The sequence below is a fragment of the Hordeum vulgare genome, chromosome 7H, assembly GCF_904849725.1.
Source record: "Hordeum vulgare subsp. vulgare chromosome 7H, MorexV3_pseudomolecules_assembly, whole genome shotgun sequence".
NCBI lineage: Eukaryota > Viridiplantae > Streptophyta > Magnoliopsida > Poales > Poaceae > Hordeum > Hordeum vulgare.
In genome coordinates, this window is record NC_058524.1 from 606,779,315 (window position 1) to 606,851,403 (window position 72,089).

General features: G+C 46.4%; 1 protein-coding gene across 1 annotated transcript; it reads left to right on the forward strand.

The window, feature by feature from the left end:
* Nucleotides 1-4,373: 4,373 nt before the first annotated feature.
* LOC123412064 (probable sulfate transporter 3.3) lies at nt 4,374-50,101 on the forward strand. The gene is made up of 14 exons (XM_045105018.1): nt 4,374-4,478; nt 13,939-14,442; nt 14,569-14,617; nt 14,938-15,151; nt 15,280-15,451; nt 15,532-15,597; nt 22,209-22,322; nt 22,418-22,534; nt 22,659-22,785; nt 22,913-23,199; nt 23,304-23,494; nt 23,576-23,652; nt 49,488-49,564; nt 49,673-50,101. Exons 2-14 carry the CDS (start codon nt 14,086-14,088, stop codon nt 49,820-49,822), a joined length of 1,998 nt encoding a protein of 665 aa, XP_044960953.1. The 5' UTR covers nt 4,374-4,478; nt 13,939-14,085; the 3' UTR covers nt 49,823-50,101.
* The last annotated feature ends 21,988 nt before the right edge of the window (nt 50,102-72,089 follow it).

A 72,089-nucleotide genomic window follows, 5' to 3' on the forward strand; every position in this document is an offset into this window, starting at 1 on the left:
TAAGACCATGAAATTGAAAAGCATTTGAAATGAACTCTCTAAAGGTTCCAAGTTCGCATGGTATCATCATTTCACCCACATAGCATGTGCGAGAAAGTTGAGAGGGTTACGGCAAAAGCTGGATGCACTTCGTGTACAAAACGGACAATCTCTTTAGAAGTATGAGGGTTTCATACGGAAACTCGTCTGTTACAAAGAGATTTCATTTTTTTGAACTTATTTGAACTCCATAGTTTTTCTGTGTTCAAAATGCACCATTCAAAGCCACATCATCAATTTACAACCCTTTCTGACTTCATTTGTTATTTTTCATGCATTTACTGATTATTTTGAGCTATAAGACCATGAAATTGAAAAGCATTTGAAATGAACTCTAAAATGGTTCCAAGTTGGCAGTGCTGACAATTTTAACACAACACATGATATACATTATATCTAGGGCACAACATTACATTTGTTCAAGTTCACAACAGTGCACAAATGATAGAATTACATCTAGGACACAACACACTAGCAGAAACATAACACAAATGATAGAAACACAACACACAAATGATAGAATTACATTTTTTTCATGGCATAAACCAGGGCTAAAGCCCCCCTTCTAAACCGGTTCAAGGCATGAACCGGTACCAATGGATGTGGGCCAGGAGCACGGCCCATTGGTCCTGGTTCGTGCCTAGAACCGGGACAAATGGGTCCACACGAACCGGGACCAATGCCCACGAGGCCCCGGCCGGCCCCTGGGCTAATGAACCGGGACTATTGCCCCCCATGGGTCCCGGTTCGTGAAGAATCGGGACTAATGGGCTGGCCAGGCCCGAACCAAAGCCCTATTTTCTACTAATGGTGAGCAATGCTTATTATATTAGGAACATATGGTATTTTTGTTGTTGTTACCCACATGCATATGCGCTAGTAACGTACTATGAATGCGACTGGAACTTCAGCATAGTGTTTAGGTTGTTCATTGTCTTGGCTTCGACACTGGTGAAGACATCGACGAATCGTACTCCGACAAGGCGATTTGTCGTATGGTTAGAGATCGATCTGGAATTCAGCCTGTTCAATCAAAGATGTTGCAACAGCGGTAGATTCTTCGTGGTGGACATGTGTCCTCAGGCTTCGCCATGACGGCGTTTGATATAAGGCCGGTGTGGATCTTGGGAGGTATTACAGGAGTGGATGCAGATTGTGGTCTGCATCTGAAAGATGATGGATCGTGTGCTAGCTTCGTGGTACCTGGATGACATGTATGGTTTCGTGCTCCGATGTCTCGGTCATGTGGGGTTCTTGAAGTCTGATAGTGTGTCCTGTGTGTTTCCTCGGTTTGATCGTACAACGATAATGGTTTCGCTTTTGACGAGCCACCTTGGAGGCCTGCAAAGCTGTATATCAGCGATGAAGCCGCGTCGAGCTCTGATGTAGAGGTGATCCATCATTTTTACTTTGTTGGCTGATGTCGTGATGTCAGAGGCAGATAACGAACGTTGGTGTCAAGCTTAGAAGTTTTATTTGGTCTTGTTTGTAGTTCTACTTCTTGGCTGGAGTTTCTGGTTGTGCTATTTGTTCATTTTTGTCAGGTCGGCGTGTCCGTGGCTAGTAGTAGGATCTTTATGATAGGACAAAATAAATGAGACACGTATTACCATAAAAAATATACTATATTTTGAGTAATTATAGTAACATACTATGACAAAAAAGGATTTTCTTCCACTTTGTATTACAAAGCAATCAACCAAAACATCCGACGATAGATGCTGGGCGGAAACAACACAGTCACGTCCCAAAGAAATGAAAAAAATACAAAAGAAACAAATGCCCACACCGGCGGATCAACAAAAATGCAAGACTCGCGATCGCTGCGCCCACCAAGGATATCCCACCGTGCTCCAGGACTCCAAACCACTAGTACCCATCAACACCTCCAAGAAGGAAAGCGACGATGACGACACTGCTACCAAGGGTTTCCCCCGGTACGCGACGAGGCGCGAGGAAGGGTAGCCCCCGACGCCCTTTAGGAAGGTTCGATGACACCCAAAGGCATCCCCGATCCCAATCTCCACCTCGGGCTCTCCGGAGCCTGCCACCAAACCGACCTTCACCCTGCACCAACACGGTCTTGAAGCCCCCGCGCCGTCTCACCACGACACCGTAAGAGAGACCTGCACAACGACCAGAAGGGGCCGGGACTAGGAGCAGCAACACCATCGGCACGCGGGAGGGCTCAACCTCCACCATCAACGATGGTAGCTGACCGAACGCAATAGCAGGAGCATACCAGGTCCGTGGGCCCACAGACCCGTCCGGGACCCTCGCTCATAAAGCTCCCGCCATCGCGCTACAATAGGCACGCCATCGGCACCGCCGCCCCCTGTCCAAGCTCCTCCTCCTCACCACCACGCAGAAGACAACGCAGCCACGCCGAGTGCCGGCCCGCTAGGACCCAGGTAGGCCACGCAGGGCCCAGATCTAGGCCGAGGTGCGCCGCCGTCCACCCAGCACCACCACGCCGCCCTGCCCTCAAGAAGCAATGCCGCCACCTCACCCGTTGCCAGCCACCACCGCTGGGTCGTCGGCCCGCAGCGAGGCCGAGCTGCACCGCCGTTGCCACTGCACCGGAAAGCGGGTACGCGCGTGGAGAAAGGAGGGCCCACCGCCGCCGGCATCACTCGGGCCAACGCCGGGGGCGCCCTCCGACAACGACGGGGGGGGGAGACATGGAAGGAGGACGCCCGTGGGAGAGGGGCTCGAGCGTCGCCCCGGCCACCTCCCGGGAGGCGGCGCGAGGGTGGATCAGGGAGGGGGGAGGAGGGGGGCGGGTGCGGGGGAGCTTGACCGGCGGCGGGAGGGGGGAGAGCGGAACCCCTGTCGCGGGAGCTTGCGGGAGTTCTGTGTCCCCCGAATCGACCTAGTAGTGTGCTAATAATAAAGCGGCTATTGCTTCCGTCGGAAAACCCACCGCGGTATTTTTATAAAAAAAACCTGTAATTTTTGTTATTCAACCCGCGCTCCATCATTTATCTGCAATGTAAAAGTAAAAAACGATCCGCTGCAAAAATTATACCGTACGCAACGCCTCCTCCCGTCGACCCTGGGCCACCCTAGCCTGTGCCCAGGCCGCCGCCACACCACTCGCCGCCGCGGCCGACCTCAACCGCCACCGCTGCCGATCTCAACCCACCCGCCTCCGCGGCCGTACCTCTCCCGCTCACTGCCCCCGTTGCGGCGCTCGAGCGCATCGCGTAGACCCTGGTCCACCCTGGCATGTGCCCAGGCCGCTGCCACACCACTCGCCGCCGCGGCCGACCTCAACCACCACTATTGTCGATCTCAACCCACCCGCCTCTGCGGCCGTACCTCTGCCCGCTTGCTGCCCCCGTTTCGGCGCTCGACCACAACTTCTGGATCAAATCAACACGACAGCTACAGTGACTGGGGATGATGCGTCTGCTCGATGCAGAACGGCGGCGGCGCGCGGATAAGGCGCGGCGGAGCGAAGTACCTGCAGGTGGAGGCGGGCCTCCATGGCTCAAACGGGGAACTCCTAGGTTATGACGCGGCAACGGCGACTCCTTATGGCTAGATAGAGGCGCCTAACCCTTGCTCCCCTCATCGTATTCCCTCCTCCGACAGGAACTCATCATCTGGTGTGATCCCGTCCCCATGCCTCCAACCGTGTGCCAAACACCGGCAAATTTTTTTGTTTTGTGGGGATTTGTTTGCTGATGAATGAATGTATTGAATGTAAGATTGTATTGTTGTAGAGATAGAGAATGGAACACCACCTTCAGTTTGTCATCTGATCCCACATTCTCTACCCCATGAGTGAAATAAGATAACAGTCCATTGATCAATTCACGTAGCCTCTTTGTTTTGCTTTGCTTGTCCCGCTCAATTTCTCATTATGGTGGAATTAACAATGGACGGGTTGATTTCTCAACAAAATAGGATAGGACTGATTACATTAGTTAGTTAGCTTATTATTTTAATAAATCAAAATGATTATAAAAAGATTAAATGCTTGTGGTATTTTTTTCTCCCGTTGCAACGCACGGGCCTTTTTGCTAGTAGTGTACAATCAAAATACAGCAGCTTCGTTTTTCCCCTATTGGGCTTAGTCATGCCAAACCAACCAGGATGCCATAGGCAGGCCCATCCCTTAATTTTCTTACGTGGGCCGTAATAGGGTAGTCAGCTCGTGGCCTTGTGCAAAGGAAAAGAATGTGATTCCATGGATCGATCACGAATCTGCATCCAGCTCATCGCTCGCCTCCCCTCTTCGTCCGCGTTGCTCGCCTCACTGTGCGCCTTGCCACACGACGTGCAGCCCCCAGCTACTCCAGCCTTGGATACGGCGGCCGGCGAGGTACACTGGCGGCCGGCGAGGGGTCACCACTAGGGCAGGGGTCAGGACCCCAACCTGAGCAAGGCCACGCTCAGGAGGCCTAGGGCTACCGGCGGCAAGCCACAGCCAGGTGCGTTATTTACCTGTAATATATATAGATAAATTGTGCAATTGATCGCTGATTGCGTTGGCTCCATTTTTTTTTGTTTAATTACAGATTTGATCTGATTTTTTGTTGACACTTAAAAGAAATTTACAAGTGAAAGATGAATAATACATGGTTTAATGACTTGATGATTTGATACACCGAACGGATGATTTGCTAGACTGACTGGTTTTAAGCCATAAAGTTTTGGAAAGGGCATTTTCCTAGGTTCAGTTGGCACATAATCTATTGGTACACTTTATTCTCTTTAATGTGTTGTCGAAGGACATTTTACAGTTTGTTAATGCGTTGTATCTTGTAGACTCTCATGTGTGCACAATGCTAAACATCGGAGATTGGTCTTTCGTCGGCGAGATGTTGAAAGGTTTGGTTGTGCGGCTAGTATTTAGCGAGTTAACTGGTGTTAAACCTCATGTTTTTATTTATTTTTGTGATTTAGTAAGAAAATTGCGTGGGGTGCAACGGGAGAATTAACATGTTATGTGACCTGCAGAAGCATCTTCACGGTCATTCACATGTTAGCAAGGATATACGCCCCAGACTGGGCAACAACAAAGTAAGAAACTAAAATTATGAAAAGTTGTACACGAGTAAGAATGTCCTAACAGAAAAAGTACTCACAAAAAAATACAAAAATAATCAGTCGTTCAGCAATTGGATGGAGCCCCTACTTTCCCTTGGAACAATCAAAACTCATGAGACGAAAATAACAGCAAAAAATTTCAGCACAAGAAGTGAAACATGCTTCTAACCATCAGGATTTGATTAGTTGCTACTAACTTCTGTCACAATGAGTATTCTTTTCTAGACGTGATAAGTTCCTTCCCAACATAACAGTAGTTATCTTGCATGCATGTTATGTATCACTGCAAAAATTAGTTTCTTACAGGGGTTTACCGAAGAACACAGACAACATACACACACACACTTTATTATGAGATAGCTCTAGCTCAACTATGACAACTTCAAGCCCTGTCATCAGTGTGCCTATGTTAATCCGATCTAGATATCTCAACATGGATTTGGTGGCAATAACGAATGCTTCACAAACAGTAAAAATAAAGAGAGGAAATACTAGATGATAACTGGAAATTCAAAAAGGAAGCAAGAAGCAAAAATATTTTCCGCGTTTACAGTCTCATCCAAGGACCTTGTTCGTCTGAGGCAAAAGTTGTGGTACTTTCTACAGTAGTATTAGACATCACTCTAGTTGTTGTACTACTCTACATTGTTGGGAACTTGAGATGAACATGATCAAGATCTAATAGTGTGACATGAGAAAGTATAATGTATTTTCTGTCAAATGGCTGAGCCATACTGATAATTTTTCTGTCAGTTGGCATGCTAGAAAGGACAAGGCCTAACACAGTTAAATCCAAAATCAATACGACATGCATCTGAACAGAACCTCTGGGCAGGCATAACAGTTATGAGGATTGTTTTTCTAGGAGCTGAATTAACGAAAACATCTTAATAGGTAAGCTGGCAATGAAAGAACAAATATGTAAAAGAGATAATTCCAGAAAATACAATGGTGCAATTACGAAGTCAAAACTACAATTTGATGAAATGTCTTTGCTTCTCCTAATGTACAAAGCATTCAAATTTCAAGGCCCAGTCATAGATGATTTTTTCGTAGACCATTCATCCCAGTCAATTGAAGTGCCGCCGAGATTAATCTGCAATGCATGTAGAACTATTAGCAAAAACATACATGATTGAGCATGGGTGATCTTGAAAAAATATGAGTCACCAGGTAGGTATCACAGGCATCCAAACGCGAGGTAGCAAACGAATTCAATGTCCATCATAATTCAGAATGTCAAGGGACTAAGAAATTATATGTGAAAATGTGAAGTAATGTCAAGGATTCAAATTTCAGTGGCAGATTTATTTTATGTTTATAACCTGAAGGTGTCGCACAGTTCGGAATTTGTTTTGTCAACAAAAAAAATAGGGCATGAGAAATGCGACTCTAATTTCTCATAAGACATGCTGGTTCAGTTTTCATATAAGTTTAGATATTTAGCATGATCGCTCATTCTCAACTAATGCCAAATAGTTATACTTGGCCATTGCTTATAACAAAAATGTCTGGTTGACGGAATTGTAATTTGAGAGAACCAGTACCTACCAAAAATTAATATTTTTGTCCGACACATGTGCTACTACATATCTGAATTCTTTGCCTCCATCTATGCAGTGAGATATGTTACAACATAGTATAAAATAGATAACAAAAACAAAATAAGAAATTTCATTGTAGAGATTGGTTATTTATACAATAAAGCATGAAGAAATAAGGAAACGCCGATTAGCTATTTGAGTAGAAACCAAAACCTTATGAGAGATAAGCTATGTGGTCGTACTACCATATTCAGAATTCACCCTTTAATATTATCTAGCAGCAATCAACTAAAGATGCCTCGTGTACGTGATGTGTTATCCTCGAGTAATGTGAAATTATAGAATGAGATCCAATTCCCGCTGAACCTGCAAGAACAAACGCAATTCTGTAATATGAGAAAATCTAAATCAGCATACAATTGTGTTATTCATGAAGCACAAAAAATATATCCACAAGCCCCTTTGATCCATTTTTTATCTCTATTATTGACTGCAATACTAAGTATTCAGATAAATAAGGACGAAAGAAGCAGTGAATCTGGAGGTCCTTAGTCCTTACTCCTTACCTTGATGGCTAGATGCGGAAGTCTTAGCAGCTGCCGGTGTAAAATATCTTCACGCTGGGGAGCATCATGAGATTGGGGAGGTTGTGGGGATGACCTCGGCCGAAGGAGTGGGTACACAGCTTCTAGGACGCTGGCAGTGGCACTAGATAGGAGGATCGGCCGGAGCTTAGTGAGACGGCTATTGAGGTGGTTGGAGAGGAGAATCGGGGGAGGGTGTATCCGACCCACCGGCCGAAGAAGGCCAGAAATTGAGGTTGCTGGAGATCCATCAGGTGATAGATTTCTTGTGGGCGGATGGAGGCACCACGTGATGACCTCACAAGGCAATTCAGACCAGCACCGAATCCATCGCGCACGGTATCCACCACAACATCAGCCGCCTGCGGTCCAAGCATGCCCACTGCCCGTACAAGCAGTTGTTCCCCAGCCTCCTCGCCTCAGCCCAGATGAACTCAATACCCGCCAGAGAGGAGGTAAGTGCGACGCGGAGGCCTCGAGCGTACATAGGCGAGGGGGTGTAAGTGTAACACGCTTGGATGGTGGAGGTTATTCTGGCGAAGTCGGCAGAGGCGACACTGGACGTTTTTTTAGAATGTTGTGATGCAACGTGATTTAACAAAGATTTCGGTGGAAAACACATTATGGCAGCCAGCTTCTGTAGAAGTTAATCATGTTGTTTCTTTAGGATTAAGAAAGAAAGCCAAACCGAGTTCTAGTAATATTAGGATTCCTAGTCCTAGTCTATTTTCATAGTACCTTGTGGACGTGTATAAAAGACACCCTAGGGGTGTTGATTGTAACACCAGAAAAACGAAAAGCAATACAAAGCAAAGGCTCGACACGGGCCTTTAGCCATCAAATCCATCGATCAGTTTTATTCGTGTCGCTAGTTACGCAAGTTCCGTCAAGTATCCGTCCGAAGCAAGAATCGCGTAGGCACGCGTGTACAGCTGCATACGCACGTTCAAAAGCCAACAATTGGTATCAGAGCCTCGACGATCTACGATCTACGATGACGGACAGCGACGCTGAGTCGGTCAAGTCCGGCAGCGGCGGTGCCAAGGCGAACAAGAACAGCGACAAGGTGAAGAAAGGGCGACAAGTCAGCAACGAGTGGTGGAGGAACGAGCGGCGCTAACGTCCAGGCGCATCGCAACATCCCCATCCAGTACCCGATGCTCACCGACGCCAACTATGGCGTGTGGGCGGTGAAGATGAAGATTATTCTCCGAACCCTTCGAGTGTGGCAGGCAATCACGGACGACGACGTCGATGACGAGTCCGACGAAGGTGCCATGGCCGCCATAGCCCGGTCCGTGTCGGATTCCGTGCTGATGACATTGGCGGAGTTCGAGACGGCAAGAGAGGCGTGGAACGCACTCAAGGAGATGAGGATCGGAGAAGATCGCGTCACCAAGGCACGGGCACAAGTGCTGAAGCGCCAATTTCACAAGTTGCAGATGGAGGAAACTGAATCGGTGAATGACTACGCCATGCGTCTTACTACTTTGGTGGGAGAGATCCGCGCGCTTGGTGCAAAGCTCGATGAGACCGAGATCGTGGAGAAGTTTTTTGAGTTCAGTGACTGATAAATTCACGTACATCATCGGCACGCTCGAGCAGCTTTACGACATCGACGACATGACCATAACGGAGGCGATCGGACGATTGCGGACATGGGAAGAGAATGCTCGTGGCTGTCGGAAAGGCAAAGGAGGAGGTAGCGACCAACTCATGTACTCGCGCGCAGATTGGGAGGCCCCAAGTAGCAAAGGAAGGCGTGACAGTGGCGAAGGCTCAAGCAACACGAAGGGCGATGGACAAAAAGGAAAAGGCAAAGGAAAAGGCAAACCACAAGGTCGTGGTAAGGCGGGCCAATCTAAAGGGCAGAAACCACGGAACTTGGACTTGTCCGAGGTCAAGTGCTATAACTGCAATAAGATGGGTCACTTTGCGAAGGATTGTCCAAAGCCTAACAAGCGGGAGATCAAGGCAAATTTGGCAAAGCAGGAAGACGAAGGTCCAGGTTTTCTGATGGCCGAAGTTTGTGATCTCGCTGAAACGGTGGTTGTGAAACCAAGCCGGAAGGTGCTACTTCATGAGGAAAAAGTGACACCAAAGTTATCCGGTGATCAGAACGTGTCGTGGTATCTCGACACGGGTGCCAGTAACCACATGACGGGGGTGCAAGGAGAAATTTCTCGAGCTGGAATATGATGTTCAAGGCTCGGTCAAGTTCGGTGATGGTTCAGCTGTGGAGATTTGCGGGCAAGGATCTGTCCTCTTCGAGGGTCTCACAGGCGAACATCGCATACTCACCGGAGTGTACTACATCCCACGGTTGCGCAACAACATCATCTCTATTGGGAAGCTTGATGAGAATGGATGCAAGGTGAATATCGAGAGCGAAGTGATGACGATCTTCGACAACCTCCGAAACGTGCTAGCTCGTGTTAATCGCACACAGAATAGGCTATATATCCTATTGGCTCGCCAAGAGTGATGATGATTCGTGGTTATGGCATGCTAGATTTGGACACGTTAACTTCTACGCCTTGAAGAAGATGTCAAAAATGGAGATGGTATCCGGGATGCCAGTTATCGACCATGTTGATCGAGTATGTCACGGGTGCTTGGTTGGAAAACAGCACCGCAGGCCATTCCCTGCTCAGTCTACCTATCGTGCAAGTGATGCACTCGAGCTGCTCCATGGTGATCAATGTGGCCCTATCACCCCGGCAACTCACGCTGGAAAGAAGTATTTCTTCCTTGTGGTAGACGACTACTCGAGATATATGTGGGCCATTCTCCTACGATCTAAAGATGAGGCGTTTGAAGCATTCAAGAAGCTGAAGGCTGCAACAGAGATGGAACACAAGCTGAAGGTTCGCGCTCTACGGACAGATCGCGGCGGAGAGTTTACGTCGAATGAGTTCAACGACTACTGCGAGAAGATTGGCATAAAGAGGTTCCTCACGGCACCTTACACGCCGCAGCAGAATGGGGTCGTTGAAAGGCGCAATCGAACCGTCGTTGACATGGCAAGGAGTTTACTCAAGAGCAAGAACCTGCCGGGGATTCTTTGGGGAGAAGTTGTCTCGACGGCGCTCTATCTTCTCAACCGGGCTCCAACGAAGGCGGTGATCGGCAAGACTCCGTATGAAGCAATTTACGGACGTAAGCCGAATGTGTCTCATCTACGGACGTTCGGGTGCGTGGCACATGTGAAAACGGCGAAGCCACATCTCTCAAAGCTTGCCGATCGTAGCACCAAGATGGTGTTCATCGGATACGAGAGCAGTTCTGGCACCAAGGCATACCGTTACTACGATCCACAAAGCAAGCGTCTACGGATTTCACGCGACGTCGTGTTTGAAGAAAACCAAGCATGGAATTGGAGCACCGCAGCCGACGATGCTCCAAACAGTAACATATTTGCAGTTGAATTTCCAACTGATGATGATGCATGGGAGGATGTCCAGGTGGTTGGCAAGACGCCCAACCAAGGTGACCACAATGATAGTGATCATCATGGTGCCGACACCGACGACAACGCGCTTAGGTCGCAAGGAGATAGCGACAACGCCGCGCACAACACAGGCGGAGATCTCGACGACAACATCGACACCGAGGCGCATAGTGACGACGACAATCAAGATGATGGTCACGGTCACGACGACTACGCCGACGACACGGATGTCGATGACACACCAGGGTCTTAGCCATCTTCCTCAAGTGCATCAACACCGACACAATTTGTGTCGCCTCCTTCGCAAGCCACAACGGACTCCTCAGGGCCTCGTCGCTACAAGACCCTCAAGAAAGTATACAAGTACACAAAGCCAGTTACACTCGAGTACTCCGGACTATGTCTATTCGGAGTTGAGGAGCCGGCGAACTTCGTAGAGGCGAGCAAAAGTCATAGCTGGACGCACGCCATGGATGAGGAGATGAAGGCAATTGAGAGCAATGGCACGTGGACTTTGGTAACCCGACCTCCAAACCAAAAGACGATAGGTTTGAAGTGGGTTTACAAGTTAAAGAAGGACACGGAGGGTGCCATTGTGAAGTACAAGGCAAGACTCGTTGCAAAGGGCTACGTACAACGTCAAGGAGTTGACTATGATGAGGTGTTTGCACCGGTTGCTCGAATCGAGACGGTGAGAGTGCTCCTAGCTTTGGCAGCATAAAAGGATTGGAAGGTTCATCATATGAATGTTAAATCCGCTTTCCTCAACGGCGATCTCACAGAAGAAGTGTACGTGGAACAACCCCTCGGCTATGAGAAGAAATGCGAAGAAGAAAAAGTTTACAAGCTCAAGAAGGCACTTTATGGGATAATGCAAGCGCCAAGAGCTTGGAACTCAAAGTTAGACCGAAGTCTGGTCTCGCTCGGGTTCAAGAGATGTCCCCTTGAGCACGCAGTCTATACAAAGAACTCCAAAGGCTCAAACCTGCTAGTTGGAGTTTATGTCGACGATCTGATTATCACCGGAGATAGCGTACAAGAAATTGAACGTTTCAAGGCGTAAATGAAGAACAAGTTTAGCATGAGTGATCTGGGATTACTCAACTATTACTTGGGCATCGAAGTGAAGCAAAGCTTCGGAGAGATTTCCCTATGTCAATCGGCTTACGCGGTCAAGTTATTGGACAAGTGTGGCATGTCAGATTGCTACGCGACACAAGTTTCAATGGACCAACGTCACAAGTTGAGCAAGCGTAGCTCAAAACCGCCGGTGGACACCACAATGTATCGAAGCGTTGTGGGCAGCCTGAGATATTTGGTGCATACCCGACCTGACTTGGCGTATTCACTCGGGATCGTGAGTCGTTTCATGGAGAATCCGACAACCGAACACATGAACACGGTCAATCAAATTCTACGCTATGTGAAAGGCACCATTAACCTTGGTTGCACGTACAGAAAGGGAAAGGAAGGATTGATCCTTCGTGGATATTCAGATAGTGACATGGCAGGTGATGTTGATGACCGAAAGAGGACAACGGGCATGGTTTTCTACCTTGGCCCGAATCCGATTAGCTGGAATTCTCAGAAGCAAAAGGTGGTGGCACTGTCTTCATGCGAGGCAGAATACATAGCGGCAAGCACGACGGCTTGTCAAGCAGTGTGGTTGAGAAGACTCCTAGCTATTCTTGCAAAGCGGGAGGTGCAGAAGGTGTCACTGAAGATCGATAACCAAGCTGCAATCTCGTTGTGCAAAAATCCGGTTCATCACGAAAGAAGCAAGCACATAGGTACCCGGCTCCACCATATCCGAGAGTGCATTGAAGAAGGGTTGATAGAGGTTCAACATGTGAACACGAAAGACCAACTTGCCGATATTTTCAGCAAGTCCCTCGGTCGACAGAAGTTCATCGAGATGAGGAGGAACGTCGGAGTGCAAGAAGTGAAGTCAAGCAACAAGATTAAGGAGGTGAATGTAGAAGTTAATCATGTTGTTTCTTTAGGATTAGGAAAGAAAGCCAAACCGAGTCCTAGTAGTATTAGGATTCCTAGTCTTAGTCTATTTTCATAGTCTCTTGTGGACGTGTATAAAAGACACCCTAGGGGTGTTGATTGTAACATCAGAAAAACGAAAAACAATACAAAGCAAAGGCTCGACACGGCCCTTTAGCCATCAAATCCATCGATCAGTTTTATTTGTGTCGCTAGTTACGCAAGTTCCGTCAAGTAGCCGTCCGAAGCAAGAATCGCGTAGGCACGCGTGTACAGCTGCATACGCACGTTCAAAAGCCAACAGCTTCCTGTAGATTACAGGCCAGGCACTCCATGGATTCGTGTTGGAGAAGTTGTCCTGCACGAACACGAACTCCGACTTCGATAAAATTGGAGCCGGATGGCAGCAGGAGGTTGGAGGTAGAGGGGGCTGGGTAGTTCTGGGAGGATATATATAAAGAATACGGCGGCAAGCCGGATAGGAAGACCGGGCAGCGGCAGCAGGTGCCCTATGCATCGAGGAGAGGATGTGCTCGTGTGTTTCCTTTGCTTAAGCCAATTGCTCGCTCGTGCGTTCGCAGGCGCCTTTTGCTTCTATGCTTTGGACATGCGCAATAGAAAGTAACAACCCAAGCTTGTGAACGAAAGAACGTTTTAAGGAAATTTAACGAAACTTTTAGTAACGTTTTAAGGAATTTTAACGTAAGTTGTTTATAAATATATTTAAAAATATAGCGACATACGGCGTAAATGTTAGCCTCTTTATTAGTATGTATGTATAGATGAAACAGTAGTGTTTATATTGCACTTGCCATTTATTAAGATAAATGATACTTGTGGTGTTGGATGGATCAAACTAAATTTTAGCTTACGATGTTCGCTAGCTCCGCCCTGACCCATAGCCATGGGAAAACAATGTCTCAATGATTCTACAATTGCATACCAATTTTCTTCGTATGAGCCTTGTAGACCCCTTCTCCAGACCCTATCCCTTTTCTTTCGCAAGTTAAGTACCACTTTTCTTCTTTTGTATTGCCTCTATCTCCAAATATACAACATATAAATTTGGTCAATATATCGATACTTTTTATGTTTGATGAATATACGGAAGCAAATATCAACAACTATGATATTAGAATAATACATTATAAAAATATATCTATTGGTGAATACATTGATATTGATTTGGTATTATTTACCTCCATATTTTTATATATCAAACTAAGATATGAATTATTATTTTGACTCAATTTATAAGCCATGTGTTTAGGGACCGGGGGAGTAACTACTAGGCCTGCGGGAGATGCCAGCCCAGGACCGATCTATACGTACATGCACACAATGCATACAGACACAGCTGTGCCGTGCAGTGTCCCACTCAGTTGAGGCTGTAGCTCTCTCAGCACAATAATATCGCATGGAGGGGACGAGTCATGCCTACGGTGGCCACAATGGCAGTGAGATCCTGCCGCCCAGGCAAGGTATGGTGGTCGGGGCGCCACGGCCGGCGGAGGTGTCCCCAGTAGGGATGGTGCACAAGGTTATGGCGCAGCCGGCGCAGAGCACGGCGAGCAAGATGAAGGGGAAGGTGAAGGAGACCTTTTTCCCCGACGACCCGTTCCGGAGTTTCAAGGGGCAGCCGCTGCGGAAGAAGTGGTTGATGGCTGCCAAGTACCTGCTCCCCTCCGTGGAGTGGGTGCCCGGCTACTCCTTGTCCCTCTTCAGGTCCGATCTCATCGCGGGCTTCACCATTGCCAGCGTCGCCATTCCCCAGGCATGTGCACGCACTAATGATTCCTAGACAAGATTGTTGATGTGCATAGCGTTTATCACCTGCATGAAGCGCCCTGCCTTACAAACTGTGCTGCTCCGACTGTCTTTGCATATGCGTTCTTTGCAGGGTATTAGCTACGCGAAGTTGGCAGACCTGCCGCCGATCATCGGCCTATGTACGTATCCATATGCTTTCCTCCTCATTTTTATCATAAATATCATGGTACAATCCACCTAAACAACGAATTGACAAAACTAAAGAGACAACAGAACACTCGCATTTGCAAAATGGAATATCAGCCAAGAAGAAAAATTACAATCAAGACCGAAAATCCTTTGAGCTTGAACCATCACCTGTGCCTCTGGCACCACTACAGCATTCATCCACCATTCCAGTAGTCATCAAATAAGAAAATAACGCATATGCTTTCCCTTTCTATGTGCGGTACCTAGCGTGCGAATTAATAATTGACATATCCATCATACATGTGTGCAGATTCGAGCTTTGTGCCGCCACTGGTGTATGCAGTGCTGGGGAGCTCCCATGACCTTGCGGTCGGCCCGACGTCGATCACGTCGCTCATCATGGGGTCAATGCTGCAAAAGGCGGTGTTGGTGAGCCCTACCGCGGAGCCGGCGCTGTTCGTTCAGCTCGCCTTCACCTCCACCTTGTTCGCCGGCCTCCTGCAAGCCTCCCTCGGCATCCTCAGGTACTTCAACAATCTGATGCATACAACAACCAATTTGTTCAAATGAAAGATTGATGCACGGACACATGCATGCGCCGGCACAACAGTAATGCATGTGTTGTTGTTGTTGTTGTTGGATGGTACTGCAGGTTGGGTTTCATCATCGACTTCTTGTCCAAGGCGACACTGCTGGGGTTCATGGCAGGCGCGGCGATCATCGTGTCGCTGCAGCAACTCAAGGAGCTGCTGGGTATCATCCACTTCACTGACAAGATGGACCTTGTCGACGTCATGGCCTCCGTCTTCCAGCATACCGACGAGGTCACCCATCCGTCCATCTTCTCCCTTTCTGTCGATGCGGTGCGTGCATCCATGCTTTGCTAATGGTTGATTTTGTGCAGTGGTCGTGGCAGACGATACTGATGGGGGCGTGCTTCCTCGTGCTCCTGCTGTCAGCCAGACATGTGGTATGTACGTGCGCTTCCTTTCTTTAATTCTGCTCTTGTGCTGCACGGTTGACTGGCGTCGATCGTTTACTGTCTTATGCGCAAATGCTGTTTCTGCTCTGCTTTCTTTGCCTAACATGAGGGTACGTAAACCTTCCGGCCTCTGCATAGTGCATCCACACATAGATCTTTATGGAATCAAACCAAATTCATTCAAAATGTTACATTAGTGGAGAAAAAAACACGACCCGCTGATAATTAATGAAATAGATAACATACATATATCCTTTTAACTGGTCGCTGCCCGAACCGGTTGAACATAGCATGTGCAATAATCTTCCACTAGATGCAGCTAAAATTCATGGATTAGCAGGAAACTCCGGTTCTTCCGCACATGGATCCCTCTCTTAGTCGCAAAAAATAGCCTGCAAAGTTCTCTTTGTAAGTTTCAACCTTCTAAAATTACAATCTTTTCGGTAACTCTAGTTCGCCCACAGTAAAGCGCGTCCTCCTAATCAGATCTAAACTTTATGTTTCGCGTGGACCCCAATCAACTAGTTTCTGAACATATTTGTTGGGCCACTTGTTGGGGGAGGGACTTGAAAAGCTACCTGGATGGTACCCAAAAGGAGGGCGGCAAAAGGGCCACATAAGAATAAATGATGAATTGTTTCCTAGTAGCACATAAGCAGCACTTCTTGCACCACTTCTTACCGAACCACCTAATACTACCAACGATAGCACCACAGTCACACCCAAAAAAAAAGAGAAAATACAAAAGAAACAAATGACGAAAACGACTCATCAACAAAAACAAAGAGGCCTCGTGACCGTGGCACCCATCTGAGACCACCCATCAAGGTCCTAGACTCCGGAGCAATCAACAACTTCAAGAAGGTACGTGACGCTGACGATGCTGCTGCCAAGGGTTTCCCCCGGTATGCGGCGAGGAGAACGGAAGGCTAGCACCCGACGTCCTAGGAAGGAACGACGGCACGCTCTGGCACCACCGTGTCGGTGCTGGACAGCCCGACAGGGAATTCTCCTGGTCCCAACCATCACCCCAGACGCTTGGAGCACTCCTCCATATGACCCACCACCCTAGGCCAACATGAGCTAGAAGCCCCCCACGCTGTCTCCTGACGGCATCGAGACATGTAGCATGCACATCAAAGAAAAGGGGTTGGGACTAGGGGTAGCAGCATCGCCGCCATGCGGGAGGGTCTGACCTCTGCCGTCCATCCACGACGATAACCGACTTGATGCAACAACAGGGGCATACCAGACCCACGGGCAGCCCCTGCCATAGCGCTGTAGAAGGCATGCCGTTGGCACTGCCGTGCCTCCCGACCCTCTTCTCCATGCAGTAAGCCGTAAGGCCGTGCCGGAGTTGGCCTGCCAGGATCCATATGGGGCCCTATGGGCCCAAATCTAGGCCGACGATTCGCGGGTCAGGAAGATCCCGCCGGAGGCGCTCGGGTTAGGAAATCCCGCTGCTGTCAGGGCCAGATCTGGGGGCGCCGCCAGCCGGCGACAGGGGTGGTGAGAGGACGAGGGGGCGAAGGGGGAGGACTACGTGCCGCACCAGCTGCCTCCCTGGGAGATGGCGCTAGGGCGGGGTCCCTGTGTATTCTTCTTGCATCCCCTTGTCATCTGTGTTTTACTAGGCTATCTTTCACTAGGACAACACCTTTCACCATGTACCATATAATAATAATTATTTTTCTTGAAATAGACTTTCGCCCCGCTTTATAAATAAAACAAACAACCATACAATCCGTTCAAAGTCGTATATATGAAACGACAGATGGAGAAATAGCAGAAGCATGCCCGAAGCAAGCTAGAACACAATGGAAAAAATGTCACCTAGTGGCAGGCGACAACAGCGACTACGAAGAGGAGAGCTGACGCACATTAGTCACCAGTGCATCCATCATGAGCCCAAGTCGAATCCGCTCCACTGCCTAGAGTGCAAGTGCCAAGGAATTTAAAGAATGAGTCAGATGCCTGCGGCAGGAAGACCCGCTCAATCAACATTTTATTACGAGTTGTCCACAAGGTCCACGACAACGTCCAAATATAAGCCAAAAAAGTTGACGATTCCGTCGTATCTTGGTAGTGCTTGTCTGAAGGTAAAGTTTCTTTGTAGCCCATCCTACACGGTACCCCTTATCCTCACCCTCCAACATTGCTTTGAGATTTGTGCTCTTCATCTAACTTACTACAAGAAATTTTTTCTTTTTTTGTTTTTCTCAAGCGAAGTAACATATGGACTTCAAACTTTGCAGATCAAACAAACTTTCTAACAAGAATGTGTGAATAAACTTTCAGATTTTTTGGTTTGATATAAATATACAAAAACGAGATTTTTTTGATTAAAGAAATTACTTTATGCATTTAAAATGCATGAAAAAATCCGAAAGTTTTTTTCACATTCTAGTTAAAATGTTTTGTTGTCTTGGAAAATTTGAAGTTCATATGTTGTTTCGTTTGAAAGAAACAAAAAAGACAAATGTGCCTGGACGGATCTTCATGCTGAAATGAATGGCTTAGATAAGGGGTATCATGGAGGACGAGCTACAGAAAACCACTCTCTGAATGAAGTACTTGTCTGAATGAAGTCCGCAAAGTCCAAGTCCTCTCCGACGAATCTCCAGAGGGCCCGGGCAGTTGAGCATGAGAACATAATGTGGGTTCCGGTCTCCAGAACAGCACAAAGACGACATAAAGCATCACCCAACCCATATCATTTAAGCACCTCCGTCCCAAAGGGAAGGCGGTCACGCAATAACTGCCACACACAAATCATTATCTTCAGGGGCAACTGAGGCTTGCACAAAGGAGAAATCCAGGGGGCGACAGGGGTCCGACATAAATCTTGATATGCCAAGTTCATAAAAAACTCACCTAAAGGTGATAGACTCCAAGAACGGTGTTCGAATTTTCCGACAATATCTCAGGGAGGGATGCCCGCAATCGATCCCATTTTGCAAAGTCTGGCTGATTGAATGTGCGGCAAAGCAAGATGTTCTAGTGCTCATTCTGGGTGGCCGTAAAAACCAGGAACGACAGGTCATCGCAAATAGCAAACATGCTTGGTAAACTCACCTGAAGTGGCTCATCCCCAATCGATATATCAAGCCAAAATTGGGTCCCTTCACCATTTCCTATAGTGAAAGTAGTACCTATGTGAATGTACTACTTGATTTTCTGGAGGGATTTCCAAAAGTGGGAACCACCCGAACGGGAGCATGTAAGGAGGGGTTCTCCGTGAAGGAAGGTACTTTCCTGAAGAAATTGTAGCCACATACCTCCCTCGCCATGCAGGATTCTCAAGACACAATGAAGCATGCTAGCAATGTTCATGCAACGAGAGGAAATGATACCTAATCCACCTCGGTCCTTAGGCAAACAATTGTCTGCCTAGTTGACCATATGATACTTCTGGCGGTCGTTAGTTGCCTGTCAGAAGAATCTATCCAAATGCTTATCGAACACGCTATGCGCACCATCCTAAAGGATATATAACACTATCATATATATGGGCTGGCTACATAGGTTAGAATTGATCAGGACAGATTTACTCCCCTTGGAGCTGAATCAGCCACACCAAGGTTCTGCCCTAGGCGTAAGCTGGGAAACTAGTGTGTCGAAATAACTCACAAGATCCTCGAGTCACACATCGGCCTGCCTGGTACGATACGAGGAAGGCAACCGACTTGCAGTTCAAATTGTCTGTAATCCGCTATCGCTCGGCCTGAGGATATCTTAACACGATGACCTCACTTTTGCCAAAAATAATCTTGAGGCCTCACATGATCTCCAAACATAGAAGGCTGAACTTAATATTGACTATGTCAAGGTCTGATCCGTGAACCATAATCACGGTGTCATCAGTATACTGATGGTTTGTGACCCCTCCACCAGGGATCAACTGTCCCACAACACCCGAGAAGTGCCCAGCCATCCCAGCCTTGTCTAAGATACCCACCAAGGCATCGATGGCGAGGTTAAAGGGGAGAGGGGAAATAGTATCCCCTTTCCTCACTCATGTAGAATACCTAAGAAATTGTCCCACCTTGCCTTTAATGTCAATCGTCGTATTTCCGGACCGGACTAACTTGATGATTCATGAGCACAACCACTTGTCAGAACCCCGATGTTGGAGCACTAACCGCAGGAACGGCCAGTCGAGGCAGTCATAAGCCTTCTGGAAGTCCAACTTAAGAAAAATCCTTTGTGACCACATGGCGCCACCTCGTGAACGATCTCATGCAGGGCCAGCATACGATCATGGATACGCCAACCCTTTAAGAATGCGGTCTGAAGTGGGTGGGCATGCCGCTCCACAACGGGGGCCCCACCACACTGCACATACTTTTGCAAAGATCGGCTCAAGAACATTAATCACCCTGATCGGCATAAATTCCTAATGTTCGTCGCCCTGACTACTTTGGGGATTAGGGCAATGACACCACAGTTTAGTCGAGCCATGTCGAAGGTCCTAATGTAAAATCCATGGAACATCGACATAACCAACAACTGAAGCACGGGGCATAACTTCTGGAAGAAGGCCACCGGTAGACCATCCGGACCAGGAGCCGACCCAGCCTTCATAGATTTCATCGCGCTACCCACCTCTTTTGGCCAAGATAATATATACTAACAGAACCTGGATTTTTATATGGCCAAGGAATCGCTCCCTCCATAGGGCATGCAACCGCCGTCGCGGCTGGGCGCGGTCATGCAGAGCTGACGTCCCGGCCATGGATCTATCACCAGCAGAACCCAGTGGGTTGCTAGTCATCGGAACGAGGCTAAGAGCTCCGTACACAGCGCCAGGTATCAATCCCAAGAAAAAATAGCACCGACATCCCCGGGATGGAGGATGAGCCGCCATTGCCACACGACATGGCGTTGGTTTTCCGTGGATGCTCATCAGGCATGACACCGCCATGAAATTACCCAGGTTGGGCAATGCCAGAGACGCCAGCAACTCCGCACGCCCCTCACCCACGTTCTCCTCGACCATGTCCACCCAGCCAATGGGGAAACGAGCTAGGCGCATGGTCGGCAAGCGTCACGCCACGGCGGCCACGCCCCGAAAAACTTATTCTCGAGCTTAGCCTCCTGGGCAACCACCTATCCGGCCACTCATTTATGGGTCGCGATTTATGCAAACACTTTTTTCTTTTGTGTTTCTTCCACATAATACAACATTTGAACTTTAAACTTTGCAGAACACCCAAACATTATAACTAGAATGTGGGTAAAAACTTTCAGATTTTTTCATGCATTCTAAATAATAATAAAAATCTTTTTTTAGGCCCTGTTTGGTTTCAATAAGTCAGGTGACTTAAAACCAGTGACTTATAAGTCACGTCTGTTTGGTTGTCATCTGACTTATAAGTCACCTTCCCATGCAAAAGTGCATGACTTATAAGTTTTAAGTTGGGGTGGAGCAACTTATGACTTATAAGTTGGGGTGACTTATAAGTTGGGTCTGTTTGACAAAATAAGTCACTTTTTGCACTTTTCAACTTATAAGTTGGTGGCTTATTTGGAACCAAACAAGGCCTTAATCCAAAAAATCTCATTTCGTTTATTTATGTTGAACCAAAAAATCTGAAAGTTTTTCCCAACAAAGTTTGCATTTGAAATGTTGTTTTATGTGGAAGAAAGAAAAAAGAGAAAATCTGATATAGTAACTTAGTTGTCTAGCATAGATCTTAAAGCTATATTGATGCGTAGGGATAAGTGGTGTCCAGAAGTCTGGGCTTCAAAAATCCACGTCCGGCCACACCCTCCGGTGGTGCGGTCTCCACTATGCTGTCTCCACTATGCTAGTCATGCCGGCAGTGGCCAGCGAGCACTTGAGGTTGGCGGTCCAATGGGGATTTTCAAAATCGCCCAAGGGTAGCCCTCTAAAGCCCTCCATGCTCCCTCCCCATGTGTGGATGTACTGGTCAAAATCATTAATTTTAGCGGCAATTTAATTGTGCAAGTTTATTTCTTCTGGAAAACTAGACCCAATGTCAATGAGGTCTGCGTACATGGATTGAATAGAGAAGACCTCAGACATTGTAACTTCCAATGGAATGGAACACGCGGGTTACGTACTTCCGTGCGATAAGTTGACCCCCTGTCAACCTATGGACCAGATGCAACCATGTTGTCTACTTACCGTTATCCCCAGTAAACACACGTCGAAACTTGATATTCTGCAGACTCGCCCCTAACACCAAAGCAACGGAAATGTATTTTCACTTCGACATATAATATAGGCTCGGGTATTGAAGTCCAAGAGGCACGTCAGCTACCCATGTATCCCCAAAATCTTGTGCTAAGACCCTTTCCCATCAGGAAGGTATACCTGCAAAAGAGATCAGCCTACAATCTGTTCACTTCTGTAGAGATATATTCTTAATATAGTGATATTTTTCAAATCAAAAATTAGTTGGGAATAATAAGCAAAGTGCTCATGGCAACCCTGTTTAACTCCCATTTCGCTGAACTGTCATAGAACATTTCATTTTCAGAAACAAAATTAGAACTACTTTTCTTCCACTTATTGATTGTAGCTATCTCCTGCAACAGTACTTATTCATCTGGCTCTACATGTGAATACACAGAGCATGAGATGGCCAAAGTTCTTCTGGATTTCAGCATGTGCTCCCTTGGTATCTATCATTATGTCCACGGTGCTCGTTTTCATCTTCAAAGCAGAGAACCATGGCATAAGCGTCGTAAGAAAAAATAAAACTGAATAATTGTTTAGATATTATAACTATGTTATGCAACATGATGGAAAACAGGAAGTGTTTGCATCTTTTTGCCGCAGATTGGGCATATCAAATGTGGCCTGAATCACCTCTCATGGGACAAACTACTCTTTGATCCAAAATATCTAGGACTCGCCATGAAGACTGGTCTCGTCACCGGTATCATCTCCCTTACAGTACGCTAATCATCCTATGCATACCCTCACATTGCATTAGAAACTGGAGAAGTAGTTGAAATTTATTTTTTCACAACTGTTGCCACAAACAAGCTGATATGTGCCCTAAATTTTACTCTATCAGGAAGGAGTAGCTGTTGGCAGGACATTTGCTTCAATCAAAGACTACCAGGTGGATGGTAACAAAGAGATGATGGCCATTGGGTTGATGAACATTGTGGGCTCATGTACATCATGCTATGTGACAACAGGTAACCTACAATTTTGAACTAAAATGACGTCCAATATTTTCTTGTATTCCTCACAAGGCTCCCAGTGCATCAAATGATGCCCACAACCATGGGAAGAAAGTTTGATTGCTCTTTGTATTCCCATCAGGAGGATTTTCTCGTTCTGCTGTGAATCACAATGCCGGCTGCAAGACTGCCATGTCCAATGTGATCATGGCGCTGACAGTCATGGTCACACTGTTGTTTCTCATGCCATTGTTCGTCTACACCCCCAATGTTGTCCTTGGAGCCATCATAACTGTTGCTGTCGTTGGCCTGATCGATGTGCCAGCTGCATACCACATCTGGAAGATGGATAAGATGGATTTCCTCGTGTGTTTGTGCGCATTTGCTGGTGTCATCTTCATCTCAGTTGAAGAAGGCCTCGCGATAGCGGTAACCAACAGAATTTTCACTGAGATGTATTACTGATTTTTCTGTAGAGGAAGTTGATAGTTGATTTGTTTTTTTTTTTCGTAACTGAAATTGCCAAATTTTAGGTTGGTATATCTATATTTAGGGTATTGATGCAAATCACAAGACCAAGGATGATAATCCAAGGGAACATAAAGGGAACTGATATTTATCGAAACATCCATCAGTACGAGGAGGCTCAAAGAGTTCCTGGATTCTTGATACTAACAGTTGAGGCTCCTATAAACTTTGCAAACACCAACTATCTGAACGAAAGGTAAAAAGGAACTTCAAATTCTGGAAAATGATATTGAACTTACGATGTGGAACAAATTATAATGCAATGTTTCATTTGTAGGACTAAAAGATGGATTGAGGATGAAAGTTTTTCACGGAATAAAAGCGAACTCCGTTTCGTAATCTTTGATCTATCAGGTTTGTAGCCCCAACAATTTTTTTTCACTTATCATTTTTCCATCAGATCTCACTAACTGGTGAATGTTCTGTTTTTGTGGACGAACGATTCATTCCCTTCTTTTCATATGCACATACATGCATCCACTAGAGTTCAAAAGTTGATGTCATCATTGATTCTTCTCGTTTCAAAAAATCCATTTTTTAGCTCAAACCATTGGTGTATTTCAAAATCTATTTTCGTCATGAAATCTGTTGCGACTAGACCTTCGAAACTAGATCTTATTGTTGGCCCAGACCTGACGCCGAGTACTTTCCGGCGACGGCAACGACGAACGACGACAAACGAAGCCTGCTGACGAACTCAACGAGATACTTTACGCTGAGATGCGTTGTATGTAGCTAGCCTAATTTCTTCAAGGCACGTCCTACACCAAGCTAGCTAGCTCGATCTTGTTGATCGATTCTTGCCGCCGGCCGGAACTACACCAACGCACACATATGAATCGCTAGACGAGATTGATGGCCGCAGGTACGTATCGTACCTGGTGTTTTGCTTTATTGCTTTGGTCTTGATCTGGTTACAAGGGGTGAGGTGCACGCGTATATATATTAGCTAGCCTGCTAATACTACTCCTATACGGTCATTGCTTCGAAACCTAGCCGGATACGTACATGCATGTATTGAATCCGACATGGCCACGTTCTTTCGTGTTTAATTCCAACAATCACCCCCCTAAACACGATGTCCTCACTTCACAGCTTGGACGCCGATCCTTCTCCGCATCTCTGTAAACTTCTGTCGTCCCAAAGACTTGGTCAGGATATCTGCAAGCTGATCATCGGTGCAAACGTAGTTGACTTTAATTTTGCCTTCTTCCACGCACTGCCGTATGTAGTGATACCTCGTATCAATGTGCTTGCTCCTTTCATGATGCACTGGATTCTTACATAGAGCAATCGCAGACTTGTTGTCAACATAGAGCACCATTCCTTTCGGTTCCTTGTGTGTGAGGTCACCGAGTAGCCTTTCTAAAAACACACCTTGACACGCCGCGGTTGCAGCTGCAATATACTCCGCTTCACAGGATGATAATGCGACCACCTTCTGTTTTTGTGATAGCCAACTCACTATGCTCCCGCCCAAGAAATATGCCACTCCCGAGGTACTTTTACGGTCGTCCACATCTCCTGCCAGGTCACTATCACTATAGCCAAGTAGCTCCACCATCTCCTTCTTCTTCCCTCTCAAATAGACACAACCGAAGTTTGTTGTCCCTTTGATGTATCTGAGTATATGTTTCACAGCTGCCCAATGTTCCTTCGTGGGTGCTTCCATGAAGCGACTCACTATGCCAACGGAATAGGCCAAGTCTGGTCGTGTATTCACAAGATACCTTAGACTTCCGACCACACTCCTATACTCCGTTGCATCAACCACGGGTGCTTTGCTTCTCTTGCTAAGTTTAAGACGAGGCTCCATCGGAACAAAAGTTGGTTTGCAGTCCTCCATGCCACAACTTTCAAGAATCTTCTTTGCATATGCCTCCTGGCATAGTGTGATCCCCTCAGGCTTTTGTTGTACCTCAATCCCGAGATAGTAACTCAAGAGGCCTAGATCACTCATCCTGAATAGCTCCTTCATTTGTAGCTTGAATCTAGCAATCTCCTCCTCATCTGTTCCGGTTATCAAAAGATCATCGACATAGATGCTCACTAAAAGACGATCCTTGCCTTTGCCTCGCTTATACATAGCATGCTCGAGTGGACTTTTCTCAAAACCAAGAGAAACCAGTGTACGGTCAAGCTTGATGTTCCATGCCCGAGGAGCTTGACATAGCCCGTACAATGCCTTGTGTAGTTTCAGCACCTTGTGTTCCTCTCCTTCTTTGATGTACCCCGGTGGTTGCTTGACATAAACTTCTTCTTCCAACTCCCCGTTCAAAAACGCGGATTTTACATCCATGTGATGTAGCCTCCAAGATTCTTGAACCGTAAGAGCTATAACTAGCCTCACCGATTCCATCCTTGTAACTGGAGCAAACACTTCTTCAAAATCCACACCTTGCTCTTGCACGTATCCTTAGCTACGAGCCTTGCTTTGTATTTCACAAGATTTCCATCGGCATCCTTTTTGACCTTGTACACCCACTTGAGCCCTATAATTTTATGGCCGCTGGGAGGATCCACGAGCTCCCATGTTTTGTTGTCTCGGATCGACCCCAACTCCTCATCCATAGCACGACGCCAACACTCCTCCGTGTTTGCTTCTTCAAACTTTGTCGGTTCCTCGACACTAAGCAAACATTGTCGTCCTCTTCTCTTAATTTTCATCGGATTTATAGTTTGAAATGTTTCCTTCGGATATAAATCCACCACTGATCGCAGACGTACTGGTGTTGGCGGACGTTCCCTCGTCTCCTCTTTCGTCGAAGACAAAGAATTTTCTGTTGAAGTTGCCACACTTCCGATTTCTGGCGATTGGAGCACCCCTGGGCTGGCTACACATCCACGAGGTGAACCAGGTGAAACTGGTGCACGTACAAGAGAACCATCAGCCCCATGCACGTGGCTTCGTGTACTCTGGGTCATACCACCATCATGTGAACCTCCAGGAGAGGTGCCACGGCCTGGGCTACCAGCGCTACGGGGAACGCTGTCAGGCGTGCTGCAGGCTGCAGCTTGTATGGCTCCCTTGCCTCGGTGGCTGCATGTAGACCCAGCAGCGCTAGAGGACGTGCTGATCGCGGGCTCAAGCGACACGGCCGACCTAGCTGGCGTGTTTTCAGTAGCACCTGCGTTCGGAGGATCGCTCTGTCCCGACGACCTCTTCAGTTGATCGTCAGCTTCTGTATGTTCAGGTTCGTCGTAAACGACATTAAAAATGTCATCTGATGACGGGTATACTTGCTCGGTGGAGTTCCAATTCCATGACCTCGCTTCTTCAAAGACCACATCACGCGTCACAACCACCTTGTTGTTCGAGGGGTTGCACGCACGGTACGCCTTTGTGCCCGCTTCATAGCCAACCAATATCATTGGAGTACTCCGATCCGCCAATTTGCTAGTATGCCCCGCCACTGTCTTCACATGCGCCACGCACCCGAAAGTACGAAGATGATCAACCGCGGGCTTGTGTCCGTACCATGCTTCGTACGGCGTCATTCCAACCACACTCTTGGTTGGAGCCCGGTTCAGCAAATAAACGGCCGTATTGACCGCCTCACCCCAATACTTCCCTGGCATGCCTTTACTCTTTAACATGCTCCGTGCCATCGCCACCACAGTTTGGTTCCTCCGCTCCACAACACCATTTTGCTGTGGTGAATATGGAGCCGTAAGATACCGCTTGATCCCGTGTGTTTCGCAGAATCTTGTGAATTCACGAGACTTGAACTCACCCCCCCCCCCAATCGGTACGGAGGGCCTTCATCTTGGCTTCGGATTCCACTTCGGCCGCCATCTTTATTATCCTGAAGGCTTCCAAAGCTTGATCCTTCGTCTTCAACAACACAATCCACATGTATCTGCTGAAGTCGTCGACGATGAGCAGGAAATATCTATTTCCGGCAGGGGTGGCCGGTGTAATCGGCCCGCACAAATCTCCGTGGACCAACTCAAGAACTTTACTCGCTCTAAAGTTTCCCTCTCTTGGGAACGGGGCCCTCCTTTGTTTCCCAATAAGACAACCGTCGCACACTTGGTCGACATGTTCGATGCACGGTAGACCACGTACCATCTCTTTTTGTCCAAGTTGCCGAAGAGCCTGGAAATTTAGATGTCCGTAGCGTGCGTGCCACTTCCATGCCGAGTCATCCATGCTCGACAAGAGACATACTGGATCCACACGAGACAAGTTGAGGATGTAAAGTCTGTTCGGTGACCTCTGCACCTTCATAATTAGCATCCTCTGACGATCATACCCCCATAGATAGCCATCTTCGAGCACAATCTTGCAACCACGCTCCTCGAGCTGGCCAAGACTTATGATGCTACTCTTTAGCTTGGGAATATAGTAAACATCCGTGAGTACCTTGTGGCCGCCATTCTTCACCTCAAACAGGACAGTACCTCGCCCTGCGATGTCAACGGTCCGTCCATCGCCGAACCGAACCGTGCCTCCCACCGAAAGTATGAGCTCAGAAAACTGGTCCTTGTCGCCAGTCATGTGGTTGCTAGCTCCCGTGTCGAGGTACCACACGTGCCTCGCCGAGTTCATCCTCTTCTTGTCATGAAGAAAAACTGCCTCCTCTATGAGCGTAACAACCTCCGTAGCTGGCGCCTTAGTAGTTGGACTATCCTCGTCCATTAGCTCGCATACTTCGACCATGAGCATCATGTCGCCATCATCGCCTTCCTTGGCCATGAAAGCTTTCTCCTTCGGTGGTTTCTTGCACTCCGACTTGAAGTGCCCCATTATGCCATAGTTGTGACACTTGATCTTGCGCTTGTCGAACTTCTTTTTCTTCTTCGGAGCGCCGTCACTGGCGTTCTTCTGAATTTGTTCGTTTGGTGCACGATCTTGGCGAGTGTTTTTGCTTGAGCCCTCACCTCCTTTCCTTGAGTCCAACGCTTGCCACTGAGCCCGCGTGAGCATGACATGCTCATCATTCTTCCCGTCCCCGAGACTATACCGCATACGCTCGTCGTGAGCCTTGTAGCGTCCGACGAGATCATCAATGGAGAGTGTCGTGAGATCGACGCACTGCTCGATCGCCGTGACAATTTGCAGGTACCGGGGAGGAGCCGCGCGCAAGAACCGACGGACAACCGAGGCCTCCGTGAGGTTTTCTCCAAGTGCGCGGTTCCGATTGACGAGAGTAGCAACGCGTGAAGCGAACGCGTCCACGGACTCATTGTCGCCCATGACCAAAGTCTCATAGTTCCTTAAGAGAGTTTGGAGATTGGCTTGCTTGACGCGGTCGTGTCCCTCGAACATGAGCTTCAAGGTATCCCACACCTCCTTCGCCGTTTCTTTGGCGATCAGGTGTTGGAGGACATCCATCGACATCACCGAGTAAATCGCCGATGCCGCCTGCCGATCCTTCCAGTGCTCGGCTCCCCCCTTCTTGAAAGCGTCGCCTCCTGGATCGACTGCGTCCCACAACACGTTGGCGCGGAGACCACACTCCATCAGTGCCTTCCAGACCCCGAAGTTCTCGCGGTCAAATCGTGGGTACGACGAACTCGCTGGAGCAGCAAATACTTTAGCTGCACCGGAGTACGCCGCCAGCTGCTTATCCTTGTCGTCCTTCGACATGATCTTCCGTTAGTAGAAGATCAACCTTGCTCTAGATACCAATTGTTGGCCCAGACCTGACGCCGAGTACTTTCCGGCGACGGCAACGACGAACGACGACAAACGAAGCCTGCTGACGAACTCAACGAGATACTTTACGCTGAGATGCGTTGTATATAGCTAGCCTAATTTCTTCAAGGCACGTCCTACACCAAGCTAGCTAGCTCGATCTTGTTGATCGATTCTTGCCGCCGGCCGGAACTACACCAACGCACACATATGAATCGCTAGACGGGATTGATGGCCGCAGGTACGTATCATACCTAGTGTTTTGCTTTATTGCTTTGGTCTTGATCTGGTTACAAGGGGTGAGGTGCAGGCGTATATATATTAGCTAGCCTGCTAATACTACTCCTATACGGTCATTGCTTCGAAACCTAGCCGGATACGTACATGCATGTATTGAATCCGACATGGCCACGTTCTTTCATGTTTAATTCCAACACTTATGTTAATATGTTTCGATGACTTTTTCACCAAAACTTATCATGCTTGTGCTACGTAAGTTATCATGCATGTGGTACCTAAGATACCATGTTGTTTACCTAGAAATGTGAGCGTCGTAAAAATGATTCACCCAAATCCTCACATGCACATGCATACATGCACTAGGGGACAAAAGTTGATGTCATATGGATTCTCCACATTTCAAAAAGTCAAAATGTTTTGTAGGTAGCTCAGATAGTTACTCCAGTTTTCATCATTAAATTTGTTGCAACGAGATCTTCGAAACTAGATCTCATGTGGGTATGTTTTTTTTATTCTTTTGGTCAAAAATTACTAATCCTGGGCTATGTAAGTTACCACACCTACTGTAGGTAAGTTATATTATTTACACAGAAGTCACCGACATGAAAACCTGAATTTTTTTTCCATGTTTAAATGGTTTTTGTTAGCTGAAAGTTATCACATGGGGCTACAAGAGTTGCCCATAATGTTCAGGTGTTGTTACCCGTTGAACATTATGTGGGTTGTCGAATTACTCGTGGGTAGTTATCGACTTCAAAACCTAAAATTTTACCGCAAACAACAATGTAACTACATCTCTTTTATGGTTGTGAACGGGACCTAACAGACTTGAGAAAATGTAGTAGCACTAGTAGGAAAAGGGCTATCAGTCCCGGCTCCAGAGGGTCTTTAGTCCCGGTTCGTCAACCAGGACAAAACAATCGGGACTAAAGGACCAAACCTTTCACTAGTAGAAAATGGCCCATTTGTCCCGGTTCCAGAGGCCCATTAGCTCCGGTTCTTGAACCGGGACTAAATGGTCGGGACTAAAGCCCAAAACCTTTAGTCCCGGTTCGCTTACGAACCGGGACCGAATGGTCTCCACGTGGCCGATGCGGCGAGCGCGGGCAGGAGGGCCTTTAGTCCCGGTTGGACAACATGGCATCCACGCGTCAGTATCTGGCTGGAGCTGGGGTTTTTGTTTTTTTTAACAGGGGGTTGGAGGGTTAATTTAGTGGTTTCATATGTTAGCTAGCTAATAGAGAGAAGTGCCCTCTCTTTCTCCGTGCTTGGTCGACGCTAGCTACTATACATATAGAGAGAACATGACGCTAGCTAATAAGAAAATGAAGGAAACCATTTACAATACTTAACATATTTTACAATATAACATCTTTTATAATCCCTAACACATCATCTACCTAAGATCCAATCACAAATAGCTCACATGGTATTCTCCGTCTTTAGGTATGACGTGGTAAAAAAGAATCCCGCCAATTCCTCTTGAATTGCTCGTATGCCATCATCTGATAGGGCTTCATCCCGCTTCTTCCTGATCTAATTTAAAGAAGGGGGTCAATACATGCATATATATGAATAAAACTCAACACCATTGATGGTAATATATAAAATAAAAATGAGAATATTATTTACGTACTTCAGATTATTCGTCAGAGATGCCCCATCCAGAGGTCGAGAGGCGAATGAACTCGCATACGTAGTATGCACATTTTTCAGTCCCAACCACCTGGTACAAGCACTTTACGAGAATATATAGAGTTCAATCAAACTGATAAGCAAGCATGGTAATGATATATTGATAAAAATTTGAATTAATTAGAGATGCGCGAAACTAGCTAGTACTACTTGTTGGGGGGTGCGTAAATTGCAACTCTTTGGGTATACCGCTAACCTTATTCGTAAACTTCTTCCAAACCCTGCCAGGCAAAGAAAATGATTACTTGATATCAGGAAATTAACGAAAGTTGCATGCCGGTATGGTCCCGGTATTGAGTGAATTTACTTCTTGAGCATTGAAGTCATGTCCGCATAATTCTCGGGATCCTTGCGTCTCGAGTCTAAGAAGTTACTTTTGCCACGTCAAGCTTAATGGATATCAGAATAAAGTGGTAACTGCCCACACATATATAACTCATCAGTTACATTTACTTAACCTCAAGTAAGCGAAACCAAGTATACAGAGAAGACAACAACACTCAATTGAAGTTGTAAGGAAAGATTATTTCCCTTTTGTTTTGATTTGCAAGCAACGACTTTAGCGACTTAACCTCGGTCTCTTTGGTTTCATTTCGTACCGACAATACATTTACCGATTCTGGGCTAATGAACCCAACGTCGAAGATTCCTGCTTTTTTTAATTCGCCGATCTTCAATCTGCATAATATATATAGTGAGGAGAATTGTAGATACATGCAATGAACGAGTTGAGCTAGAGACTTAACTATAGAAGTAATACTTACAAATAGTAGGAAGTCAAGAGTTGTTTGTCGAGGGCCAGTTCATTGTATAACTAAAATAACTCCTCAAATTGAACAAGCAGCAGCTCCAATGAAATCGTGATCTTTTTTCACTCGCATATACACAGAGTCTTTCCTAGTCTCCTTGAAGATGTTCATGCACCACTCATGCAATTCGTGCACCCTCGGTGTTAGAGGAGGATGACCAGATTTGACGAGAGGCTTCCCGAGCAAGTATTCATATGCTTCTTCATTTGTTACCCCAACTATCTCAAAAATTACTGAATCGTTCACGTAATCACCAGGTTTGGTACCGAGCAGCAACCCCTAATCATTAGTGATGATTATATCGCTAGACACCTTGAGCGGGGGGCACGATTGCTTCTTCTGTTGGCCGAGCTAGGGAATTGTTTTCCCACTTCTTCGTTTTGCTAACACTGCATCACTACTAGCCGCCAGAGCGGCGGCGGAGTCTGTCTTCCGCTTGAGAGAAGGAGGAGGAGGCGACATCTTTCTTACTTGTGTAATTTTCGGCGGAGCGGCGACGACGTTTGTCTTCCGCCATTGCGGAGGAGGCGGACTGCTCCGACGCGCCTGAGGAGGAGCCGAAGGAGGAGGACTGCTCCGACGCACATGAGGAGGAGCCAAAGGAGGATGACTGCTATGACGCGCCTGAGGAGGAGCCGAAGGAGGAGGACTGCTCCGACGCGCCGGAGGAGGAGCCGAAGAAGGAGGCAAAGTGCTCCGACGCGCCAGAGGAGGATCCAAAGAAGGAGGCAGACTACTCGGACGCGCCGGAGGAGGAGCCGAAGAAGAAGGCGGACTACTCCGATGCGTCGGAGGAGGAGTCGAAGAAGGAGGCGGATTACTTCGACACGCTGGAGGAGGAGCCGAAGAAGGAGGCGGAGTGCCCTCACGCGCCGGAGGAGGAGCCAAAGAAGGAGGCGGAGTGCCCTCACGCGTCGGAGGAGCCGGAGTGGCCTGATCATTCGCTGGAGGAGGATGAGGAGTGCTCTAATCAGTCGCTAGAGGAGGATGAGGAGTGCCCTGATCACTCGTCGTCGTCGTCGTCGGAGGCGTCCAGTTTGGAAGCTTGATGTACTCCTTCGGCCATAGACATGTACTCCTCAAAGCATGAACCAGCTTATTCTCATCTTCACCTGTAGGGTGGTCAAGCTCGAGCTGCTCAAAATCCTCCTTTACTTCATCCATCATCACAACAGCATAGCCACGTGGAATCAGATGGCAGTGAAAAGTTCCGTTGGATTGAGGAGGTGCAACAACGCCCATAGCATCCTTGAAAGTGAGGTTCCGGCATTTCGTGAAAAGCTCGCAAGGTTGAGACTCTGTGATAGTGTCCACGGGGTAGCTTGGAGCCGTGAAGTCAGGCTGAACGAGCTCCGTGGAAGCCACGCTTCTTCTCCGCTGAGATGGCGGGATAAATTCTGAGATAGTTTCATGCTGCTGAGATGGTTTGTCGGCAGCTCGCTGGCTCTGAAGTTCCTCTAGAATTTGTAGTCTTGCATTGATCTTCTGCATGTCGCTCAGCTCCGCTTTCCTCTTTCTCGCTCGGCTTTTGTAACCAGCTGCGTCGGGAAACACAACCTTCCACGGAACGGAGCCTAGTGTGCCTCGTGTTCGTCCAGGGCGGTGCTCAGCATTCCCTAGGGCCTTAGTCAGCTCGTCCTTCTCTCTTTCGGGAAAGAACGCCCCTTCCTGCGCTGCGGTGATACACTCCTGAAGCTTGTTGATGGGTGTTGCAAGTTGCTCGTTCGTCCAATGACACTCCCCTGTTTCAGGGTCCAAAGTTCCCGCAACCCCGAAGAACCAATTCCTTGAACGGTCGGGCCAGTTCCATGTCTGTGGTTGGACCCCTTTAGCAATCAGGTCATTCTCAGCTTTGTCCCACAACGGACGGCCTTTGAGGTAACCACCTGACCCCGTGTGATGGTGATATTGCTTCTTTGCACCATTGTTCTTGTTTCTCTCTGACATTTCCTTACTCTTGTCCGATGACTTGTAGGCCACAAATGCGGGCCAGTGATCTCTCATCTTCTCAAATCGGCCGACAAATTCTTGAGTCTTCCCTTTGTCGGCATACTTTGATTTCTACTCTTTCTTCCACCTCCTGAATAGTTCTGCCATCTTCTTAGGAGCACACACCTTGACCAGTGTCTCTATAACTGGCTTATTTGGATCCTCCTCTGGCGGTAGGGTGAAAATTTCCTTCAATGTGGTCCAAAGGTCATCTTTCAGCCTATCGGTGACATAATCACCTTCAGGGTCGTTGTCGCCCTTAGGCTTATTCCATTGCTTGATGCTCATTGGGATGTTGTCCTTGACAATAGCTCCGCACTGAGCAGAAAATGCATCCCTGGCCCACTTGGGTTCAATCGGTAGGCCATCGTTTGGCAGTTCTGTGATCGTGAACTTTTGATCCTTGCCCAACCTTCTCGTCGGGCCTCGTCTCATTACCGAAGTTTGGCTCGATCTGGACTTTTCAATAGCTCCCTCCGCTCGGTCACCGGAGTCGTCATCGTGGTCTCCTTCCTCCGGGATTCGGTAGTCACCGAAGCCTTCATGATAATGTCCTTCCTCCTCTGTTGTTCGATCACCAAAGCCATCATGATAATGTCCTTCCTTAGGGATTCGGTAGTCACCGATGTCATTGAGCAAAAATTCGACATTACTACCGTCGTTGTGGATTATATCCCCCAAAATTTGTTCTTTTCCCATGTCTCTTGGAATATCCGTTGTTTCTGCAAATATTACAAAGCGGGGGATGCCCACGAGGCCCGACCGACACCCTGGCCTCACGAACCGAGACCTATGCCCACATGGGTCCCGGTTCGTGAGTGAACCGGGACTAATGGGATTTCATCAAGTGGACCAAAGCCCTCTTTTCTACTAGTGTTTAGTCTCGGTTGGTTAACGAACCGGGCCCAAAGGTGCTACACGTGGCCGCTGCGGGGTGCCCACGCAGGAGGACCTTTAGTCCCGGTTGATAACACCAACCGGGACAAAATGCGACCATGCATCAGCAGTTCGCATGCGCTGGGTTTTTTGAACGGGGGGGGGGGGGGGTAGAGGTTTTTAGAGGGTTTTATTAGGGGTTTCATATTGTGTTAGCTAGCTACTACATATAGAGAGAAGTGACCTCTCTTTCTCCGTGCTTTGTCGACGGTAGCTACTACATATAGAAAGAACTCGACGCTAGCTAGTGAGCAAATGAAGGAACCATTAATTACACAACATCGTGATCATGAACATATATAGAGGGAGAAGTGACCTCTCTTTCTCCGTGCTTGGTTGAACAACAAGTCTTTGTATATCTATCCGACGCTACTACACATATACAATACAACATTCGTGACATCATCATATGCCAATCCCCCATTGAATTTTTGTATGGTATTCTCCCTTTTCAGTTATGACGTGGTCAAGAAAAAATCTCGCCAATTCCTCTTGAATTGCTCATATGCGATCATGTGGTAGGAGTTCATCCCGCATCTCCCAGATCTGGGGGTTCATATGTATATATGAATGAAAATCAACACAATTGATGGTAATAAAATAAAATTGTGAATATTGTTTACGTACTTGGAATTGTTCTGGAGTTATACCCCGTTGAATGATCGAGTTGTGAATGAACTGGTAAACACAGTATCCACATAAATTATTCCCGGAGGCCTGCCACAAATACTTTATGAGAACAGAGTTTAATCAAAGTGATAATCAAACATTATAATGGTATTGAAACTAGAATCAATGAGAGATGCGCGGAACTAGCTAGTACTACTTACTTTGGGGTGTGTAAATCGCAGCTCTTTCTTCAGACCTGAAACCATTAAGATGAACTTTTTTCAAACCCTGCCAGGCAAAGAAAATGATTACTTGATAACAGTGAATGAAAGAAAGTTGATGATATGGTCCCGGTATTGATTGAACTTACTTCTGAAGCATTGAAGTCATGTCTGCATAATCATTGGGATCTTTATGTTTCGAGTCTAAGACAGTTACTATTCCCCCATCATGCTTAATGCATAGGAGAATAAATTGGAACCTGCGCACGCATAACTCATCAATTACTGTACTTAACATCGAGTAAGCAAAACCGAATATGCACAAGACAGTAACACTCACTTCAAGTTGTAAGGAAATAGTATTTCCCTTTTGTTTTGATGTTGAAGGAACACTTTCAGCAAGTTTTCCTCGGTATCTTTAACTCTTTTTTGTAAAGACCATTTATTTATGGTATTTTGGCTAATGAACCCAATGTCATAGATTTGTCCTTGTTTGCATTCGACAATCTTCAATCTGCATAATATAGTGAGGATAGTTAGATATACATGCAATAAACGAGATAAGCTAGTGACTTAATTACACAAGTAATACTTACAGACAGTAGCAAGTCAGGATTTGTTTGTCGAGGGCCTTTTGATTGAATAACTGGAATAATTCCACATATTCAACAGGCAGCATGTTGACTCCAATGAAGACGTGCTCCTCTTTAATTCTCACCATCAAACTATCCGTCCTAGACTTCCTGCAGCTTTCCAAGTAATACTCATGCAATTGAGGGAGCTGACCAGGTTTGACGGGAGGCTTCCCGTGCTCGTATCTAAAGGTATCTAGTACCTCAGCGGTTTCAAACTGTACTTCTTCGTCGACGCAATCACCAAGATTGGTACCGGGCAGTAGCGCGAGATGATTAGCGATATCGCTAGACACCTTGAGCAGGGAGCATGATTGCTTCTCCTGTTCGCCGAGCTCGGGAATTCTTTTCGCACTTCTTCGTTCTGCTAATCTTGAATCATTGGTAGTACTTCCCGACCGTTGCGCTTCAGCATATGTCTTTTTAATACACCGGTCATAGTTGGAAATAGGCGGAGGTGTTGGTGGTCCCTTAAGGGCATCCAGAGTGTGCTTCACTTTCACTCGATCTATTGTTTCCTTTGGAGGTGGACATTTTGGTGCAAAATGGGCCTTATTATGGGCAGCCACGATTTCCGCGTTTTCCTCCATACTCATCTCATATGGTAACTTTGCAAGAGGCTTGAGGCTTCGACCATATTTGAATTTCTTCCCGCCTCCTGTACTGCTAGCCGCCGGAGCGGCAGCGACTCTCTTCCACAATTGCTGACACGCCGGAGGAGGCTTAGAAGGAGGTGGAGTGCGCTCACGCGCCAGAGGAGGTGGAGGAGGAATGCGCTCACGCGTCGAAAGAGGCGCATGAGGAGCAGGAGGAGTGCACTCACGCGACGGAGGAGGCGGAGGAGGAAGAGATGGAGGAGGAGGAGGTGGAATTTGCCGATCAGTCTGCTGAGGCGTCCAGTGTGGAAGCTTGATGTACTCCTTTCTCCATCGACATGTAGTTCTTAAAGAATTTTCTAGATGAAGATCCCCTTCACCTGTAGGGTAGTCAAGCTCCAGCTCCTCAAATCCCTCCTTTATTTTATCCACAGTCACAATAGCATAGCCATGTGGAATCGAACGGAAATGGAAAGTTCCCTCAGCTCGAGGAGGTAGAACAGAGCCACCTTTAAGGTAAGGTTCTGGCATTTCGCCATTAGCACACAATGTTCAGCCTCCGCGATACTATCCACGGGGTAGCGAGGAGCCGTGAAATTAGGCTGAATGAGCTCTGTGGAATCCACTGAGCTTCTCCGCTGAGATGGTATGGTACCTTATGTGGCAGCGTCCAAGGAAGGATCTTTGTGCCACTGAGAGGGTTGGTCGGTAGCTCTCTGGCTCTCAAGTTCCTATAGTTTCGCTAATCTTGTACTGAGCTTCTGCATTTCGGTTGCTTCCTCTTTTTTCTTTCTCTGACGGCTTCTATAACCATCGCTGTCGGGAAACCCATGCACCCACGGAACGGAGCCTGATGTGACTCGTGTTTGTTTGGGGTGTTCAGGATTCCCGAGGGCCTTTTGTCAGCTCGTCCTTTTCTTTGTCGGGAATGAACGTCCCTTCCTGCGCTGCCTTGATTGCCTCGTGAAGCTTGGTAATGGGTATTGCAAGTTGTTCGTTTGTCCAAACACACTTCCGTGATTCTGGGTCCAAAGTTCCCCCAACCCCGAAGAACCAAGTGTTTAACCGATCTGGCCAGTGCAATGCCGCTGGTTGGAGCCCTTTAGCAATCAGGTCTTCCTCAGCTTTGTCCCAGAACGGCCGGGCTTTGTTGTAGCCACCTGACCCCATGGTATGGTGATACTTCTTCAATGCAATATTTCTCTTGTTTGTCTGTGACCTTTCTTACCCTTGTTCGATTTCTTGTAGGCCACAAATGCGGGCCAGTGATCGCTTATCTTCTCATGTTGACCGATGAACTCTGGAGTCTCGTCTTTCTCGACAAACTTTGTGATCAAATGTTTCCTCCAGTTCTTGAATAGTTCTGCCATCTTCTTAAGAGCAAATGCCTTAACCTTTTGCTCTATAACTTGTTTATTCTGATCCACATGTGGCGATAGGCTGAAATTTGTCAACAGCAAGGTCCAAAGATCATCTTTCAGTCTATCATGGATATAAGAAACTTCAGGTTCCTTCTTATTCTATTAGTGGATTGTGATCTGGACGCTGTCCCTAACAACAACTCCGCACTAATGTACAAATGACTTCTTGGTCTGCGTGGGAGCAATCGGTTTGCCATTATCCATGACTTTTGTGATCGTGAACCTTTCATCTTGGCACAACCTTTTCTTCGGGCCTCGTCTCCCTATGGAACTTTGGCTCGATCCGGAGGGCTAAAAGAAGAAAGAAGCATTAATATATGTACATACCAAAATAATTAATGCATCAAGTCAACACAAGCTTTATTAAATATATAAATATATATATATATAACTCGCCGGACTTTGCAACAATTAAGGCTCCCTCCTCCGTTTGGTCACTAGAGCCGTTATCATGATCTCCTTCCTCCAACATTATGTCACTAGAGCCGTCATGACCTCCTTCCTCGTCCATTGTTGGATCACCGGAGCCGTCATCCTCTCCTTCTTGACCATTTGTGTCGTTGAGAAACGACAATGGATCACCTCCGTTGCGGATTATATCCCCCAACAAATCTTCTTGTTCCAAGTCTCTTTCCATGGTTTCTGCAAATATTACAACATGGCAATATACAAACATGAGAGATGCATTAGCGTGGCCTCGATAGTTAGTCGAGCGAGCGGACCACCTCTCTCTCATGCATGTCCGACGTCCCCCCTCATGTCAAAGCTATCGAGGAGGGGGTAGATCAACAATGATGTTGTTTCTTCTAGGGTTTGGGTGGCCTCGATAGTTGGTCGGGCGAGCAGACCACCTCTCTCTCATGCATGTCCGACGCCCCCTCATGTCGATGTTATCGGGGAGGGGGTAGATCGACAACGACACTCTTTCTCGTAGGGTTTGGGTGGCCTCGATAGTTGGTCGGGCGAGCGAACCGCCTCTCTCTCATGCATGTCCGACGTCCCGCCCCCCTCATGTCGAAGTTAATGGGGAGAGGGTAGGTCGACAACGACACTCTTTCTTCTAGGGTTTGGGTGGCCTCGATAGTTGGTCGGGCAAGCGGACCGCCTCTCTCTCATGCATGTCCGACGTCACCCCTCATGTTGAAATTATCGGGGAGGGGGTAGATCGACAACGACGCTCTTTCTTCTAGTGTTTGGGTGGCCTCGAAAATTGGTCGGGCTAGGAACATGATTCAGAATCATAACGGATTCTCTTAACCTTTATGGGATTTAACAAAAGGGCGCCATTCTCGATGTGCACAAAATGGTCCATATTTTTCCTGATATCATCTACCCTTCTATATGTCACGTTGTCTACTGTCAAAGGATTCAAGAAAACCATGACTTCATCATGCCGGAAAGTAGCAGGCACATGATGTTACGAAGCTCTCCAAAGTTGTTTTGGAATGGAGTCCCGGATAGGATAATTAGCTTTTTGGTATGAAGTTCAGCAAGAGCCTTACGAATATCACTATTTGGAAGGCCTTTGCTGAACTTCGTACCAGAAAGTGAATTATCCTATCAGGAACTCCATTCCAAAACAACTTTGAAGAGCTTCGTACCATCATGCGCCTGTTACTTACGGCTAAGGATGAAACCATGGATTTCTTCAATACTTTGACACAAAACAACGTGACATATAGAAGCTAGCTAGGATACATAGATGAGATCAGAAAAAAATTGGATCAACTTGTGCACATCCATAATGGGGGTATTCTTGATAAGTCCCTTATTAAAGAATTTTGAAGAATTCAATCCTCCAAAAATTATATGATTTTTTTGAATCATAGATGTTGTGTATTAAAAGTAATGCTCCAATAAAGTATATGAAGAGAGAAATAGACAAGCAACCGTAACAGTTTGAATTTCTTTCGTCACACACAGATATTTTTCCATCAAGCACAACTCATACAAAGGCCAAAACAAAATAGCACACAATCTGTCCACTAACAACATCTTGCAACTTTGCTAAAAAAAATAAAGTAGCCACAACCAACCATTGGCTGTAACCAAGACATGGAATCAAAACTATTAAACAGTATTACAACACCCAACAAATAGCTAATACACTAGGTACAAGGATCAATGGTTACCAAGCTCTAAACATAGCAAAAATCATAACAATTCAGGACTTGGTGAAATCACCAATTTTCACTGGCAGTTTATAACCTGAAGCTTTTTTACGGCAACAAAATAGTATGCTACAACCAACCTTAAGGCATGGAATTTAATAGGGTGATAGAGGATCCCAAATGCTACAAATCACCAGTTCATAGCTTGGGCTAAATTCCCACATAAAACTTAATAGCATCAAAGTAACAGGACAAGAAAATTATAACAGAATCTCAGACTTAGTAAAAATCACATATTTTCACTGGCAGTTTATTACCTGAAGCATTTTGACAGCAACAAAATAGTATGCTACAGCCAACCTTAAGGCATGAAATTTAACTCAATGATAGAGGATCCCAAATGGTACAAATCACCAGTTCATAGCTTGGGCTAAATCCCCACAGAAAACTTACTAGCATCAAAGTATCATGACAAGAAAATAATAACAGAATCTCACACTTGGTGAAAATTTGTGATTTTCACTTGCTCCATTTCCAACAGAATATCAACTTTGACAAGGAATAAAACTGTGATGCAAAGTCCTATGAACAAACTTGTGACACTTAGTGAAAAAACAGAAGAACTCACGGTGGGGGAGGGGGGTAGGCGCCGGCGGTGGGGAAGGGGGGTGGCGCCGCGGGGATGGGGGCGCCGTGGTGGGGAAGTGGGTGGCGCCGTGGGGATGGGGGGAGCCACAGTGGGGAAGGGGGGTGGCGCCGGCAGTGGGGAAGGGGAGTGGCACCGGCGGTGGGGAGGGGGTGGCACCGCGGGGATGGGGGCGCCGTGGTGGGGAAGTGGGTGGCGCCGTGGGGATGGGGGGAGCCACAGTGGGGAAGGGGGGGTGGCGCCGGCGGTGGGGAAGGGGAGTGGCACCGGCGGTGGGGAGGGGGTGGCACCGCGGGGATGTGGGGCGCTGTGGTGGGGAATGGGGGTGGCGCCGCGGGCATGGGGGCCGCCGTGTTGGGAGAAGGAGGGCGTCGGTAGGTCCGGGCCGGCAAAATACATGGCCGTGTGCAAAACTCTAATATATGATTTATGTTCTTAGAGAAATAAAATTATAATCGATTTATCTACAACTCCTTTACCATATTGAATTAAATCCTCTATTTTTTTCTCTTTTGTTATGTTTGTACTCTAGGTAGATTTTAGAGGACACAACTTAGATTTTGAAACACAAGTCGTCTAGACCAATTAATAAAAACTACCCAAATGATGATTTTTTTAAAGAAATACACATCAAACAGTTAACAACAAACTATTTGTAAAACTGAGATGCAGAATTCATGGACCTGAAACTTGCCTCGCTGAATTGTTCCTGGACGAGGCAAGATGGACTAAAGGAGTGTCGAGTAGCCTGGAGGCGAGACACAATCATGCCGAGATTGATTTGACGAAGACAATGCACCTTAAGTAGTATTACTCTGATTGAAAAAAGAAGAGAGCAAGCAGCAACGAGTGATCTAGCATCTATCCTGATGGATGTAGTCACTCCACATTAGTTAATTTAAAGATTGATTTGGTTAAGTTGATTTCGCCGCCAGAAAACAGCTGTGTGCTTGTCCTACTCACCTGTTGTAGTTGTTGTCGTGCCTCCGAGTGTTGCCCGCCGTGCCGTCGGTCTTCTGTTGCGTCGTCAGCGTGTAGCCGCGGGCTGGTTGTTGTGCAGTCAGGGTTATTGTTGTAAATCGGGGGTCCTATTCTTGCGCTCACGCCTATAGATCGTGAGGACGATCGATATTATCTCAGCATTGATAAACGAACAAGTAATAGAGCGAGGCGTATCCAGGCCTTTCGGCCTATTGGCTTAACTAGGCCTATAATTGTTTTTGGGACCCTAAATTTTAAGGGCTTTGTGCGGGCCGCACAATCTGCACAACCATCGGCCCGACCCTGGGCGTCAGCGAGGGAGTGGCGCCGGCAGCCTGGCGGCAGCGTGTTCGGTGTCGGGGCGTAGGGGCATTATCGTGCGAGTTCAAAAACGGAGAAGTTGGGGGAGGAAGAAGGGCGCGCTTATGTAATCCAGCCCTTTAGTCCCGGTTGGTGGCTCCCTTTAGTCGTGATTGGAGCCACCAATCGGGACTAAAGGGAAAATTGCCTAGCCGAAAGAGCACGAAACTGCAACTCCTTTAGTCCCGATTGGTGGTTCCAACCAGGACTAAAGGAGGGTATTGGTCCCGGTTGGTGTCATCAACCGGGACGAAAGGGGGATGCTCCCGCGGCCAAATGTTTAGTCCCAGCTCGCTAGTTGAGAGGAGCTCGGAGTGCTTTATATGCTCCGCTGCCGTTGCCACCTCAAGCTTCTCTCTAATGCAGGCATTACTTGCCTATCCGACGCCATGTTGGGCCGGTTGGGCCCGCATCCTGGCCCATATACACATGGGTTTCTAGTCGTATGCACGCCGTGGTTGTCTAGTAGGCGGATAATTTTTTTAGTTGATTCTTTTTAGTCCATTCTTTTTAACAAATAAATACTTTGATAATTTTAGATAATATTTTAGTTGATTCTTTTTTATATCATTCTTTTAGTTAATGTTTTTGTTGATTCTTTTTAGTTCATTATTTTTAACAAATCAATACTTTGATAATTATAGTTAATATTATTTTGATTCTCTTTAGTTCATGCTTTTTGCTATTAGTTTATTATTTGAGCAAAATGACCCTGAAACTAAAAAACACTACAAATGAACTCTGAAAAGGTTGAAAGTTGGCATGATATCATCATTTCACCCACATAGCATGTGCTAAAAAGTTAAGAGGGTTACAACAAAAACTGAATGCACTTCGTGTACAAAATGGACAATTTCTTTCGAAGTATCAGGTTTTCGAACGAAAACTAATGTGTTACAAAGGGATTTCATCTTTTTGAACTTATTTGAACTCCAGACTTTTTGTGCGTTTAACAAGCACCATTGAAAGCCACATCATCAATTTTCAACCCTTTCCGACTTCATTTGGTATTTTTCGTGCATATATTAAATTTTTTTTTGAGCTAAACGACACTGAAATTGAAAAGCACTACAAATGAACTCTCAAAAGGATGAAAGTTTGCATTGGTATCATCATTTCACCCACCTAGCATGTGCTAAAAAGTTGAGAGGGTTACAACAAAAACTGAATGCACTTCGTGTACAAAATAGACAATCTCTTTTGAAGTATCAAGGTTTCAAACGAAAACTCATCTGTTACAAAAGGGATTTCATTTTTTGAACTTATTTCAACTCTATCCTTTTTGTGCGTTAAACATGCACCATTCAAGCCACATCGTCAGAATAGTTCTTGAGAGAAAGTCTTCACTTTATTTCGTGTGTCTCCCTTTGAGCCGTAACCATAGATAATTTTCATCGCTTAACACGGTGCTAATTTTCATCGCTTAACACGGTGCTTGGGTCAGACTTCACTTTGAAAGGACAAATTTCATGAAACTTTTCATAATCTTTAGACATGTCTATCTTGCCCTCCACTCCCATGACGTCTCTTTTCCCTGAAAGAACTATGTGGCGCTTTGGCTCATCATCGCATGATGTATTCACTTTCTTATCTTTTCTTTTTCTTGGTTTGGTAGACATGTCTTTCACATAGAAAACCTATGTCTCATTATTGGCTAGGATGAATGGTTCGCCTGTGTGCCCAAGATTGTTCGGATCCACTGTTGTCATTCCGTACTGTGGGTCTACCTGTACCCCGCCTCCTGACAGATTGACCCATTTGCATCCAAACAAAGGGACCTTAAAATCATGTCCATAGCCAAGTTCCCATATGTCCACTATGTAAGCATTATATGTGTCCCTTCCCCTCTTGGTTGCTGCATCAAAGCGGACACCACTGTTTTGGTTGATGCTCTTTTGATCTTGGTCGATCTTGTAAAATGTATTTCCATTTATCTCGTACCCTTTGTAAATCAATACAGTCAAAGATGGTCCCCTGGCCAACGAGTACAACTCATCTTCTAGAGTGTTGTTACCCTTGAGATGTGTTTGCAACCGACTACCGAAAGTCCTGATGTGTTTACATGTAATCCAGTCATTGCATTGCTCCGGGTGTTTGGAGCGTGGAATATTCTTGTGTTCATTGACATACGGGGTCACGAAGGTAGAATTATGTAGAACTCTGTAGTGTGCTTGCGCCCAAGAATGCCCGTCCCTACATATTATTGAGTCTGCTCCAAGCGTGCCTTTTCCAGTCAGTCTCCCCTCATACTGCGATTGAGGGAGAGCAATCTTCTTAAGGTCAAGAATGAAGTCAACACAAAACCCAATGACCTCCTCCACTTGATAGCTAGTGGAGATGCTTCCTTCTGGTCTAGCACGGTTACAAACATATTTCTTTAAGACTCCCAAGAATATCTCAAAGGGGAACATATTGTGTAGAAATACAAGGCCGAGAATGCCAAGCTTGTCGACTAGATGAACTAGGACATGCGTCATGATATTGAAAAAGGATGGTGGGCACCAACTCGAAACTGACAAGATGTTGCACCAAATCACTCTTTAACCTTGGTATGATTTCTGGATCGATTACCTTCTGAGAGATTGCATTGAGTAATGCACATAGCTTCACAATGTCTAATCGATCATTTTTTCGATAGAAGCCCCCTCAATGCAACCGGAAGCAGTCGCGTCATAACCACGTGACAGTCATGAGACTTTAGGTTTTGGCACTTTTTCTCTTCCATATTTACTATTCCCTTTATATTGGTCGGCAAGCTAGACGGGACATTCATACTGAGCATGCATTCAAAGAAGATTTCCTTCTCTTCTTTGGTCGGAGCGTAGCTGGCAGGACCTTCATACTGCTTTGAATGCATGTCGTCTTTTTCGTGCACACGTTGTTGGTCCTCCCGTGCCTTCGGTGTATCTTGTAACTTCCCATACATGCCCAAGAAGCCAAGTAGGTTCACACAAACATTCTTCGTCACGTGCATACATCGATTGCAGAGTGGACCTCTAGGTCTTTCCAATAGGATAGGTCCTAAAATATAGATTTCTTCTTCCACATGGGTGCACGTCCCTCAGCGTCATTCGGAACAGATTGTCCGCCAGGACCCTTTCCAAAGATTACACGTAAATCATTGACCATATCAAGTATGTGATCACGAGTACGGAGGGGGGGGCTTCTTCCGGTGATCTGCCTCACCTTTGAAATGCTTGTCATTCTTTCGACATTGATGGTTGGTCGGAAGAAATCGACGATGTCCCAGGTACACATTCTTCCTGCATTTGTCCAAATATATATACTTTCGATGTCATCTAAACAGTGCATGCATGCATGGTATCCCTTGTTTGTCTGTCTTGAAAGGTTACTGAGAGCAGACCAAGCATTGATGGTTACAAATAGCAACGCATGTAGGTCAAATTGCTGCTGTTTGTGCTCATCCCACACACGTACACCTTTTCCATTCCACAGCTATAGAAGTTCTTCAACTAATGGCCTTAGGTACACATCAATGTCGTTGCCGGGTTGCTTAGGGCCTTGGATGAGCACTGGCATCATAATAAACTTCCGCTTCATGCACAACCAAGGAGGAAGGTTATATATACATAGAGTCACGGGCCAGGTGCTATGATTGCTGCTCTGCTCCCCAAAAGGGTTAATGCCATCTGCACTTAAACCAAACCATACGTTCCTTACGTCACCTGCAAAGTCCACCTACCTTCTCTAGATTTTTCTCCACTGCAACCCATCAACGAGTGCTCTCAACTTCCCGTCTTTCTTACGGTCTTCCTTGTGCCATCGCATCAACTTGGCATGCTCTTTGTTTTTGAACAATAGTTTCAACCGTGGTATTATAGGAGCATACCACATCACCTTTGAAGCAACCCTCTTCCTAGGGCGCTCGCCCTCAACATCACCAGGGTCATCTCGTCTGATCTTATATCGCAATGCACCGCATACGGGGTATGCATTTAAATCCTCGTACTCATAGCGGTAGAGGATGCAGTCATTATGGCATGCATGTATCTTCTGCACCTCCAATCCTAGGGCAGAGAACCTTCTTTGCTTTGTACGTACTGTCAGGCAATTCGTTATCCTGTGGAAGCTTCTTCTTCTCTATTTTCAGTAGCTTCCCAAATCCCTTGTCAGATAAACCATTATCTGTCTTCCATTGCAGCAATTCCAGTGTGGTACCGCGCTTTGTGTTGCCATCTTCACAATTTGGGTACAACCCTTTTTTGTGATCCTCTAACATGCGCTCGAACTTCAACTTCTCCCTCTCACTTTCGCATTGTCTCTGTGCATCGACAATGACCCGGCAAAATCATCATCGGGCACATCGTCTGGTGCCTCTTGATCTTTAGCTTCCCCCGTTGCAGTATCACCGTATTCAAGAAACATAGGATCTGAATAATTGTCATCATCCTCTTCTTCTTCATTGTCTTCCATCATAACCCCTCTTTCTTTGTGCTTGGTCTAAACATAATAGTGAGGCATGGAACCCTTCTCAAGCAGGTGGACGTGAAGGGTTTTCGCGGTAGAGTAATCCTTCATATTCTCACAGTTAACACATGGACAATACATAAAACCATTCTACTTGGTTGCCTCGGCCACACCGAGAAAATTACGCAGGCCCGTAATGTACTCCGAAGTGCGTCGGTCATCGTACATCCATTGGTGGTTCATCCGTATTATGAAATTAAGTATGTCAAAAACCATTGCATAACATCATGAATAGAGAAATGACCAAATTAATATAAGTTCATCATCACATTAAAACCAAAGTACAGTAGTGATCAAATGCTATTACTGCAAAAATAAATACATAAAGTTCATATATAGTTCTCATAAAACAACATACAACTATGTAAAACATTTAAATGCAAGAACAAAGATGATCATAACTGCAACTAAGGTAACAATTGACCCAACAACATAATGATACCAAGCCTTTTTATCAATGTCGCATTTTCTAATGTTCTTAATCTTCAAGCGCATTGCTTCCATCTTCAAGCACATTGCATCCATCTTCAACTGCATTGCATCCATCTTTATCTTGTGATCATGGACGACATTGGCAACATGCAACTCCAATTCCATATTCTTCTCCTCAATTATTTTCAATTTTTTCTTCAAGTAATTGTTTTCTTTTTAACTAAATTTAATCTCTTAACAAGAGGCTCGGTTGGAATTTCGGGTTCACATACCTCCTAGATAAAATATCCATGTCACATTGGTCGGCATAGTTGTTATAAACACTAAATTAAACAAATATTTATAAAAAAAAAATATACCACGTCCGAATCATAGGCCGGACGAGGGCCGACGTGGGCGGATACCAAAACCATCGCACTATATAATAACAAACAATAATAAAAGTAACAAATTTGTACAAGTATCTATCTAAATCATACAAGTAAGAATTTTTTCTTTAAAAAGGAAGATAAGAACAAGAGGCTCACCACGGTGGCGCCGGCGACGAGATCGTCGCGGGTGATCGACAACATGAGGACGGGACGGGACGACACCCTACACATGTGCATACTGTAATAAGTTAATTTGGGCTCAAATTGTGTATCTAAATCAAAAGAACTCCCACATACACTCCTACACTAAACCCACAATCCACTCTACTTCTAGAGCATTTGAAATGAGCTAAACTAGCAGTGAGAGATGAAAGGATGAAGTAGCTAACCTTTTAGAACACTTGTGTAGTGCACCGCCAAACCTAGACAAGTCTTGAGGAAAATAAAGCTTGGAGAGGTCGATCTTGGAGAGGAGAAAGCTTAAGTGTGGCTCAGGCATTTCATCGAACACCTCATGTGCATGCATAGAACGGTGGCAAGAGCATGGCATGCACACCTCACACAGCCAAAAAACAAAGGAGAGGGTGGGCAGGGACGAGGGTATATATATGCATCTCTTTGGTCCCGGTTGGTGGACAGAACCTGGACAGAAGACTAACCTTTGATCCCGGTTCCAGCCACCAACCGAGATTAAATGTGTTGCGCCAGGAGCGAGGACCATTGGTCCCGGTTCGTGTATGGAACCGGGACCAAAGGGGTCAGACAAACCGGGAACCTGACCCGGTCGGCGCCCTGGCCTCACGGAACGGGACTAATGCACCTATTGGTCCCGGTTCGTAACAGAACCGGGATTAAAGACCTTTCATCGCTTGGACCAAAGCCCTGTTTTCTACTAGTGTAGGGGAACCTGGTAACTTAAGACATGTCTCATATTGGTGACTATAGCATGGGTAGTATATCAGCTACATAACCAATATGTTTGGAATTGTGGCGTGTGCACCCTGGTAACTTTAGCTTGACCAGACTTATAAGTATGACCTTAGAAGGCTAGTAACTACAGTACAAGCAGCATGGTAACTAAAGCATGAGAAATTCCAATAATTTCAGCATGAGTAGTTATGAACTGTTGTAAAAGTAAAACAGTATGAGCCGGTGGAGGATATGAAGAAATTCAGTGGAACCATGTAAAATAGTGTGAAATGTGTAGGAGAAATGGTAGAATCGGTAGTTTGGTTGCTATTTTTTGGTGTTCAAATTCGTAACTACAAGGTACAGGTAGCATTTATTTTTTGGAGTTCAAATTCTTAACAACAAGGTACAAGTAGCATTTAGTGTTGTGTGTGACTCAAAAAAGAAACTTTTGTTGCATGTAATCAAAAGTGTTCTGCCAAACTGGTTGGTGTGTCGGAATTAACACATAGTGGTTAGGTTTGATTCCCATCCACCGCGTAATTTTTTGGCTTTACAACATGGACTTGGGGGAGAAGATACGCAAGATAATGATCGATGTCCCACGTATGGCTAGATCATACTCCCTCCGTTCCTAAATATAAGTCTTTCTAGAGATTCTATTAGAGGATTACATACGGATGTATATAGACATACTCTAAAGTATAGATTCATTCATTTTGCTTTGTATGTAGTCATCTAGTAAAATCTTTTAAAAGACTTATATTTAGGAACGGAGGGAGTACATCAGGAGACGGGCCCGAACTAGATATCGATGTGAGAACCTAACAGATGTATGGACATGTGAAAAATTAGAGCAAATGCACTTGGAGCGTTGGGATATAATCGATAACAACATGGGCTTGCTAAGGGGGCAAGCACATTGGATGACCAACAATCGTTCGATTCTATCAATTTTTTTATCGTTCCCCAAATACTTTTGTCTTATTACCTAACTCAATCTCACTTAACCCATATGTATGTACTTGACTATTGGATGCATGTCAGAAATTTAGTATTTTCAGTAGCATCTTCACTGACACATCTTAGTTTTGTCTTTCAGCTGTCCCTGCAATTGATACAAGTGGCATAGCGTTCCTCGTTGACCTAAAGAAACCTACAGAGAAACTTGGCCTAGAGGTGTGGGTGTGTGTCTGTGCATGCGTGCGTGTACTTTCTTGTTCATAATTAAGCTGCCAATTTAGTTACGTTTGAAATTAACATCTCCTTTTTTCTCTGCCGTTGCAGCTTGTACTTGTGAATCCAACTGGAGAGGTCATGGAGAAAATACAACGAGCTAACGACCCACACAACCATTTCAGGCCAGATTGTCTCTATTTGACCATCGGGGAAGCAATTGCCTCACTTTCTGGAGAGGCCAATATGGCAACACCATAAAGTGGTTTGCCAAATTATTATTTTGACCATGTAGTTGCACTGCTAAATTCTCATCCATGAAAGTGTCGACAACAAAGCCCTTTACTTCTTGGGGTTTTATCATTTATGCCACTCGTTATGTCCCATTACTTAGTTTTGTCACTAGGAATTTCAACTACTCAAAAATGCCATCGCTTCGTTAGGCGCATGCTCAAAAATGCCACTAGACACCATTACCATTGGCTCAGATTATGTTTGCCATGTTATAATGATAAAAAAATTATGGATCAACCTCTCAGCTCTCCCTCTATCACAGTACAATAAAGTGTTTGTCTCACTTTGTCCCAACACCATTCTTATTTTCCTCTAAGACTATCGGCTTGCTTCTCCTGACAAGTGGGTCCAGAGTTATCATTGTGAGACAGAGAGAACTAACACGTGGTTCTAGGGTATTTTTGTGATATAACATTGTCAATGGGTTTGACATGATAATAGTGATGTCTAATGGCATTTTGGAGGAACACCTAAGGACCAATGGTATTTTTCAGATATCTCTTGGCATTTTTGAGCAAGCGTCTCAGCAAACGACGGCATTGTTAAGCAGTTGTATCTTCTATTGGCAAAACTGAGTAGTGGGACATAACTAGTAGCATAAATGATAAAAACCATACTTCTTTGTTTGTAGCTATATTCCTTTCCTTTCCAGGATTAAGTTACAATTAGATAATAGGTATATTAATGGAAATTAGCTACAAGTTAAGTTATAGTTGAACTCTGAGTTGTATTATATTTACAAGGATTTGTAATTTGGAGCAAACATGAATTATTTGGTAGAAATAGAGCGGAAAAGATCTGTGATTAGACACCCTTTATTACCAGGGTTTGTATTAAAAATGCAACACCTTGTTCTAACCGTATTGCACAATATATTCAAAATTTGATAAACTTCCGCTTTCCTTAGAATATCATAAACAAATCTTGTCTGATGAGCACCCTTTTCAAGGAAATAGAGAACAACTAGAGCATTTAAACAATTTTTACTCACTACTGGATCATAAAAACCTACTTTTTAAAGATATCCTCCTTCTCTTTGAGATCAAACATCAATTGAAATGTTACAATAAACAACTTATTGGGATAGATGTAAAATAACGCCCCCTCCCCCGAAGCGGATGGGAGGTTTTCTCATCATATGGTTCAAGAAAATTATTCAAATGTCTCTCGACAATAATAGAAATTAGACCATGATGTCTTAGTAGGACACTTATATCTTACGCCTTTCATATAATGTCGGGTACAAATACAATGTAACCTACGCCAGCATAATAGCACAAACGCGCAGGGGGAGCCATTGGTGTATGCTAGCGCATGAGAGGCTGGGGTACATTATTTTGTCACAGTAAAAGAGTGCCCATAGTCAGCCCCAGGATGTAACTGTGTTCGGTGAATCTTAATAAGAAATCTCAGTGTCATGTCTCATGTGATTGCTTGGTCACTGAAAGTTTTATTGCCGGCCGGCCAGTTGTGTGTGGTGGCTTGGCTGGCCGGTACGACCGAAAGGATGGCCTAGAAGGACGATTCTATATAGTGGTGAGCTACGCGTGTGTACATGTACTAAGATTTTTCTTCTTTCAGAAACATGATAAAAATATGTCAAACCCATGATGAGTAATTGGAAATTTGGAATCACGGCAGCTGGTTGCATAGTAAAAGTGTGTGTGTGGAAAAATACTTCCAAAAACATACTAAAAATAAAGAAACTTGGCTTGGCTTACAGTGTCATTTATGTGTGCTAGAAATAAATACTTTCGTTGGTTGTAAACAACACGTGCCTAAAACTTTAAACCCACCGCGCGAGACACTCGGACTGTCAGTTGTTTCCCATCTTAAAAACTAACAGACTAGACTCTATTTGAAACCTTGTATTTGCGCCCCGTTAAAATTTTGCAGTTGTGGCCTGCCTGAAAATTTGTAGTTGCTATCCCCAAGCCAACACCCCCTTCCCCTGGAAAACATGCAATTCTGGCCCTATTTAAATCAACCTCCCATTTGAAAACTTGAGGTTGCGACCTCTTGAAAACATGCAGTTGCAACCATATTTTAAAATGAGCGGTTGCAACCCATTGCGAGCATGCAGTCCGAACACATTTAAAAACATGTAGTTATGGCCCCATTTGAAAACTTGCTGTTGCGACCCTCTTCAAAATTTACAGTTGCAACCCATCTGAAAATTTGCAGTTGCGACCCCATTAAAAAACATGACGTTATGGCCCTATTTTGAAAAATTGCAGTTGTGACCCAATTGAGAATTTGCATTTACAACCCCATTTTAAAACATGCACTTGCCCCCCCCCCCCCCCCCTTGAGAACATGCAGTATCAACTTCTATTGAAAATTTGCAATTGCAACGCAATTTGGAAATTTGTAGCTGTGCTTCCTCTTGAAAACTTGCAATTACGATCTCATTTGAGAACCTGCAGCTATGATCCCTTAAATACTTACAAATGGGACCCCATTTAAAAACTTGCAGTAACAGCCCCATGAAACTTATGGCTGAGACCCATTTAAAAACATACAGTGGACAAACAAACAAACAAACGATGATAAGTACGAGGGGGAAGAATGGCATGTCAAACCCCCTAAAACATGCTGCTCCTAGCGCGAGACAAGCCTGCCCTACATGCAGCTCATGAATAATAATAATAATAGTAGTAGTAGTAGTAGTAATAATAATAATAATAATACAAGAGAGACACGAACGAAAGAGAAATGGAAACCAAGGATAAATAGAAAATGATAAATCTCATCCAATATAAATTAGTTGCAAAGTGTTTACATATAAAGAAGGAAAGGTTAAAACAAAAACTAAGAAAAGATTGTTAGAGAGAAAATAAAAAATAAAGGAAAAAAAAAACCAAATCTCCCCTAATAATAAAGCACCGATGGCATCTGTCGTCCGTCGTGACGTTTTTTGAAAAAAGTCCCTATATTTGTCATAATTCAAACCGCAGTCCTCCAATTAGTGAGAAAAAACGTTTGGCTTTTACAAATTCACCCCTCCCTACGGCGTCTTCTTATCCATAGACGATAGGCGGCGGCTGCACCGGAGATGGCCGGAGGAAGGATCCTCGATGGTCTCGAGCATGGCGTCGCTGCGCTCGCGGGAGGGTCGGCCCCGAGGGGGCGCGATCCACTTGGGCACCAGCCATCCGGGACCGAGACCGAGACCGCGCCCTGCCCCACCGTGTCCGCTGTCGTGCCGCCGCCGCCATGCCGCCGTCTGTCCGCACGGTCTCCATCCCCTTCGCCGACCTCAAGGTGAGCAGCCGCGTTCGGAGAACTCGCTTCCCTCGCCACACGCGGTGGTTATTTTCGCCCTTCCTCTGGTTCTGACCGTCAGACTGACGCCGTGAGTGTTCTATCCGGATTGCACTAGCGGGACAGGGACCTGAGCGGCAAGATCGAGGAGGGGCTCGGCCCCAACGGCCTCGGCATCATCTCCATTTCCGACGTGAGTGCCCTATTCGGATTGCGCCGTCACCGGGCGTCTCTTGCGATTGCGTACAGTGGGCCTCTGACAGAGCCAAGTCATGGCCTCATCAGGTCTCCTTCCTCTCCATCAGCAATTCCTTCGGTAAAAGATTGCATGCTAAATACCTAATCTGAGCTGCTCAGGATTGATATGACTAGATGATGAGATTGCTTATTAAATAAGTGAACACGTTCCTTCGGTAATTTAGGGGATTTTCTATTGGGGATTGATAAGAATATATGAACTTGTTGTGGAGGCCTGTAGCCTGTAGGCATACGTGCCGATTTCTCTGTTTCATCAGCTTGTACGTGCCCCAAAGGCAGTGTTGTTCATGTGGCGATCTTGTACGGTATAAAGAAAAAAAAAATTGGCTGTTGGAAATTATAGAAAGGGTAACTATGTAAGAAGTTGCAACCTGCAATATTTCTAACTTTGGGTTGCCTCATAAGGTGCAAATTTATTGATGTGTGATTTGTGGGTTTTTTTCTGCTGGTGCAAGGGGAAGAAATAGTATATCACTGATTCCAGTTTACTTAACTGTAGACTTAATATTTGATAATACATATATGCAGCTTGTGGTAGCTCGTTTTCTAATTTGATTGTGTGACAACCACGTTCATTATTTGAATCTTTAGATTTTAGAGATGAGGAGGTTTTTGGTTAATAGAGCAAGCACTGCAAACAAATTAGTGAGTATCATCCTTAACCGGAAATAGAAGTAGATCCACAATCACGGCCTAACCAAGCCAATGAATTCAATCCAAATGTGGTTGAGCATGATCCAGGAAAGATGAAACTAATTAGTGAGTATCATCCTAATATTCAAGGTCAAATGAGAAGATCATATGTGAGAAGAGCCGCGCGCAATCAGGAGAAATGTATAAGATCCGCTTGAAATGATGGACATGGAAGTTATTCAAGGCAGTTGATGCTAACAATATTATTGGAATATTTATTGTAATGTAGTCGGTATGTTCTTCAGAGCATTGTCCGTATGTTTCACCTGACCATCTCTATTCTTGCAAGCTCTCTATTTTGAATATATTCACATTTCACAAATAAATCTATTTTAATCACAAATTCATTTCTTATGTTGTAGTGCCTTCTAGGACTTTGGCAACATGGCGAGTTTGCCTCTGTGCAAAGCTGATTATGTCTGTTTTTGGCAAAGTTTAACAAGTGATAGATGCTTTTGACCGTGGCAAAAAATGGCAAGTGAGAGATGCTTCTGATCGTGGTGGAAGAAATTGCACTATGACACCTGGTATGGATAGCTTTACTTTAAATTACACTAGCAAAATAGCCCGTGCGTTGCAACGGGAGAAAAAATACCACACGCTTTTAATCTTTTTATAATTATTTTGATTTATTAAAATAATAAGCTAACTAACTAATGTAGTTAGTCTTATCCTATTTTGTTGAAAAATCAACCCGTCCATTGTTAATTCCACCATAATGAGAAATTGAAGTGGGGGTTGAATAACAAAAATTACACGGGCTTTTTTTATAAAAATGGCGTGGTGGGTTTTCCGACGGAAGCAATAGCCGCTTTATTATTATGTATAGATTTATTGTAGTGCTTATGTTTTCACTTCATTTTTAATGTGGATTTGTTGTTCGAAATATTTATGTTATATTATACGTTATGTATCCGAATACCCGAATTTTCATTACTAGATTATAGAATTAGGCTCAACTTGCCCAGGCTCCATAAAAGATTTGGCTCCCCTGATCGCGGGAGGCAGGCGCGGCTGGCTGTGATCAGCTGGACAGGAATGCACACGATAGGCGCTTCATCTAGATCAATAGGCACCAGCGTCATTGCGCGTCACCTCTTGGTGTGAGCAGCTGCTCGCTCTGTGAGCAGTTCATCCAGCGAGGACACGGAGTGCTGCCTGCCACCTCTGCTTCAAAAGTTGCACTGGTCCAGCAGGCAGCCAGGGTCGATTGGAATTGCAGAGATATGTGATGTTCGTGTGAGGAAGCCAACCATGATGCATGAGAAAACAATAGTTCTTTTCTTCTGTGCTTCAACGTGGACGATAAGTTCCGATCATCACGCACTTAGCACTTAGACTTTCAGATCGTTAAGATTGATTGGCCAAAGTTGCTCATCTCTACTCATGTTCTTCATCATCGGCACTGGCCCTGTCCTCACCAGCATATCGGGCGTGTCTGCGTCGTCTGCATCGGCTCCTATCCAGTACATGCAACACTCACATTTGTCACTGCTAGCTCGTTGTCCTGGACGCCGAGCATCGCTGATGCAGTCTACTCGATCACGACCGTGTTATTTGTTAGTAAAACAAGAATTAGGTACGGCGCTGCAGTAGATCTATTTTTTCCCTCATAAAAGTGCAGAACAACAGCCTAGGAAAAACCAAAACAAATAATATGCAGATTCAAAACATAAAACATGGAGGAGTCAAATCTATACCTAATAATAAAGCGGTTATTGCCTCCGTTGGAAAACCCACCGCGGTATTTTTATAAAAAAAAAATTCCTGTAGTTTTTGTTATTCAACCCGCGCTCCATCATTTATCTGCAACGTAAAAAGAAAAAATAATTCGCTGCAAAAATTATACCCGTACGCGTCGCCTCCTCCCGTCAACCTGGGCCACTCTCGCCTGTGCCTAGGCCGCCGCCACACCACTCGCCGCCGCGGCCGACCTCAACCGCCACCGCTGCCGATCTTAACCCACCCGCCTCCGCGGCCGTACCTCTCCCCGCTCACTGACCCCGTTGCGGCGCTCGAGCGCATCGCATCGACCCTGGTCCACCCTGGCCTGTGCCCAGACCGCTGCCACAACACTCGTCGCCGCGGCCAACCTCAACCACCACTGTTATCGATCTCAACCCACCCGCCTCCGTGGCCGTACCTCTGCCCGCTTGCTGCCCCCTGTTCGGCGCTCGAGCACAGCTTCTGGATCAAATCAACGCGACACCTACAGTGAGTGGGGATGATGCATCTGCTCGATGCAGAATGGCGGCGGCGCCGCGGAGCGAAGTACTTGCAGGTGGAGGCGGGCCTCCATGGCTCACACGGGGAACTCCAAGGTTATGGCGCGGCAACGGCGACTCCTTAATTATGGCCAGATAGAGGCGCCTAACCCTTGCTCCCCTCATCGTATCCCCTCCTCCGGCAGGAACTCATCATCTGGTGAGATCCCCTCCCCATTCCTCCAACCGTGTGCCAAGCACCGGCAAGAAATTTTGTTTTGTGGGGATTTGTTTGCTGATGAATGAATGTATTGAATGTAAGATTGTATTGTTGTAGAGACAAAGAATGGAACACCACCTTCAGTTTGTCATCTGATCCCACATTCTCTACCCCATGAGTGAAATAAGATAACAATTCATTGATCAATTCACGTAACCTCTTTGTTTTGCTTTGCTTGTCCCGCTCAATTTCTCATCATGATAGAATTAACAATGAACGGGTTGATTTCTCAACAAAATAGGATATGACTGACTACATTAGTTAGTTAGCTTATTATTTTAATAAATCAAAATGATTATAAAAAGATTAAAAACATGTGGTATTTTTTTTCTCCCGTTGCAACGCACGGGCCCTTTTGCTAGTTTATAAATAAAACATCTAAATTTAATTCAGATTGCACCATTATATTTGCTAGAATAAAATCTTTGGAACAATATCCTAATTCAGTATTTTATGAAATTTTCTGAAGTCATATTTTATTAAGCTAGCATATCATTGTATTAGGTAGAAAAATATTCCATGTTCAAAGAAAAACTATTTTATGTTTAAGAAAAAGTATTTTATGTTTAGGAAAAAATCCGTGGAGGTTGTTTGATGTCCATGAGAATAATGTCGGGGGTTTAGGAAAAAGTTGCCAATGTTTTCAATCCTTGATAAATGAGTCATCAACACAGACTCAAATTTATTTCATAAGTATCGATTGAAACATAAAAGTTTTGTACGTGCAAGTTTCACAAAATATAAATGTGTTTTGCGCACATATTTAAATATATGTTTTTTTTTCTTCCGTTGCAACGCACGGGCATATGTGCTACTGATATCAATAACAGTAAAACGAACAAGGCCACCTTGCTTCACTCCCACATGCACATTTACGTACAGCCCAAGACAACAACAAAAAAGTTGAAAGTCTATAACAAACAAGACACGATCTGAAACATCATATCGTGGGTTGTTGCTGACTCCAACGGGTTTAGCTTGCGTTTCTTTACCCGGCCGCACCTATGTAGAGAAGCCACCGGCCAACTCTAGCCGACACGATGAAGATATCATATTTGATCTGCCTTCACGTGCACTGCCCATCGCCGTTTCATTCGCCGTAGCTGCTGCTGGCGATCCCGTCGCTTCCACCATGTGCACAACTGTACGGGAGAGATGACCTTTGAAACCCCGCCATTTGAGATGTTGTGAGCAGAGAGGCGATTACGTTTTTGAAAGTGTCCTCTACGCGACTGCTTGCCGCCGTTTGTCTACGTCCATTACAATATTCCTCTTGCGTCGCTTTCATCATCATCATGTCTACCTCCATCGAAGCCGACTGACTTGCTGCCGAGAAGGCCGTTGCCGACAAAGGCCAATGAGGAGACCGCAGCCGCAGCCGTTGTCGCAGCTTCATCCTGGACTAGTGGAGGGTACGGATAACATGTTTATCCCGTTTTCATTTATCCCTGTGTTTGCCGTATTAGTTTACTTGCGTAGATCTTTGTGCTATATTTCTAATACATACTCCCTCCCTTGGGTGTCGTGGTGGCGTCGACGGATGATTGGACTGGCAAGGATGATGCGGATCTTTTTCCTGAAGATGGGTCAGTGGTTCGAGGATGATGGCGGCTGGTAAAACGTGTGCGTCAGGTGTGCGTTTTAAATGTGCTGCACCGGCTGTTGTTCCCGATACGTTATGTAAATGGATTGGAAACAACACCGGTCTTAGATATGTGGAGTGAGAGCACTCCACATTATCGAGTTTGTAGGTGTGAGTGGTGGCTTTGGGTCCATTGATGTATATTCTTGTTAGACCTTTATGAAATAATTAATAAGATGGCTGTATGCATCGATTGATGCAGAGGCCGGGGGTTTAACCTCCTTCTCTAAAAAAAACCTACTCCCTCCGTTTCAAAATAACTGTCTCAGTTTTATACTAACTTTAGTATAAAGTTATACTAAACTTAAGACACTTATTGTGGAACGGAGGGAGTACTTCTTACGTGATCAAATATGCCATTGCCATGTGCATGATTTATTTCTGGACTAAACTACCCAGAATGTTGATGCTCAACAAACCCATGATTTTAGTTCTAGAGTCTTTGGACAGGAGCACAACCGAACACATCTCGGCTAGCTAGCTCTGAATTTTGATGTGTGTATACCTACGTCGTAGCAGGTTAGCTTCCGATTACCTAACGCGCCCGTCCGGCGGCCATGCCTGACCTGTGCCATTCTCCTCACACTATATATGTGACGCACCTGTCCCCGGCTCAACACCAAAGCGCAGACGAGCCGACACACACACACCAAGGAGACAACATGCCTCCACCTCGTCGTCTCGGCGACTCGGCCTCCGCGGACGTCTTTATATTGGCCGCCCGTGCAGCCAGAGCCCAACAGGAGACCGGTACGCTGATATCTGCCCCCCTCCGCCGATCGATCCATCCTTCCATCCACATAACATAACCCCCATTGCCTTCCCTTCTGATGAATACTCCCTCCGTTCTAAAATATAAGATCTTTTAAAAAAATTACTAGAAGACTACATACGGAACAAAATAAGTGAATGTACACTCTAAAATATGTCTATATACATCCGTATGTAGTTTATATTGCAATCTTTAAAAGATCTTATATTTAGGAACGGAGGGAGTACATGAGTGCATGTCTTGATGATTCTCTCATGGCATTCTATTCACATTGCTTTTAATATCAGCCCCCTAGTAGTATTAACACGTTATTTGGGACGTGGGTAGAGGGAGTTGATGTTCATTTGGTAAAGATTACTCGTGTGGAAACATGTGCATTGTTGTGGGCTATTTGAAACTACAGGAATGATTTAACGAATGCAACTCTATCAATTTTTTGCATATTATCTTCAGGGCTACCGCCTTGATCCACACGTGGTCATTACTCACTCCTGCGGAAGTCAGGGAGCTTATGGTTACTGGGTGTGCCCGCTGGAAGATGGTAGCTCAGGGTATCTTCAACCGATTTGGATGACGACACAATAATATGATAGGTGGCTAATCATCTTGTTCTATTACCATCACTGGTTGTGGCGCGTTTGACGCTTTGTATCTTTCTTTTTGTTGGTCTCAGATTGATGTATCCGGTTCGAATTATTTTTACCTTATTCAATTAAAAGCTGCATGCATCACTCAATGCAGATGCCGGGGCGATAGGTCCTTTTCTAAAAATAATTCTTGATGATTCATGTCCGTGGCACGCTGTCCTGATGCTGTCTTGATTACCGAGCGCGAGGAGGAGTTCAGCGGGATGGTGTTATATTGTACAAAAGGGCGTGTGTTGGTGGGATCAAACGAGAACATGCAGCGGAAGATATTGCAAGCCGTTCATGCCAGCGCCACTCTCACATACCCATGCCACCTACAAACGTCTCCGTCGTCTGTTTTCCTGGCCTGGAATGCGCCAAGGAATGGAGCAGTTCGTGTCTGATTGCTGTGGAAAACTACATTCAAGCGTATGCACCTGCGGCAGGGATGCGTTCGTGTTATATAGAGCGAGGACGAGCTCGCCAGGATTACATGCGGCGGTTACAACTCGGATACAACTTGTGTTTATCTTAGGATTGATCTTCAAGTAAACTACAATCTATCTCTAAGATAAACCACATCATTAGGAGTTAGATACGGTTTATAACAATACCGTATCCTAACTATATACATCGTCTAACAGTCCTCCTCAATCACAACTTATCACAGCTGTCTAAGTTGAGATTACGACGAAATCCTTCCATCTGCCTGAGAGTAAGTGGTTTAGTGAAACCATCAGCAACTTGATCACCTGTAGGCACGAAGCTAATATTCAACAGTTTATCTGTCACTCGTTCACGAACGAAGTGATAATCGATCTCGATATGTTTTGTCCTGGCATGAAATATTGGATTAGCAGATAAATATGTAGCACCCAAATTATCACACCAGAGTGATGCTACTCTGGGATGTCGTATCTCTAACTCAGTCAACATATTCTGAACCCAGATAATCTCAGCAGTAGCATTAGCTAAGGCCTTGTATTCTGCTTCTATGCTTGACCTAGGCACAGTATGTTGCTTTCGAGCACTCCATGAGACTAAGTTGCCTCCTAAAAACACTAGAAAACCTCCTGTGGATCTCCTGTCATCACGGCAACCTGCCCAATCTGCATCTGAGAAGGCACTAACAAGCATAGAGTCTGACTTACTAATCTTGAGACCATGACTCCTTGACCCTTGTAGATACCTGAGTATTCTCTTTACAGCTGTCCAGTGTGTGCTAGTAGGAGCATGCAAAAACTGACATACCTTATTTACTGAATAAGAAATATCTGGTCAAGTCAGTGTTAAGTATTGTAATGCTCCTACAATACTTCTATACCTGGTGGAATCTTCTACTCCAAGCACCTCCCCATCATGGAGAGATAGCTTCTCAGATGTAGATAGAGGTGTAGGGGGAGGTTTGCATCATCCTTTCATACCTACTCTCTGAAGTATTTCTTGAACATATTTTTCCTGTGACAGCATGATCCCAGTGGGTACCTTTTTAACTTCAATGCCAAGGAAGAAGTGTAAATCACCTAAATCCTTGAGAGCAAAATCTTTGCTTAAGTCTTTTAGGAGTGCCTCAACTGCCTTAGTTGATGAGCTGGTGACCACTATATCATCAACATAAATAAGCATGAACATAGTGATCCCATTTTTATGATAAAAGAAGAGCGATGTATCCCCCTTGGATGGAACAAACCCTAGAGACTGTAACTGAGAAGATAAACGAGAGTACCAGGCTCGAGGGGCTTGTTTTAGTCCATACAATGCTTTATCCAGTTTGCATACATGACGTTGTAAGTGAGAATTCTCATACCCGGGAAGTTGACGCATAAACACTTCCTCTTCCAGAATGCCATGTAAGAACGCATTCTTCACATCTAGCTGTCGCATGCACCAGTTATGAGAGACTGCAACTGAGAGGATTAATCTAATAGTAGTAGCTTTAACAACAGGGCTAAAAGTGTCCTCATAATCCAATCCATATCGTTGCTTAAACCCCTTAGCAACAAGACATGCTTTATACCTGTCAATGGTACCATCAGATTTCCTTTTAACTTTATAGACCCACTTACAGTCAATAATATTTCTGCCGGAGGCAGGAGGAACAAGGCGCCATGTCTGATTTTTGATGAGGGCAGAAAACTCCTCATCCATTGCTGCTTTCCATCTAGGGTCACCAAGCGCTTCATCTAGATTTTGTGGTTCACCTGTAGAGCAAAATGAACCCCAGCGTACACAACCATCAGTAAGCACTTTTGGCTTTATAATACCACCTTGTGAGCGTGTGTGCGCACGAACAGGTGGAGGCAAAGACGGTCGAGCGAGGTGCTGCTGGAGACGATTTGTCGAGGGAGACATCAGCGTAGACGTAGCAGACGTGGGCGTCCTAGCCGCCGAGGCCGATTCGCTGAGTAGAGCTAGCCCAGGATCCGAGGACGATTCGCTGAGTAGAGCCAGCCCAGGATCCGAGGACGATCCGCTGGAACCGGCCCACCTGCTGTGTCGGTTTGTGCAGAGGGATCAGCCCGCGCCTCGAGACCCGACAGCGGTGCGGCCCGCACATGGCGCATACGTCCGCGTGGCGCGTCAGGGCTGGCCGCCGGGTCCGCAGAGGATCTCCTGTCGCCATCAGCATCAGCAGGTACAGCGCCCGACGCGGAACCCGATCCCGAGAGATTCTGGGCAGGATCTGCGCCAGACTCCGAGGCAGGATTTTTTGTGGCCGTCCCTGGTGCATCGGCGGACATAAAATCACGATGGTTTTCACCGATTTCTTCCTCTGTTGCCTGCACATCATTAGTGAAAAGATCATCAAGCACAGTATTATTGTACATAGTCATGCGGTCATCAGCAGTATCCAGCCCCCTAGGGAGAAAAAGTGGCGATGGAAGAAGATGTGAGGGTAGAAGCACAAGTTCTTTTCTAAGCTTGGCACCCGCATTAGGATGGAGTGTTGAAAAAGGAAACACTTGTTCATCAAACACAACATCTCGTGAAATATACACCCGGCCAGAGGTAATATCAAGGCATTTGTAACCTTTGTGCATAGTGCTATATTCGAGGAAGATACACTATTTTGATCGGAACTCAAGTTTGTGTTTGTTGAAAGGGCGTAGATTGGGCCAAACCGCACACCCAAAAATACGTAGGAAAGTATAGTTGGGTTCTGTATTGAAGAGGCGCTCAAGAGGGGTTTGGTTGTTGATGACCCTGCTAGGGACACGGTTAATAAGATATACAGCAGTAAGAAACGCCTCATCCCAGAATTTGAGTGGCATAAAAGAATGTGCAAGAAGGGATAGGCCAACTTCGACAATGTGTCGATGTTTCCTTTCAGCTGATCCATTCTGCTGGTGAGCATGGGGACAGGAGACATGGTGGGTGATGCCAATGCGTTCAAAGAACACATTAAGTTTTTGATATTCACCATTCCAGTCAGTTTGCATGGCCAAAATTTTGCGGTCAAACAAACGCTCAACATGTTGTTAAAAAAGGTGAAACTTGGCAAACACATCAGATTTATGCTGAAGCAAATAGATCCAACTAAACTTGCTGAAATCATCAATGAAGCTAACATAGTATTTTTGCTTGCCTACAGAAAGGGATCCAGGCCCCCACACATCGGAAAAAATAAGCTCTAAAGGAGATTTTGACACACTAGTGGAACGAGAATAAGGAAGTTGATGGCTCTTAGCCATTTGACATGAATCACACAGTAGTAGGTGATCCTTTTTATCTGATACTGGAAGGGAAAAAACATGAAGAATTTTCTGGACCACCGGCAGTGCTAGATGACCTAGGCGCTTATGCCATCTTGAGGTAGATGGTTCAACCACACCAAGTACTTGTCGTTGGGGAGCATCATGGCGACCAGAAACTGGGAACAGGTGACCCTTACTCTTGCTTTGAAGAATGGTTCTCCGAGTGTCCCGATCCTTAACAAAAACAATTTCAGGGTAAACCTCAAGGAAAGCATGATTATGTTGAATAAGTTGCCAAGCAGAGAGAAGACTTATATCAGCTTTAGGTGCATGAAGTATGTTGTTTAGATCCAAGGAACCATAGGGGGTAGATAAGACAGAGTGACCAACATGAGCAATCTCCATACCTTGACCACTCACAGTGTGGATTTGTTCCGTGCCGGTGTAGCGGTCACGAACAGCCAGCTTCTCCAGCTCACCGGTCACATGATCTGTTGCACCAGTGTCAAGATACCAGTTGGTATCAACTCCATAGGAGTGAGCAGCGTTGGCGGTCCTGTTGCCACCTCCACTGCCCGCAGGGTTGCGAACATTGTTGTTGTAGTTGCGATCATAGCGTTTCTTGCAACGCCAGGCACCATGCCCAGTTTTCTTACAAATCTGGCAGTTCTCTTGGTTGCTGTTGCGGTCATCGCGATCACCACGCCCACCTCCAGAGCCACCAGCGTCGTTGAAGTTGTCGTTGAAGCGAGGGCCACCCGTGTTGTTGGTGGAGAAGCCACGGGAGCCATTGTTGCCGTTTCCAGAACGGCCGAAGGTGCCACGGCCGCCACCTTTGGCGGCCAGGTTGGCGGAGTAGGCGGAGGCCTGGGCGGTGATGCGTCCCTCAGCTGCAAGAAGCAGGGAGTACAACTCCCCAAGACCGATCGGCTGATCAGTGATAGTACGGGTGGAGATCACAGAGACAAACCCGTTGTACTCGGATTCGTGCATCAACCCCTGAAGAATGTGCGACACAACCTCATCCTCGTCCTGGGGTTTGCCGGCGGCTGCAAGCTCGTCGGCGAGGCCCTTCATCTTGGTGAAGTAGGCGGCGACAGACAGATCACCCTTACGGGTGGTGGAGATCTAGGAGCAGAGTTGGATGATGCGGGCCCGAGACTGCGAGGAGAAGCTTTGGAGGAGCTCCTTCCATGCTTGAGCCGCCGTATCGCAGTTCCTGACCTGCATCAGGACATCACACGGGTGGGAGGCCAACAGGAAGGTAAGCACCTGTTGATCCTGCGTGACCCAAGCCGCATGCTCGGGGTTGGGGATGACGGAGGTTTCCTTCTTGCCAGCGACTTCTTTCTCCAGGAGGATCTCAGCGACGGGTTCTTTGTGCGATCCATCAAGGAACCCTAGCATGTCGGCGGCACGGACATGCGGCAGCACCTGCGCCCGCCATACGAGGAAGTTCTCCCTCGTGAGCTTCTCCGTAATGGTGTGACGAAGGGAAGCAATGGAGGGGACGGCCATGGCGACGGCGGATGATAAGGACGACATGGCGAGAGCGAGGTGCCATGGGAGGCGGCGAGAACTAGATGCGGTGGCGAGAACTAGATGCGGTGGAAGAGCCTAGCTATCTGGTACCATGTGAAAAACTAGATTCAAGCGTATGCACCTCCGGCAGGGACGCGTTCGTGTTATATAGGGCGAGGACGAGCTTGCTAGGATTACATGCGGCGGTTACAACTTGTGTTTATCTTAGGATTGATCTCCAAGTAAACTACAATCTATCTCTAAGATAAACCACATCATTAGGAGTTAGATACGGTTTATAACAATACCGTATCCTAACTATATACATCGTCTAACAATTGCAGTGTGTGCAAGCAAGCCAAGACGGAGCGGCTACGGACACCCGGGCTGCTTGAGCCCTTACCAGTTCCCCCTCAGGCCTGGCATACCATCACCCTCGATTTCATGGAAGGGCTGCCCGTGTCGTCCGGTTACTCTTGCATTATTGTGGTCGTGGACAAGTTGATGAGGTACACCCATTTCATTCCATTGGCGCACCCTTTCTGAGCTCTACAAGCAGCCATAGCCTTCATGACCCATGTTTACAAGCTCCATGCATGGCCTACTCTACGCAATGGTGTCTGAGCACGACCGAGTTTTCACCAGTACTTTGTGGAAGGAACTGTTCAAACAAGCAGGGACAAAGTTGTGGATGTCGTCAGCGTATCACCCTCAGACGGATGGAACCACTGAGCGTGTGAATCAGTGCATGGATGGAGAGGTATCTCCGCTGTTTTGTGCACTCTTACACTCATCGTTGGTTCCAAACTTCCAATTGCTGCACCTCGCAGAGTTCTGGTACAATACAAGGACCCATTCAACCTTACACTCCTCTCCTTTTGAAGTGCTATACGGGCATCCCCCGCGCCATTTTGGAATCATTGATGCTTCGGTTTCGGCTCCGATGGATCTTGCAAACTGGCAACAGGAGAGACGAGTGGTAACTGCCTTGCTGAAACAACACTTAGAGCGATCAAAACAGAGGATGAAGAGCCTGCAGGCAGATAAGAAGCGCTCTGAATGATCGTTTGTAGTGGGGGGCTGGGTCTATGTGAAACTGCAGCCTTAGGTGCAGGTATCAGTGGCAACATGAGCTAACCACAAACTGTCCTTTCGATTTTTTGGGCCATTTCAGGTAGCGGCACGGATCGGAAGGGTGGCTTACCGCTTGCACCTACAATAGAACAGCCATGTTCATCCGGTGTTTCATTTGTCTTTGCTACGGGGAACGCTACCACCAGAGTCAAATGTGGTGCCAGTCTTACCACAGCCTCCCCAGCCATACTCTGCTCCAGATTTTCCGAAGAAGGTGCTTGCTCGGAGGATGATCCCAAAAGGGGCGTCCAAGATCCCTCAAGTCTTGGTCAACTGGTCGACACAACCAGAGGAGCTCGCGTCGTGGGAAGACTTCTTCGATCTCCGAACCAGGTTTCCGGGTGCTGCAGCTTGGGGACAAGCCGTTGTTGAAGAAAGGGGGAATGTCACGACCACTGCCGGGCCACCAGAACAGCAAGACAGGGAGGTGAGGACCAAGAGGTGTAATAATCCCAACAGGCGCTTTGACCCAGTCACCTGGGAGCTGGAGGTTAAGTAGGTGATGGACCGTAAGGCTGGACAGAAAATGTAATTGGCAGAACTATCTTCCCGACCCTCTCTCTGTCTCCCCTGTATCCCTTCTCCTCCCCCCGATCTCCTTCCTGTTCTCAAACCCTAGCCCAAATTCCCTGTAATTCCTCATGATTGTGTAGATCGAGCAAGAGGGACGTAACAAGAGGGTAAATGATTTCGTACTTTTATTCGCCTTCAACAATTGCGCCTCCGTCTCGCGACACATACAAACATGTTTCTTCTGTAAGCGTAGATTTTATTAAGTTAAAATGAAGTATCAAAAGGATACAAACACAATGAACATGCAACACACACCTACAAACAACACAAAAGGGATGCACACTGTCGTGGGTATAAGTCTGATAATAGAAGTACGGGGTACGAAACTATATGGGCAGAGCCTTAGCTACGGCGAGGATGTATGAGTTCAGGCCCCTCTACGGTGGAGGTAAAAGCCCTACGTCTCAGTGCTCTTGGGAGCTTTGTGTCGAGTGTATTAAGGCATTACAGCAAGTGCCAACCCCTGCACCAGTGGGGAAGGGCGGCTTATATAGAGTGCGCTGCCCTTCATAATGGTCCGGTGGACAGGGTTGGAGTAGTGGCGAGTAAACGCTGGCGTTAATGGTAACGTAAGCCTTAAATGCTAGTTATGGTGTATGAAAACGTATGACCATTGCCCTCCTGGGAGGTTACGATGAACAGAGTGGATTCCAGTCGGTACGTTAGATATGCTCCGAGTGGATCGTCGCCGACCGGATGATGGGGGCGTCCTTAGTTCAGTCGGAACTGTCCAAGGGCCTTGTCTCCTATGAAGGGTAGTCCTTGGGTAGGACCTATAGGGCAGACCTATGACCCTACCCTGGGACTATAACCCCATCATTAGTCCCCGAATGGATCGGGGTTGGAACGGTGAAGTGAAGTCCGGAGTTTGGAGCCGACTGGTATTGAGGTGATCTTAGCGTTGTCTGCCTCGATCTATTTTATCTTTGCGGCAAGTGATCCGAGTGAATATGCAAGCAGAACGAACCGTGAGGGACCGATTGCTTCCGTGGAGTCTTTTGACGTGACCGGTCATACCGACAGCGCCGGATTTTCCGGGATCCTCAAATTTCGGTTGTCGCGCGCTCAGCGGGGGTGACGACATCGCCATCGAGTAGATTTCGCCTCCTCGATTACCGCGCCGCGATCTTCTCCACTAATCTTGCAGCAGCCGGTTGGGAGGATAAGATCTTGGGCCCACCTGTAGGTTACTCAGTCGGAGGCCTATTAAAGCCTTCCCGACGGACCTTCCTGTTGCGCTGCTCGTCCTCCTCCCATTGATCCCCCCCCCCCCCCGCAACTCCCTGCACACCTCAAGCCACCTCCTTCCCCTCCTCCTCTGCGGAGCCGTCGCCCTGCCATGACGAAGGGGCAGACCAGCAAGCTTGAGGCAAAGAAGAAGAAGAAGAAGGGGGCGGCCTCCACTCAGTGGCGGCAGCGGGCGTTGCCGGCGGGCTGGATCCAAGGGGACTTCCTCCCCTCCACGGTGGGGGACAACGACGTGCTGGAGCTGGTGGAGCACGGCATGGTCATCAGCAAGTCTTGGAGGCTGCCAGAAGGCGAGATGGAGCCGGCGCCGAAGGAGGGGGAGCGCGTTCTGCTGCTCAGCCACGTGGCCAGAGGTTTCTCCCTGCCTCGCCATCCTTTCTTCCGAGGTATCATGTATTACTTCGGGGCGCAGCTCCATCACTTTCCGCCGAATGCGATAGCTCATCTTTCGGCATTCATCACCCTCTGCGAGTGCTTCATAGGATGTCCTTCCCACTGGGGGCTCTTCAAATATGTTTTCTCCGCTAGATCTCAAACTGTTAAGAAGCTTAGCTGATGATAAGACACACATCCTCCAGCTCTGCGGGGGTTTAGGATTTCAGAAGAAAACGAAAAGTAGTTATCCCTCCCTTCAGCTATCTGAGTCGGTTAGGAACTGGCAATCGTCTTGGTTCTATTGCCAGGACATTGCCTGCCCAAATGCTTTGAGTGGGTTACCACCCTTCAGTTTAGACCGTCCGGGCCCTTCCAGGAAGCTAGCGCTCTCTAAGGGAGAAATAATCCAGATCCAGCCTTTGGTCGACGCTCTGATAGCCGTCGTCCGGAAGGGAGTCACCGGCATGGACCTGTTGGAGACTTTTCTGGGTCGACGCATCCAGCCGCTCCAGGCCCGAGACTACGCAATGTGGCATTACACGGGGCCTTCGGATACCACTCGGTCCCATCCTGAAGACGTGAGCGAGGAGACCGTGAGTGCGTGGGTCCGCAGCATCACGGGCACATGTGATAACCCCGTGGAGCTCGGCGGGTGAAGGCCTTCCGCGCCCAAAATCCTCCTCCGAATGAGGTGAGTACATGTTGCCGAGTGCTTTTAACCTTCTCAGTTTTATTGCTTTTCTTGTCTCGCTGACTGACGTTGCCGACTGTGTTTTGTGCAGGAGTGGACGAACTGGCATTCTGCAGTCTCAAATGGGAATCCGGCCGAGGAAGAAGAAGGCATCATGGAGGGTAGCGCGGGTAGTGCCGATTACGTCTCTGGTAGTAGGGAGACGGAGGAGGAAACAGAAGAGGAGGAGGAGGAGAGTGAAGAGCAGAGCTCGTCACCCTCACCACCAGAACACCGATCCAAGCACCGTCATGACCCCGCTGTTCCGCCGGCTCCTCCCGTGGCCCCGAGTGCTCGGAGTGTGAAGAGAACCAGGGGTTCTTCTGCCGAGCCCGTGGATCAGCCGTCCAAGGTGGCTAAACCCAGCGGGTCTAAACCTCGGAAAGCTTTGCCCCGGATGAGGATCGCTGTTTCGGTCGCCTCAGCGTAAGTATCTTTGCTCTTACATCTTCCTTCAGTATCCGATTGGACTCTTCTTTTGGGAATTCATGTTTAACCGTTGAATGGATTTCACTCAACAAAGCTGCTACCTCCTTACCACTCTGCCGCGTCAGGGTGACGATCCCATGGACACTGATAACGCCGCCACGTCCCAGCAAGGTACGTTGTCCCGACTCCGAGAGCTGTATTGCCGTTTCATGAGTGCTGTCTTTGATCTTGATCTTTTTCTGTATTTTTATTTTGTTCAGTCGGGCTTCCTTCGGAGGTGATCCATCTAGACAACGACGACCAAAGGAGGTCGGAACCAGCTTTGGCACCTGTCCTTGGGGTTATCCAACCTACTGCCAACCCCGCCATGAGCGTACCGCCGACTGAGACGGTGGTCTTCACGGCGGAACCGACTCGACCAGAGCTCGGGATGCCCAGGTAGCTCGGGATACCTAGGGCGCCTTCTGCCACGCCGGGTCCGTCAACTGTTCAATATGATGCCCGACGCCTCCCGAAAGATCAAGTAGGAGCCGCCAAGGACGCCATGGTACAAGTGGAGTTGATGGTGGGCGAAGCCAAGGGAGCATATGACTCCATTGCGTCCCTGTACAAGAAGAGCTTGGAGCTTCGGGATGATATCCAGGTAAGTGCGCTAGTAAGTGTTTACATTCCTCTTGGTGCCCATTGGGGGTTTTGGCGAGATACTCGGATACAGTAGGTTAATTTTCCAGTGGGTTCACTCTGAGTGAACCCAGTGGGTGTAGTCCCCGAGACTTCTGCCGAGTGCTTGCACCGGCAGTTGTCTTTATATGTATTTTCCATAATCTCTACAGATCAGAGCTGATCTGCCCGAATGGTACCAATGGGGGCACGCCGAGTGCACCCACTGGGTGTAGTCCCCGAGAGTAGTGTTACTCGGGTCGAGTAAGAGTAATCTCATAGTGTTGTTGGTTTGCTATGGAGCTCAATGGGACCGACCTGTTCGAGCTTCATACCAGTGGGGTCACTCTCAGTGAACCCAGTGGGTGTAGTCTATTGGAAATATGCCCTAGAGGCAATAATAATTAGTTATTATTATATTTCTTTGTTCATGATAATTGTTTATTATCCATGCTATAATTGTATTGATTGGAAACACAATACTTGTGTGGATACATAGACAAAACACTGTCCCTAGTAAGCCTCTAGTTGACTAGCTCGTTGATCAAAGATGGTCAAGGTTTCCTGGTCATAGGCAAGTGTTGTTACTTGATAACGGGATCACATCATTAGGAGAATCATGTGACGGACTAGACCCAAACTAATAGACATAGCATGTTGATCGTGTCATTTTGTTGCTACTGTTTTCTGCGTGTCAAGTATTTGTTCCTATGACCATGAGATCATATAACTCACTGACACCGGAGGAATGCTTTGTGTGTATCAAACGTCGCAACGTAACTGGGTGACTATAAAGATGCTCTATAGGTATCTCCGAAGGTGTTCGTTGAGTTAGTATGGATCAAGACTGGGATTTGTCACTCCGTATGACGGAGAGGTATCTCGGGGCCCACTCGGTAATACAACATCACACACAAGCCTTGCAAGAAATGTGACTTAGTGTAAGTTGCGGGATCTTGTATTACGGAACGAGTAAAGAGACTTGCCGGTAAACGAGATTGAAATAGGTATGCGGATACTGACGGTCGAATCTCAGGCAAGTAACATACCGAAGGACAAAGGGAATGACATACGGGCTTATAAGAATCCTTGGCACTGAGATTCAAAGGATAAGATCTTCGTAGAATATGTAGGATCCAATATGGGCATCCAGGTCCCGCTATTGGATATTGACCGAGGAGTCTCTCGGATCATGTCTACATAGTTCTCGAACCCGCAGGGTCTGCACACTTAAGGTTCGACGTTGTTTTATGCGTATTTGAGTTATATGGTTGGTTACCGAATGTTGTTCGGAGTCCCGGATGAGATCACGGACGTCACGAGGGTTTTCGGAATGGTCCGGAAACAAAGATTGATATAAAGGATGACCTCATTTGGTTACCGAAAGGTTTTCGTGCATTACAGGAAAAGTTTCGGGCTCATCGGTAGTGTACTGGGAGTGCCGGGAGGGGTGCCGGGGACCATCAGGAGGGGTGTCACGCCCCAAGGGGTCTCATGGGCTATGGGAAGAGATAAACCAGACCCTAGTGGGCTGGAATAAGTTCCCACTAAGGCCCATAAGTTTTGAGAAGGAAAAAACACAGGGTGGAAAGAGTTTCCAAGTGGGAAGGTGGAATCCTACTCCAAGTAGGATTGGAGTAGGACTCCTCCACCTCCAATTTCGGCCAAACCTTTAGGTTTTGAGGCTGCCTCCTCCCCTCCCTCCCTCCCTCCTATATATAGTGGGGTTTTAGGGCTGATTTGAGACAACTTTTGCCACGGCAGCCCGACCACATACCTCCACGGTTTTTTACCTCTAGATCGCGTTTCTGCAGAGCTCGGGCGGAACCTTGCTGAGATTAGATCACCACCAACCTCCGGAGCGCCGTCACGCTGCCGGAGAACTCATCTACCTCTCCGTCTCTCTTGCTGGATCAAGAAGGCCGAGATCATCGTCGAGCTGTACGTGTGCTGAACGCGGAGGTGCCGTCCGTTCGGCACTAGATCGGAGCGGATCGTGGGACGGATCGCGGGACGGTTCGTGGGACGGTTCACGGGGCAGATCGAGGGACGTGAGGACGTTCTACTACATCAACCGCGTTTCTTAACGCTTCTGCTGTGCGATCTACAAGGGTACGTAGATCGGAAATC

What these genes read in the sequence shown, in the direction of transcription:
- LOC123412064 (XM_045105018.1), top strand. Translation starts at nt 14,086, where the DNA reads ATGGAGGGGACGAGTCATGCCTACGGTGGCCACAATGGCAGTGAGATC. An exon ending in GCCTCCCTCGGCATCCTCAG is followed by an intron (nt 15,152 to 15,279) that starts GTACTTCAACAA and finishes ATGGTACTGCAG; the next exon opens with GTTGGGTTTCATCATCGACT. An exon ending in AAGAAGGCCTCGCGATAGCG is followed by an intron (nt 23,200 to 23,303) that starts GTAACCAACAGA and finishes GCCAAATTTTAG; the next exon opens with GTTGGTATATCTATATTTAG.